Raw genomic sequence first — 72,089 nt, 5'->3', positions numbered from 1 at the left:
TTACAAAACTTGTAATGGTTTTGGACGAGTGTAATAAAGTTTAACAGTTTTAATTAAATTTCTTGATTTGTTTTAATTTGATATGCATTGCCTCGGGAAACTGAGATGGTAACAGCCTTGTTTAATCGAGAAAGTCTTGTTAAAGGCTCCTTCTTAAATGGGGTGTAACAAAGTGGTATCAAAGCGAACGATCCTAAGACCTGAACGAATGATTCCAATGAGCTTAGGATGAGTCTTAAATAAAATGAACACCGGGTAGAACTATTAAGAGTTAAGACCCCTTTATTAGCTAGGCTAGAGAGACGTCCTTAATTCAAGTTATGGACCTATTATTTCAAACTGGATATTGCGGTGAGAATTAAGAAGCGTGGGTAGATAGAGTGGATGGTTATGTGATGTTTTGTTATGAATAACGTATATTCATGAAGTATGGTATGCAATGTTAGAGTTTCGTATCTTGTATGAGACCAGTTATGTTGGAAATTAAGAAATGGAAAGAATATGAGGTGGAATTTCTGAAAAACAAGGGAGTTATGATGATGAAAGGCATGGGAAACGTGATCTCGTATGGATCACGGAAGTTTTATTATTAAGCTGTGCGATATAAATTACAGTTAAATGATTTTGTTAGTACAAATGTGAATTATGCTATATAATATGAAGTTATTTTATGAAACGATAGAATTGCATGAAAATAAAATACTATGTGACTTGTGACAAGTGAGGATATGGGGACTAGCCGATTGACTAAGTAGTGAGTCGATCGACCAGAAATATAATTGAGGCCGAGAGTATGTAGGTTAGGCACGGGGTACCTTGACCCTCTTAACCGTGCTCATTATTTGATAAACTGCGCGAGTATAATGCCTTATTTAAGAAAGTTTGCATGCGCGGTACTCATATTATCTTACCTTAATAGAAAGAAGATGGCCCCAAGGAAAGCATATGTTGCTGCAAACATGAGTGTTGAGGAGATTGAAAGGCTGATAGAAATGAAAGCAGCGCTGAAAATAGACCTGCAGAACTCTAAGAAAGAATCTGAGATAGGTGCCGGTAAGATGAGCTCGGCCATTACGCAGTATAACCTAGTTAAGTATGATGGACTGAGGGAGCCATCGACACTAGGAGAGTTGTTCCGAGAGTTCGAAAACTTATTTGAACAATTGAACTGCCCGGAGGAATTAAAGGTAGATCAAGCTGCGATTTACCAGAAAGAAAAGGCTGGTATATAGTGGAACCGGAACAAGGAGAAAGCTAGGGAATAGCGTTTAAGGAAAGTGGAGAAACTCATGTACATTGGACTAGCTTTAAGAATAAGCTCACGCAGCAGTTTGTGCCTGAGCATATCATGAGTAAAATGAGAGCTGAATTCGATTAATTCAAAATGATAGAAAAGATGACTGTGGAGGAATACCATAGTCGTTTTATGGATTTGTCTGAGTACGTGAGTGATCTGAGCATGGGGAATTAGATTCTGGCTGTGAGGTTTAAAAGAGGTCTGTCGATAGATATTAATAAGTGGCTCGTAGCTAGAGAGTCAATTAGTGTGGATGATATATATCAGAAAGCTGGTCATACTGAGCGAATATTAAACATTTTGAAGGAAGAAAAGAAGGAGAAAGGGGAGAAAAGAAAGGCTGAAATGGTGAGTGAAGAAGGCGTAGGGGGCAAGAAATAGAATTCTACCCCATTGCGTTCCTACTCGGCTGGAGGGTGTGGAATGCTTGACAGGGCAGCAGGTAGCAAAGGGGACAACAGACCCAGTGCTTTAGTTATGGTAACCATGCCCATAAAGTCTTCTAGTGCAGGTCCACGACAAAGAGTGGAAATGAAAATAGAAGAGGTGGCCAGAGTGCATACCGCACTCCAGCACCTACCTATGGGGGAAATCGATTTTCTGGCCATAGTGGATATCAAGGGAGTTATTATAATAACAACCAGAGCTTATTTATTAACGGTCAGAGTTATGGATGAGGATCATACCATAAAACGAACGGTGGCGGAAACTAGACTCAAAACGATGGCGGAAACCAGACTTAGGCCGTGAAGCCTACGGTCTCGGCAAGTACGGTCTAGGGTGGGGCCAAGTCAAGCGGGGAGTTGTTTATGATGGGAAAAGAGGCAGCAGCAGAGGATCCACACGTGGTATCAGGAACATTCCTATTTAACTTTAAACCTTCATACGTTTTGTTTGATTCTAGGAAAACCCATTCATTTATATCAAGTAATCATGCTAAGACCCTAGAATTATCTGACTATAAGGTGATTAAGGATGATGTGGAAATACCGTCAGGGAAGTCCCTAGAGTGTAATAAGTTATATAAGGGAATATCTATAGTGATCGGGAACGTTATGTTCTGAGTTGATTTGATAGACTTTTCTGTGGGTGATTTTGAGGTGATTTTGGGTATGAACTGGTTGGGAAAAATTGAATGCATATAAACTTGTACCAGAAAAAGATATTTGTAAAGGGACCTTATGGAATGAGAGTGACCTATAAAGGATTTATGGTGAAGCCTAAGGTGAAATTTATCGACTCGGTTACCTTAAAGGATGCATGAAGAAACAATGCCAACTAATTTTGTGTCATATGAGAGACATGCAAGTTGAAGAGCCTTGTGCGGATAAGATTAAAGTAGTTGAAACCGGAACAGGACAAATTTCTAAGGCCCCTTACAGGATGGGACCAAAGAAATTGGAGGAGTTGAAGAAGCAATTAAGAGAACTGTCGGAGAAGGGATATATTAGACCGAGTGTATCATCATGGGGAGCACCGGTGTTGTTTGTTAAAATGAAGGATGGGGGTATGAGACTTTGTATTGACTTAAGAGAATTGAACAATGTTATTGTCAAGAACATATATCCTTTCCCTCGTATTGATGATCTGTTTGACCAGTTAAGGGGAGCTGGTATCTTTTCAAAGATTGATATGAGATCGGGATACTATCAGTTAAGGGTGAAGAATGAAGATATTTCTAAGACTGCATTCAAGACCATATACGGACGCTACGAGTTCACTGTTATGCCATTTGGGTTGAGTAATGCACTGACAGTGTTTATGAACCATATGAACAGTATATTTAGTCCTTATTTGGGTAAGTTCGTTGTAGTCTTTATCGATGACATCCTGGTGTACTCTAGGAATAAGGAGGAGCATGCCGAACATCTAAGGGTAGTGTTGCAAACGTTAAGCGACAACTAGTTATATGCAAAACTGAGCAAGTGTGAATTCTGGTTAAAGAAGTTGGCATTTATGGGTCACGTGGTGTCTAAGGAAAGGGTATCCGTGGACCCTAGTAAGATAGAAGCAGTGCCCAAATGGAAATCCCCAAAGAATGTCGCAGAAATACGGAGTTTGCTAGGGTTGGAGAGATATTATAGGAGGTTTGTTAAGGATTTCTCCAGGGTAGTGTGGACATGGGGCCACGGGGGCGCTTGGGAAACAAGCGTTTGAATTTGTGGAGTCGCCACCAATTTATTGTGGAAAATTGGAAACCGTTCGAATACCTCGTGCCATGCCAAGACACAAAGTAGTGACACGAACACCGAGAACTTGTTACCCTTAGCATTCTATGTCTAGAATGACTCTCGTAGATGCCAATGAACACGTATTAGGAAGCTCTTTTGATCGAACACCTAATCCCGCCCGCCTCGATAGTGGCCTCTACTAATGATTAGGGAAAATCATCTATACTCGATATATCGTCGATTATATGCATGCAATGCAACATCCAAGTTTTAATCCTAACATGTGAGAGTTAACTAAGTCGGTGAACAATTAATTTAATATACAATTAGGTCGAAGTAGGAATTTAAGCTCAATTATTTGTGAAGGCATACAAATGATACAATAAAAGAAATACAATAAAATATAATAATGAAAATTACAATAATTACAATGGATTCAATTGATTTATGTCGAAAATACTTCCAAAACGGATAATTTGAGAAAGAACAAAATAAACAAATAAGCGAACAGGAATTAGGCGATAATACGATTAATAGTTAATTAATTACGTAAGCTAATTAAACTAGGTCAAGACAGAACGGAAGTTCAGAGACAGAAATCAACTGAAGCAGCAGCAGTAGAAGCCGCGCCATCATCTGGAAGAGGCGCAGCGATTCTGCGTCTGTTCAAGGGTGAGTTCGGCGTGAAGCGGAATCGCAAATCGTTAATGTTAATTGGTGAATTTAAGGATTAATTATGATATTTACTCGGATGAAAGTGATTTAATGTGTTAATTACATGCGAATGGGTCATAAAAGGAATAAAACATGGATGAAACGAATGCCAACGAATTAATTACATGAATGAAAGATTGATTAGTGACATAGGTGAACTAAATAGGTTAAATATGACAAATTAATGACGAATAGACAGATGGAAATATATCAAAGGTCGAATTCCAGAAACTCAATATGAAAGAATCGAATCTCTACAACCCGGATTAATTTTAATGACGAAAACCCACAAATATTGGATTACTTAGGATTTAAGTCGGGGTTAACGATGAATTAAACGCATTAATGATGATAGACAATATACATGTGAAATTATTGTGCTATTATGTCAAGGAATTGAATAACAAACGAAAACAAATGACAAACGACGAATTGACAGAGGACAAAGGAAGAAGAAAGGAAGCAGGAACTACGGCAGCCTCACGAAGAGGCGCAGCAGGTGTTGCGTCCCTTCGTAGAGGCGCAGCAGTTGCTGCGTCCTTTCTCGACGGTCATCTTCTGGTAATCCGTAAAAAGAGTTTTAAAGCATGGTTTTATAAATTGGTTTTAAGAAGTGTTTTAGACATAAACCTTACATTAATGATACAAAAAGTAAATAACAATAATAAAAGAGAGATTTACACCCTCAGACTTACATGTTTGACTAAACGAGATGAACTAAGTTTACGATAAGTGATGCTCGACTCGAATGTAACGAAAGTGCCCTCATAAGAGGAAAACGATCAAGATTAATTAAGTTGATTGATGTGGAGTTGGTCAAATTGGTCGGTCATGCAAACGAGGCTGGTACTCAGAAGGATCCGAGCTTATGTGGTCGAATGTTCAAGCACGTAGACGCCAAAAATTAAGAACGTGGTCTATAATGCAAAGGGAGAAGAGAAGGGCAGACACTCGCGTGAGAAATATGAGGAGCGAAGGCTCCTATTTATACAAATCACGTGAAGGAATAGGGTTTTCGGAGAAACTTTGGAAGTGAATCTCGAAAAGATATGAAAAGATACGAAAAATACTTAGAAAAGGACCTGGGAAGAGGTGCAGCAGTCACTGCATCTATTGGAAGAGGCGCAGCACCTGCTGCGTCTGTTCCCAAGTGGTTTCCTCCTGCGGAAGAAAGATTTCCGTGTTTGGTTTATGGAATGACGGGATAATCTTATTTTCCTTAATATTTTGTATGAATATTACGGGAAATACTTTACCAAAGAATAAAAGATTGTGAAAGATTTATAAAATATGGAATAGAAATATCCGGAACATTCCAGAACATTCTGACTCGGGATTTAGCGGTTATCAGAAAATGAAGACTGTTTTAGTCCTGGACTCCAAATGTACTCAAATTACTGTCAAAACGACCGTATCGGCGCGTAGATGACAATTAAGAGTTAGACATCAGTGTTTGAGCAATCACTTGACGATAAACTTTCGAACTGTCACAAATCGTTCCGCGTACAAACATGCGGCCCAATCATCACCGGGTGGTTCGCGGGAGGTGCAGAAATGAGGTATCTACAAAGCCTCCACTTTGACTGAGGCATGGACAAGGCGAAAGTCAATGTATAGCCATCAGGTCAATCGAAGATTACAACCTGACGACTATTGCGACGCGAGGCGGCTTAAGGGGTCTGAGCCAAGGACCTGTCGTCGGGAACAGTTTAGAGTCTGTCGACTATCGGGGAGGGTCGTTTAAATTCCATTAGACTATCTAAGGAGGATCGCCAGCCATAAGAAGAGACCATACCTGAAACTTCTTGAGAGACGTTCCCGGAGGTGCATAGGAGCTAAAGGTAAGCGTAGGAGCTGAAGGATAAGCGTAAGCGTAGGAGCTAAAGGATAAGGGCAAGCGTAGGAGCTAAAGGATAAGACCTAAAAGATAAGTAAGGATTGTGCTAGGGTGTGGGACCCTAAAGGAAAGCATCAACGGGAAGGAGGCCCAAAATGTAATTTTAAACTGAGGGGTAAATAAGGCTTGAGTGTAAGAACTCTGCTGGTCTGGGAACCTCTGGAGACGACACCTTTATCGCACTCTGTGGGGAAACGATAAATATTTTGAGTAGCAGAACACAGGCGGGAACTGCTGGGAGAAATCTGCTTGGGTTATCTTCAAACAAACTTCAGAGGAACTCGAGAAGGACGATTGTATGTCGCGAACTCTCGTTGGGGGAAACCTCATCAGGAATTTATCTCCATGTCTCGAGTGGGATTGTCTATCCGCTTACTCTCGCTGGGGGAATATAAAGAAGGCGTGTCGAAACACCTGCCAAAGAATACCTGCTCGTTGTGACAAGCAAGGTCTTGGAAGTAATAAATAATGCATAACAGTCTGCAGTTGGCTTAGAAATGCGGGTCTGAACGAAGAATCATCGTCGAGCGGGCCAAAAAGATAAAATGGCATCGGGGAAGAGGCGCACCAAAGATGGGCCCACAAATAACGAACTCATAACGAATTTTTGAAAATTCGTATGAAGGGAAGCTAAGGAAGAGGCGCAGCAAGAGCTGCGTATCTTGGAATAGGCGCAGCACCTGCTGCGTCTATTCCTGGAGGTGTCTTTTCTACGTAAAAACGCGATGAAACAGAGGGTTTAACTCATTTGTTTCGAAACACAAATTCATCCATTTCTCTCTCAAACTTCAACCATTTCCGCCAAAATTTGATCCAAAAGCTTGCATTCGCCATGACTAATCGAGGTATGTATATCATTATTGCATTAATCTTCTATAATGGACGAATTGGATTGACAAAATTTAGGGTTTTCAACCCTAAAATGTCGAAAATTTGGGGCTTTTTCCCTAAATGATCTTGCCTTGTAAAATTGACCATGTAAATGGCTAATTGTTACTATAAGGATCATACCCATGTATTTGTTTCGACTTTTCGTTGAGTTTTGAGCATTTGAGTGAAATTGAGACGGTTTCACAGCTAAACCGTAAATTGCTTCAAAAATGGCCTTAGGCTTGCCCATTTGCGATGAAACTTGACATTTGGAATCCTTGAATGATGGGTAAACTTCCTACCATCTCGGAATTTTGGTTTGTGACGGCTTTTTCAGGACACTTTTCTAGGGCATAATCGCCGTTATAACGAAATGCTGCCGAAATTTCGACTTAAACCCATGACTAGACTTCACCTTAGGCTTGACTTAACCCAAATTACCACATGAGTGATCAGATTTGTGGGAATACGGCCAAAGATGGCGAGAAAAGTGCGATTTCGGGCTTCTACAAACTCGGAAATCGCCTAATCAAGGCTCGTCGTCACTTGACGCGGCCTAAAATTACTTTAATTTTGCAGGTGACGAGGCTTCTACTTCTGGGAGAGCTCCCATGGACATAGACACTGCTGTTGATGCTTCTCGCGCTATCGAGGAGGCTTTTGCTGCGACTAGGGCAGCCGGAGAGGTTGCTGAGGAGAAGGAGGCCCCGAGACGGGCCAACGTGAGGCGAGGAGGTCGCCAGCTGAGGGGAGCACCTGCGTGGGCTGAGACCTGGGACAGAAGGCACTTGCTTTGGGCTGCGGAGGGTCACCTGTCCTATAGGACGGTGAAGAGCTTGGTAACCTTGAATTCATTACTCATCAGTCATATTCTTTCGTTTCATTTGCTCCAATTTCTTTCCCAATTTCATTCAAACTAAAGATAGCTTTTGTTTCAAATCACAATAGGAGGCCAGGAACATCAGATCGTTCTCGGGCTACACGACGGCTATGGAGTGCTACGAGAGGCTGTCGGCGGAGAAGCGGGCCAGGATCGACCGGGGAGCGTTCGGTGGCCTGGTGCAGGCTTGGAGGGATATCGCGAAGAGGAAGCTGCGGGCTAACCTTAGCCTGGTCCGCGCTTTCTTGGACCGATTCTGGGATATGACTTCCACTTTTCACATGCCTTTTGGTGAGGTGGGAGTCACGTTGGAGGACTACGGCATGATCTCTGGGGTGCTGTGTGGGACTGAGGTGGAGTGGCCGGAGACTGCCATGATGGTGGACGCGGCCGAGGCTAGGAGGTTGATCGACTGGAACTTGGCGCCGAAGGCTGTTACAGTGCCTGGTTTGGTGCCTAGTTCTTAAGTCCGAGACTACTTTGCGGGGAAGACCCCGGTGCTGGTGGTGATCGACGGGAGAGAGACGGCTCCTCCTCCCTGTACAGCTGAGCAGAGAGTCCGCTTGTGGCTCTGGTGGTTCTTGTCTTCGATCTATCTCGGAGACAAGGGAGAGAGGCTGTCGATGAAGCTTCTTCCCTTTCTTTCTGACCTGAGCTCCCTAAGGCGTTGGGACTGGGTGACTGCTGGTTTTGCGGTCCTCATCCGCTTCATGAGGGTCATGGTTCGTCTGGAGTTGATGGAGAAGGGGACTTCTCCTGGTGCTGTCGGCCCTGGACTACTGTTGGAGGTATGAACCTTCATTTGGACTAATAATCACTTCTTTTTCTTATCGAATTACGAAAGATCATTATTGACTATCTTGCTTCACAGGCGTGGGTGTACTCCTACTTTCCGAGCTTCTCGCCCAAGAGGACGGAGCCACTGGAGAAGGCCTATCCCGTTGTGAGGGATTGGGTGATGTGTCGCACGAGGAGCAAGCGCTCCTCTCACGGTGTCTACCGGCGGGACGTGAACGCTCTTCAGCTGGACAGCGTGAGCATCTTACTTATATTCGTTTTTCTTCTTTATTACTTTTTACCGATCATAAGAATGATTTCTTGCTTGTCTTTTCCCAGTGGGTGCCCTGGCCTTGGGCGGAGTACGCTGGCACTCCTCCTTTCGTGGCTGAGGTCCTTCGACCTAAGAGCTCGAGCTGGCTGCTGTTGAGGACGTCGATGGGTCCTGTGTGGTACTTGGGCGAGCACTTGGCTCGTCTGTGCTCTCGGGATGTCTTGACGGTTTCCATCGATCCTCCTAGGACGATGTTCAGGGAGCCTTCTGAGGCTGAGAGGGAGGCTGACTTGGCTGGCGTTGGTGGTGATGCCCTTCTTCTTCCTGGGGAGGACTACTCGGCGTTCCTCTACGGGAGGTTGGCGTACTGGCCGGTTGTGGTAAGTGCTTACTCTCCGTTTGACCATTTCGAAAGTATGATGAATGATCATCGATTTAATGGCAATCCGATGTCTTTGCAGGAGGTCGAGGCAACGGGCATCGAGCCCCCAGAGTACCCCGAGACCCTCGAGTACACTGACGCGACCGGGAGGACGACGATCTCCGAGCTGCGTGACTTTGACGTGGCTGTGACGGATGCTGGCTTGGACGATTGGCAGAATCTGATTCGGAGGGTGAGCCTCTAATTTGTATGATGTTCCTGTGTAAGAACACATTTGATTGTATTTATCCCATTATTAAGAACTTCTGATTTGAAAATGCAGGTTGCGCCGTCCCGGTTTGTGGCGTTATGGAGGGTGACCAACCGGTTGCGAGCTACTGCCGTCGAGGCACTTGTCGGCGGTCGAGGTCGTCAGGTATGAACCTTTCTTCATTTTTGAATTTTCTTATTTTCTTATGAATGTTTGAAATGATTAACATGAGCCAATTTTGTTGCTTGCAGAGGGAGCGTGAGCTGGAGCGAGAGCTTGCCCAGTCTCGGGAGGAGACAGCTCGTCTGCTGAGAGAGCTCGAGGTTCGCGACGTCGAGGTTGCTGCTCTCGAGGCGAGAGTTGCGGAGTTAGGTGGCGACCAGCAGTAGCTTTGTTGTTTATTGTTTTTGTTGGCTTTATTTTTGTACATTTGTACATTTTAGGACCTACATTTTGGACATTTGGATTTTATTTGGGGCTCGAGCCCCCAGTTTGGTGTACATATCCCCTTTTTTGGTTGTATATATGACGGCCTGAGTGCCTTTGCTGCTGGGTTGTGTTGCTTGTACCTGCAGGTTAGCTTTGAACCGGTTTGGTAGATGACGCTTTACGCCGTCATGCTGCCGAAATTTACATAGAAATCGCATAGAACATGTATGCATACATATGGCCTAAATTAGCGCAAAACAAATGACTCACAAGTGCAAGAAATGCGAAAAAATGAAAAAAAAATTTGCCGGAAATGACCGGACGGTAGGGAGGGTTACCCCCAAAAAATGAAAAAATAGAAACCTATAAGTTAGAAATGTAACGTGGGACGGGAGTGGAGTGATTCCCCAAAAAAGAAATAAATAAAAGAAATATATAAGTTTGAAATTACATTAAATTGGAGAAATGATTTCCTAAAAAGAAGAACATAGAAAGAACTATGTAAGTGTGTTAAAATGACGAAAATGCTGATATTGCCTCGAAAAGCGCATCCGCGAAATTAGGAAACACGAACTATGGTAATTTGGACGTATTTACCAAAATAATAACCCGTATGAATAAGAAATTATTCGTTAAGGAATTTAGGAAAGATCCAACGCGGAAATTCACATAAACAATGCTGAGGAAGAGGCGCAGCAGGAGCTGCGACCCTTTAAAGAGGCGCAGCAGGTGCTGCGCCTGTTCCCAGGTGTTTCCGTCCTGGCGGATTTTAGGAAACAGATTTTAGTATAAATAGAGACGTCGATAGAGGTTTTATTCACACAATTCTTTCGTCTCTTCCTCGTCTTATTACATAAAGTCCTCAAAATAAACATTCATCATGAATACTTTAGAGATTCGTCTAAAAGAGTGGACCAACGAGTTTTCTAACATGGAGAAACACGACATGGGTGCTTATAATCTTGGATCATTGTTGAGCTTGAATCTTATCAAGGTGGTCAAACCATTCCTAGATGCTTGTCTTGATTATTAGGACCCGAATTATCACGTCTTTGCTTTCCCTGGAGGTGACATTTGCCCATTTCCTGAAGAAATTGCGGCGATCGGTGGATGGGACCCAGAACACTTGCTTTCTATTCCTTCTACTTCACAAGGGTATAAGAACAAATTTAGAGACCTGCTTGGATTAACAAGAATTGAGGTGGACCGTCTAGTGACCTCGAAAGGAGTGCGAATGTTTGACTTTATTGACCGATTCATTAAAAAGGCCGACCCCACCGTCTCTTATGTTGCTAGGCGAAGGGCATTTGGGTTTTGCTTGTTACATGTATATATCCTTCAAGGGCGTGTTGATGAAGATTTGAGAGGTGAACCCCGTCTCTTGGGCCTAGTTGAGCAAATGGAACTGTGCAGGAGCCCAGCCTGTTTATGGTTAGGAGAGATCTTATTGGGTTTGGATAACAGAAAAGCCAATCGCGACCTACCTTATTTGGGGAGTCCCATTATTCTGCAGGTAAAAGATTACCTTTCTTTTTCTCTCTTTTTTCTTATTTTTTTTGTTTGTTTTTTTTTCGTTCGTTCGTTCGTTTTTTTTTTTTTTTTAATACCTGCTTTTGGTAGGTCTGGCTTATGGAGCGCCTTCGATTGATCGAGCCCCCAGTTCATGTTCCTTCTTATCATGCTCGCTCGATTGCCATGAGGACCGGGCTTTACATGGTGGACTTCACTCGGGTCTGCAATTACTGGGAAAACAAACTGAAGAGTGACGATGGCCCCTTGATTAGATGGGTTGTACCATGGTGGCATCTCAAATCTATCACTGGAGTATCTTCCTTGGATACTACCCGATCTGTGCGCATTCCTGGCTTGGAATTCATGGTATGCATCTTCCCGGAGAGGCTGATGAGGCAGGTTGGACTGAAGCAGATGATCCCGAAGCTTGACACTGTCCCGCAGACTGCCGTGGCGCTTACTACTGAGAGCCGAAGGGAGTGGGCCATTAAATGGGCTCAAAGGAACGTGTGGTTCTTGAACTCTTCTGTTAGTTTCTTATGGGTGTCGGACTCCTATCTGTGGTGAAGGAAGGCTACTACTCCAGAAGAGCGTGAGAAATTGAGGAAGCGCGAGCTCGTTGACTACAAGTTGCGCGAAGTGGAAAAGGAGAAAGAGAAGCATCTGACTGAGGGAGAGGAGGAAGCCGAGTTTCGAGTTGTTCATCCTTCGAAGAAACCGAAGACCTCTCCTATCGTGGACAATGTGATTGACAAGAATGGGAAGGCTAGGACTCGAGAAAGACCGTTGGTGATTAGGTCGGAAGTGGCGCAAGAGCGTCCGGCTCGAGGTCGTGACAGGAAGTATGACAAAAATGACAAGGGCAAAGGAAAGATGGAGGAGTAGCCCAAGTCTTTATTATTATTTTTTATTATTATTATTATTATTGTAATAAGAAGGTGGGGTTTTTAGAATCCTAACCTATTTTTATTTTTGTTTTAGCATTATTATTATTATGTAACGTATTATTATTATTATTATTATTATTATTATTATTATTATTATTATTATTATTATTATTATTATTATTATTAGAAATGAATGAAATAAAAGAGGTTAATCGGTTATGAAACCGTTTGTGATTTTCTATTCATTATTCTTGTCGAACTCCAAATGCAATTGCAGATGTCCTTCTATTTACATTTTGAAATTAATGGGTTCTATCCTGTGAAGGATTGCCTACATATTCATTTAAAAATGAAATCAAACCCTTGTGCGTAGTTCGAGTAATTGTAAAAGAATAATTGTTCTAAGCAAGAGCTTGTAATGAACTTAGAAGATAAGCATGAGCTTTTACTTACTCTTAAGGTGCAATTTAGTTTATTTGATGATATGAGGATGACAAATCGTCAAAATGCAAGGCAGAGTGACATTAGTTTATTTCAGCTTGGCCGGGGGCCGTTTATTTTAGTGCCACAAGAGCGACACGTGTGGTTGCGCGAGGCGCATTTTTGTTCCTATTCTAGGCATAATACCGTTTTAGTTGGTCAAGGTTTGTCGGGTTGGCGAATGCATTCCCATCTAGGTCTATAATCCTAACCGCACCCCCTGGAAGTATGGACTTGACTAGAAATGGCCCGGCCCAATTAGGTTTTAATTTTCCCCGTGGATCGACAGGTAAAAGAGCTCTAACTGACTTAAGTACTAAGTCTCCTTCCTTGATGTTCCTTGGCTTGACCCTTTTGTTGAAGGCTCGTTTGATACGTGCTTGATATGTTTGGACATTGTGTAATGCGCGTAGCCTACGTTCATCCAGGAGGATGAGTTCTTCGTATTTATCCCTCTTCCAATCGGCTTCCGGGATTTGACTTTCGAGTAAGATACGCAATGATGGTATTTCTAGCTCGACTAGCTGTACAGCTTCTATGCCATAGGTCAAATAGAAAGGGGTGGCCCCAGTGGGCATCCTAACTGATGTGCGATATCCCCACAAAGCAAAGGGTATTTTGCTTGGCCGATCTCGATAGTTGTCGATCATTTTCTTGAGAATTGTGACAACGTTCTTGTTTGCCACCTCTACCGCGCCATTAGTTTGTGGTCTATACGGCGAAGAGTGGTGATGCCTAATTTTGTACTTAGCTAGCAATTGCTCAGTCTCGGCTTGGAAATGTGATCCATTATCACTAATGATCTCATGTGGGCAACCGTATCGACAAATGATGTTGTTTTGTATGAACTTTGCCACGTTTTTAGCCGTGAGACTAGTGTAGGAAGCCGCTTCTACCCATTTGGTGAAATAGTCAATTGCCACCAATGTGAAACAGTGACCTCCTGTTCTGGCCGGAGTTATCTTCCCGATTATATCAATTCCCCAGGCAGAAAATGGCCAAGGAGATATCATTGTATAGAGCAATGAAGGAGGGACATGTTGTACATTCCCGAAGATTTGGCAGTTGTGGCAATGTCTTACGTATTTGATGCAATCGGATTCCATTGTGGTCCAATAATACCTCAAACGTGTGATTATATTTGCCATCATGGGCCCACTCATGTGAGGACCGCATTCTCCATCATGAACTTCTTCCATTACTTTCCGTGCCTGTGAATGATTAAGGCAACGTAGGATTACACCAAGAGGTGTTCTTTTGTATAACTCTCCTTGCATGAGAACGTATTGGAAATCTAGTAGGCGTATAGCGCGTTGTCCCTTTTTGTCCATATCCGGTGGATAGGTACCGTTGAGTTTAAAATTTAGGATTGCTTGGAACCAAGGCTCCTCTGTAACTTCCTCTTCGTCGGTGATTTGGTGGACATAAGCTGGCTCTGATCGTCGTTCGATGCACAAAGGCATTTCCACCATGTCATCTGGCATATTAATCAAAGATGCGAGTTTTGCAAGAGCATCCGCAAATTAATTTTCTTCCCGAGGTAGGTGTAGATAGGTCACATGATCAAAGAATTGGGCGACTTGGTCTATTCTGGCTTGATAAGGTGCTAAGCTTCCGCTTCGGATTTTCTAAGATCCCGTAACTTGATTGATGATCAGGGATGAATCCCCATGCACTCGGAGGTTTTTAATACCTAAGCTTACTGTCGCATGTAGTCCAATGAGACAAGCTTCGTATTCTGCAGCATTGTTTGTCACCTCGAAGTCGAGTTTGACAGAGATCGGTGTATGCTCGCCTTCAGGAGAAATGAGCAACACTCTTATTCCAAATCCTCTTAATTTTGATGCTCCATCAAAGTAGAGGTCCCAGGAGTCTACATCGGTTTGGAGTATATCCTCGTCTGGAAATGACCAAGTATCTATTGTTTGTGCATCATTGATGGGGTTTTCTCCGAAAAATTCGGCAATGGCGCGCCCTTTTATGACTTTCAGGGGCACGTATTTGAGATCAAACTCTGAGAGCATCAAAGTCCATCTTGCAAATCGTCCGTTGAGGACGGGTTTCTCGAAGAGGTATTTGACTGGATCCATTTTGGAGTATATTTTGACGGAGTAGCTAAGCATGTAATGGCGTAGCTTCTTCGTTGCCCACACAAGAGCGAGGCATGTCTTTTCGAGTTGTGAGTATTTGCACTCGTACTCCAAGAACTTCTTACTAAGGTACTAGATAGCCCTTTCCTCTTTTCCTACGGTTTGAGCTAGCATGGCGCCCATGGCTGTTTCAGTCACTGTGAGATATAAACCAAGAAGTTGATCTCGTTGAGGTGGCATGAGCACGGGTGGTTTAGCTAATATCTCCTTGATTCGGTCAAACGCCTTTTGACAGTCATCATCCCACATGGTGTGATCTGTTTTCTTGAGCTTTTTGAAGATAGGTTCACAGATCATGGTGAGTTTCGATATGAATCGACTTATATATTGTACTTTTCCCAGGAATCCTCTGACTTCTTTCTCCGTTTGAGGTTACGGCATTTCGATCAGAGATTTGATTTTGGTAGGGTCTATTTCTATACCTCGTTGGCTAACGACGTATCCCAGGAGCTTGCCAGATGTTACTCTGAATGTGCACTTCTGAGGATTGAGCCTCATGTTGTACTTTCGTAGCCTTAAGAAGAATTTGCGAAGGTTCGCAATAAGCCCTTCTCTATCCTTGGACTTGACAATCATGTCGTCTACGTACACCTCAACTTCTTTGTGCATCATGTCATATAGGAGTGTAGTTGCGGTACGTTGATATGTAGCTCCGGCGTTGATTAACCCAAACGGCATAACCGTATAGCAATAGGTTCCCCATTGATTGAGAAAGGCGGTCTTGTGCATGTCTTCTATGGCCATCTTGATTTGGTTGTAACCCGCGTACCCATCCATGAAGGATAGTAACGCGTGATCTGCGGTATTGTCCACCAATATGTCGATATGTGGTAGAGGAAAGTCATCTTTAGGACTTGCTTTGTTTAAGTCTCTAAAATCAACACAAACATGGATTCTCCCATCCTTTTTTGGTACGGGTACTATGTTGGCTACCCAGTCAGAGTACTCGGAAACTTTGATAAACCCGGCTCTGAATTGCTTATTGACTTCTTCCTTAATCTTGAGAGCCCACTCTGTTCTCATTCGACGAAGCTCCTGTTTCATGGGCTTGAAACCTGGCTTAATTGGGATTCTATGTTCGGTGATATCCCTGTCGATCCCTGGCATATCTTTGTAGGACCAAGCGAAAACGTCTTTGAACTCGTGTAGGAGGTCTATGAAACTGGCCCTTTCGGTGGGGTTCAGGGTTGTCCATATCCTAAGTTCTTGGGGTTCTAGTTCGGTTCCTACGTTGATAGGTTCAGTGTTCTCTATTACTGGTCCCCCTTCCCCCTCTTTTAGTATTTCCTTGGCTATGTAGGGAGGTATCTCAATTGAGTCTGGGTCTGGGTCATCCTCAGTATCATCATAAACAGAATTGCATTCAAGATAACACAAAGAGTAAGCAGAACTTGATTTATTCATATTAAAGTTTGAGAAAAGTTGAAAAAAGAAGCCATCTGATCTTTGGTCAGCGACGGTAAAGGGACAGTTGTTGGGGCATTTCCCGAACTACTGTTACTATTTGAGGCTAAGCTAGAAGAAACAAAGGGAATGGGGATGACGACAGGAGGAGATTCCTTAGTGACTTCTCTAGACTCCGACTCTGACTCGAATTCATCGTCTTCTGGTTCTCCTTTGAACATCTCTCCTTCTCCAGTGGTGAGCTTGAAGAGTCTTCCTTGATTGTTGGTCCACTTGATTGATTTTCTCCATCCTTTCTGCTGATTCGCGTTTGTTTCTGTGATTAACGCGGTGGGGTTGAAGTGGTTGTCTTGAAGTATCATAGTAATGATCTCATCCTGCGCGGCTCTATCAAATCGATCCTCTCCAAATAGTAGACTAACAGCTTGTTCGTCTAAGCAAGGTGCTTGACGAGCTTTGACGGTAGGAACCGTTTCTGGAGGAATGAAGTAGCAATCGTGAAAGATCTCGATTCCGTTTAGCTTCCTTTCGAGATAGTGCCAAGGTTCGGGAAATCCGTGAAAGAGTTCTTGACTTCCTTCCCTAACAAAGTATCCATTTAGGGTAGGGAGATAGGGTCGCATTTGGACTCCTACGTACTTACGGTTTTGAACTTGAGTGAGCATCTCGAGAACTTCCTCTTTAGTGGGTTTGTATCCTAGGCCAAGTGGTATCCTTTTTGAGTTGCCTTCCTTGTAGGGTGCGAAGGTGTTTCTTCGGACAGGGTTCAAAGGCATTCCAGGGAAGTATCCTTGGGATTTGAGTATGTGGTTGACCACCAAGTTGGAGTAGGGATCGTAGTATAGGGGTGCCAATTCGCTTTCTATGACACTTATGCTTTGAAAGACCCCAAGTTCATGTACTGGATCCGCAAGGACTTGATTATTTGACTTCTTTTCGATTATTGCCTTGATGGGCGACGAAGTGATCGTCACCATTTTGCCGTTTAGTGGAATTTTGATCTTTTGGTGAAGGGTGGATGTTACCGCTTTGGAGGCGTGAATCCAAGGTCTTCCCAGAAGTATGTTGAAGGAAGCTTCGATGTCCACTATTTGGAAGTTAACCTTTCGCTCAATTGGCCCTGTGGCTATGGTTAGGTTAACGAGTCCTACGACCTTTCGTCGTGTACCATCATATGCACGAACACCTTGATTAGTAGGGGTCCAATCCGACTCTTTCATGCCTAGTTTGTATGCCGTTTTCAGGGGTATGACGTTGACCGCGGAGCCATAATCTACCAAGGTCATTGGCACATTCTTCTTTAAGCAAATGACGGTGATGTAAAGAGCCAAGTTGTGACTAGCGCCAAAGGGTGGCAAATCTTCATCTAAGAAAGTAATAGGATTACTTAGCTTCGGTGATTCTTGGAAGACCAAGTTGACTACATCGTCGGGTGTGGAGTTATGTGCTACATTTAGCTTGGCCAAAGCTTGCAGTAAAGCTTGGCGATGTGGGAATGAGCTTGCTACTAATTGCCAGACTGAAAGATCAGCCTTTTACTTTTGTAATTGCTTGAGCAAATGATCAGTAGAGTCATCTTCATTATCATTTGGTGTGATAACGTTGGTTGCACCATTTTGAGTAGTGCTTTGATATGGACGCCTCGAACGAGTTAGGTGGTCCACATCTTGGTCTTCACCATTTTGGACTATTTCCTTGACTAGGGAGTGTTCAATGAGATACACCTCTTCATCGTCATCGATCCATACTCCATTGATTGTAGCTAGTTCCCTCATTCTCATGATCTCGTCCTCTAATTGTGTGACTTGGTCGACTAGTTTATCAACCACGGCGACTGATACATATCGAAGTGAGTACCAAAAATACATTTATAATTCCTAACTACAACTATATATAGCGGTAGCAGGGTCGAACCACAGAGAGGCAGATGTAATTATTAGTTGTCTAATTTCAGTCTTAAGGTAACAATTGTGTGGGGGGTTTGAGTTAAATTGGTCTATAACTAATGGCAAATAAACGAGCTAATAAAATAGATTAAATCAAATAATAGAAAGGGGTACTAAGATGGTCGGTTCACTATAGTTTCGGCGGCAGCGGTTAGGTAGGTCTAAAACAAATCACGTGAGTCGGGAAAAATAAGAGGTCCTCTCGGTCCACTCCTAACAAGTAGCATCTTTCGATCTCGCTACGGGTCCCAAATATCACTAGTACTGACTCTCGTCCTGAAAAGTGACTAAAAATCTAAACTTTACCTATCTTTAGATCTTAGCATAGTTTAGTCATTTTAATTGGTAGTCTAACAACTTTCCCTATCTTTCGATCTAATGGGTCGGTCATATACTAAGCATTCAACTAGTCGCATGCATTCAGTTCGTCAAATGTAACAATTAAAACAATTAAAACGAAACACATCTCACGTGGCCAGTCGATCGACTAGGGAACCCAGTCGATCGACCGGCGTGCGATTTAGGTCAAACTCATTTTAATGCCGCCTAACCTACAGATTCCCTACATCCTAGCACGATGAATTTAGCTACTCATGGTATTGATAAAAACAACAACAATATTAATGAATAAAACTACTGGATTCATGCTTGCAATAGTTAAATAACAAATAACAATAAACGATAGTCGACTTCAGGGAACTAACTAGCAATTCTATACTATTAACGAAATATAAGCAATGAAACTGAATAAGAGCAGGAGAATACCGAACGGAATTTGCAGAGAATAAAGATCCAAGAACCCCAATGCCGAAGTAACTTTTATTGAATGGAAAAGATTATAACTAAAGAACCCTAAAGAATTTCTGATAATAAAACTAGATTAAAAGCTTGATGAAAACTGAATGCCTGTTCTCAAAACCTAGCATACGTTATATAGAATACAACGTAGTTCTTATTTCCAAAACCTAACTACTATGGGCTTGCTTATTCTCGATCTTTTAATTCACGCAGATTAGCGGCTTGGTCGATCGACCACTGAGGCTGGTCGATTGACTGGTAAGCTCTGAACAGTGGCTCCTGGAAGTCGTGGTATGGTCTATCGACCAAAGGTAGCGGTCGATCGACTGCTTTAGCTGATACTTGACTTCTAAATTCTCGTGGATTTGTCCTTCAGGCCTCAAAATGTGCACCAAGCTCGTTCCTTGAGCAAATACTTCACGTCAAATGCAATGCAAGGTACTCGGGGACGGATTTAGCTCAATATCTACTCATTTCCGCATAAATCTGCAATATTACATAAAAATACGAAAGTAGACGAAATGGGGCAAATAGTAGCATAAACTACACAAATGAGCTCTGAAATGCGTGTAAAATGGGGTGTAAAACATCATATTTAGGACACGCATCAAACTTCCCCAAACCAAACCCTTGCTTGTCCCCAAGCAAGAACTAGACTCGATCCTAAAAACCTAATGGAATGAGTTCAATCTCAGAGCGAAATGCAAACTGTAAGGCCTAAACCAATTTAATGCAACAACCAACAATCAATTAGAAATGTGAATCATGCAAACGAGTTATGTAGTCGTCAAAAACTGCTGAACCGTCAACTATAGAGACTTATCAATATGGACTCTCACGGGTCGCTCAAATCACTCAATAAATACAGGTGAGTATATGTAAAGATAGAAAGAATTTACTTTGTAGTGACTCTCACCTAACTACGACCTATAAGAACATGCCTACAGTATAATATGAAAATGATCTCTACAACCGTACATACGCATTCAAACCAAACAAATGACCATGACACATGCCGAGGTAAATAAGGGATATGTGTGGTAATGGGCAGGAAGAGGCAAAATATTTATGGGAACGTGGAGGTACAGGTGATCAAGCTAGTACCCTAACAAAACCATATGACAATATCTAACTTCTTGCTCAAAATCTTCGATGAAACCGGTGCTATTAGCAAGCACAAAACTCACAATCTCCGTAGTAATCAATCAACTAACTCCCCATAAGATACAAATGCAACATGGGAGCAAAAATCGCCATATAATAAAGACTTTGAATTATGCGAATTGATTTTTCTTTTCCTTCTCGAGCGTCAGTCGATCGACCAGGATGGTCAGTCGATCGACTGCATTAAACAGTACAATACTCTCTCTTTTTTTCTTTTTCGAATCATTTCTCTTTTCTCTTCTTTTTTTCTTTCCAATTTTTTTTTCTTTCTTTCCTTTTTCCAACTTCCCAACTTCATCTCAAAATGAGCATATGCCACCAAAAACGAAGTAACAACCCCAAGAACGTAAACTACTAGCTTGACAAGGGCAGGCTAAATGTAGGATGTAGTAATGGGACAAAAAGGCTGTTTTTGGCAGTGTGGAGCTTATCGGCAAAATGAATAAAAGAAAACCTCTACCACATGTGTCAACTAACCACAAACCGAATGCATACAGGTATTAAGCAGATTAAGTTCATATTTATGCAAATTGATGCAACATGTCTCATAAGGAGTAACTACTCACAATCCTAGATAAACTGGTCCTGAATGTCACCAGTTATAAGCTCTAAACCTCAGAAAATGATGTAGTTTGCCAAAATTTTAAGTCAAGTCTAAAGCTCAGCAAGAAATTTAACGAAAACTCGTAGACTATGCAATTGATTCTACTAATAACATGAAAATTGGCAAGGCTTAGGCATAAACAGATGCAAATGCAATGTCATCATTGAAACATTACCGTTCCGACTCGACCTACATGCTAAAATAAACGTGCAATTTTTGAAATTTTTCAAATTTTTCAATTTTTTTGGAATTTTCTGTATATATATAGGAAAATAAATACAATGCAAGCAGAAATGCAATAAACGTGAAACAGAAATGCAATAAAACATGTGAATGCAACGCAAAACCCTTCTCCAAACCAAATCACACAATGTCCCCATTGTGCAAAATCATGTAATGAAATAAAAGGGAAATGGGAATTTGCGATAAATAAATTAAAAAGACATGAAGAGGAACTCGGAAACTCACAAGACTTTAAGCGCAGCAAAAGGAAACCTCCCCAAACCAGCGTGATCTAGGAGGTTTCAGTAGCCAACAGTGCTACCAATAAGTACCTGAAAAGACAAACAAAACAACGCATAATTCCGAGAAAGCTAAAATGAAGCGGTAATTATGTGCAAAATTAAGAAAATTGAAGAAATCAGAAATAAATCAGAGAATAAAGTGGAGAAAAGACTCCCTCAATTCCGCAAAATGACCCAACACAACAGGGGAAAGGTCGTGAACAGGTACAGCAGCGAAAGTGGTCGATCGACCACATCACCCAGTCGATCGACCAAGATGAACAGGAACAGTAGCTGCTGGAATCTGCAGCTCAGTCGATCGACCACTCGAGGCGGTCGATCGATCAAATACCCTTTGAAAGTTCTGATTTTCTTCGAATTAGCTCAATAGCTCGAGCTAATATGGTCTATAAACCTGTAAAAGCACATAATAACGCGCCCAAAATTGCGCAAAACCCAAATGTAAAGTCTAAAGTCTAGCTAATTATTAGAGCACGCAAAAACAAATAAAGCTAAATGTACCAAAACCAAATTAAACGAAATGTTTCAAACTCCGGGTTGCCTCCTGGTAGCGCTAGATTAGACGGTCCCAGCTCGACGCATTTTTCGATCATCAAAAAGCACAAATCACTGGCCCGCTACTAGGCTTCTGACTAAACGCAGTGGCTTCAGCAACTGTCAAATCTACTCCCGGCCTCCACAACAAGGCAACGGAAGAGCAACAACATCTCGCAGCATCCGGATCCCAATCTTTCGCCTCAGCGCACATCTTCTTCTTAGACGGCATATCCTCATCAAGACCTCCTTCTGGATCATATATCCGAGCAGTTCCAGACGTCGAGCTAGGAATACCCAACTCACCTCCGGGATCTTTGAACTTGTCAAGACCTGTAGAAAGAGAAACAAAGCGATGTTCCTCCAATTTATCCCCAAACTGGGGCGGAGGCGTCAATTCTACAGCAGCAAGTGGTTCAACAGAAGGAGTAAGAAGGTATACATAATCGACTAAAGGAGTGGAATTACCTCTAATCGGATAGGAATGGTCTTCACTCACCTTCTCATCGTCATCCGGAATAGGCGTTGGTGACGATTTGACAATTCCCAAGGCTGCAGGGGTCGATCGAGTAGTTTCCTTCTCCAGCATAACTGGTCGATCGACCAGTGGTTCCAGTTGATCGACCGCTCTCCCTTCTGCAATGTCAATCGTTCGACCACACAAATATGCTTGATCGAATTCTTCATGTGGCACGGCATTGAAGTCTTCAATTGACGCTTCATCTTCCTCCAAATCATCATCCTCCGAGTCATACATATCATCATTTTGCTCGGCAGCTACTTGAGCCAAGAGAAGCTCAAGTCTTTTGAAAGAAGCTTCTCTCTGTTCAGCCTCTTCTTGTATTTGGAGTTTAAGCATCTCCACCATAGACTTGGGCACTGGAATTGACCCATCAGCATTTGGGTCTTGCCTCAATATTTTCGGAGTTGTCGAACCCCGAATCAAAAGGTCTCTCAAGTCATCAGGCATTGGAGGACGTAATTGTGCACTTTCAGCAGCTTCCTCAGTTGATCGACTAGGTTGGTCAGTCGATCGACTGAGATCTTCAGGTATAGTAGCACTGGAATATCGGGGACTGGTCGATTGACCATGATGGTCAGTCGATCGACTGGTCCTGATACTGTTTACAGACGCCCTTTCTTTCTTCTTTTCAGACCCATCTTTTGAATTAAGGACCTTGTCCTTATCAACACCTGGAAATAACTTCATGGCTGTTGAAATAAATGATCCGTCAAGAATTCGGGTCGAATTATCAACAATATCAGCAGTAGACGAGGTCGATCGACCATGGGAGCTGGGTTTCAAAAGCTTCTGACTATCAGGAAGAGAAGCATTAATATTCTTCTGTTCTGACAGTTCAGCCTCTTCTCTTCCCGATTCATCTTTATTAATTTCCGGGCTTACTCTTTTCATAGCAGGCCCTTCAGGGGTTGACCCACTACGGACGTGCATATCCTGCACGGTCTCCATGTGTTGAAGAGAAGAAAGGTCGGCCATTCGGGACTGAGTTGATTTCAACAATGTTGCATATTCTTCACGATGTTTGGCAACGTTGGTCGTAAGCTTTTGTAGCATAGCTTTGAGATCCGCCATCTCGTTAGAGGGAAGAGAGAATTCCGGAGGTGGTGCAAAAGAATTTGAAGGCTCTTGAAAGCCTTGTTGATGGTACGGATGTGGCTGCGTATAATAACCTTGTATATATTGCCTGTAAGCATAGACTTGGTCCATATCTGCTCGGCACATAGCAGAGTCATGCCCCTCAGCACCACATCTCTCACAAAATTCCACCTGCTGCTCCCAAGAATGGAACATGGTGAATCCTCCTGAAGTACTGCTAATAGAACCTGTAGGACCTATCGAAACAACACTAAAGAAGAGGATAAGAACTGCCTCAAGGTACTCAGTCTTACCTTGAGGCTAAAGACAGACCAAAATAAAAACAACTAAAACTAGCGCTGCCTCCCCGGCAACGGCGCCAAAATTTGACACCTGTCGAAGTGAGTACCAAAAATAAATTTATAATTCCTAACTACAACTATAGATAGCGGTAGCAGGGTCGAACCACAGAGAGGCAGATGTAATTATTAGTTGTCTAATTTCAGTCTTAAGGTAACAATTGTGTGGGGGGTTTGAGTTGAATTGGTCTATAACTAATGGCAAATAAACGAGCTAATAAAATAGATTAAATCAAATAATAGAAAGGGGTACTAAGATGGTCGGTTCACTGTAGTTTCGGCGGTAGCGGTTAGGTAGGTCTAAAACAAATCACGTGAGTCGGGAAAAATAAGAGGTCCTCTCGGTCCACTCCTAACAAGTAGCATCTTTCAATCTCGCTACGGGTCCCTAATATCACTAGTACTGACTCTCGTCCTGAAAAGTGACTAAAAATCTAAACTTTACCTATCTTTCGATCTTAGCATAGTTTAGTCATTTTAATTGGTAGTCTAACAACTTTCCCTATCTTTCGATCTAATGGGTCGGTCATATACTAAGCATTCAACTAGTCGCATGCATTCAATTCGTCAAATGTAACAATTAAAACAATTAAAACGAAAACACGACTCACGTGGCGATCGATCGACTAGGGAACCCGATCGATCGACCGGCGTGCGATTTAGGTCAAACTAATTTTAATGCAGCCTAACCTACAGATTCCCTACATCCTAGCACGATAAATTTAGCTACTCATGGTATTGATAAAAACAACAACAATATTAATGAATAAAACTACTGGATTCATGCTTGCAATAGTTAAATCACAAATAACAATAAACGATAGTCGGCTTCGGGGAACTAACTAGCAATTCTATACTATTAACGAAATATAAGCAATGAAACTGAATAAGAGCAGGAGAATACCGAACGGAATTTGCAGAGAATAAAGATCCAAGAACCCTAATGCCGAAGTAACTTTTATTGAATGGAAAAGATTATAACTAAAGAACCCTAAACAATTTCTGATAATAAAACTAGATTAAAAGCTTGATAAAAACTGAATGCCTGTTCTCAAAACCTAGCATACGTTATATAGAATACAACGTAGTTCTTATTTCCAAAACCTAACTACTATGGGCTTGCTTATTCTCGATCTTTTAATTCACGCAGATTAGCGGCTTGGTCGATCGACCACTGAGGCCGGTCGATCGACTGGTAAGCTCTGAACAGTGGCTCCTGGAAGTCGTGGTATGGTCGATCGACCATAGGTAGCGGTCGATCGACTGCTTTAGCTGATACTTGACTTCTAAATTCTCGTAGATTTGTCTTTCGGGCCAGGAAATGCGCACCAAGCTCGTTCCTAGAGCAAATACTTCACGTCAAATACAATGCAAGGTACTCGGGGACGGATTTAGCTCAATATCTACTCATTTCCGCCTAAATCTGCAATATTACATAAAAAATACGAAAGTAAACGAAATGGGGAAAATAGTAGCATAAACTACACAAATGAGCTCTGAAATGCGTGTAAAATGGGGTGTAAAACATCATATTTAGGACACGCATCAGCGACTATTTCTTACATAGTGGTATTTTGAGAAAAGATTAATGGCGCATGTTCTTTGGGTGTCGCATTGGGGTCATGTAAAGTTGTCACCACATTTTCCAATTCCCAAGCTTGCCTATCCACACTTCTTGCCCATGCGATGAAGTCGGCAATGGTAGGGGAAATGGTAGAGTATAACCCTTCATTCTCGATCGCAAGGATCTTGTCTTCGACTGGAGAAATGAGGTGTGAACAATATAAGGTAGATTCTTCACTTGTGATCACTAGAATTCCAAGAGGATTCTGAGTGTTGTTGGGCTTACCTCCCGGCGGTATTGGTAGTCGACCATCCTCTATCATGTCTTGAAGCACATTTTTCAATTTGTAGCATTTTTCTGTGTTATGCCCCTTACCCCTATAATATTCGCAGTATGAGTTCTCGTCCCAGAACTTGGACTTCTTTTCAGGTTCGGGCGTAGGTCCTATGGGTTGGAGTTTGCCTTGTTTCATTAGCCTTTTTAGAGCATTGGAGTAAGTGTCCCCAAGATTTGTAAATTTCCTTGATGGGGCACTCTTCCTGGATGGCTCGAGGAGGTTAACTTTATCGGTCTTGCTAGTGGAGCCGTAAGAACGACTTGTTGAGCCTTGATATCCTTGACTTACCATTTTGGACAAGAGCCCTTTACGGATGTCATCTTCGATCCTTGTTTCTAGTACGGTTAAGTCCTTGAAAGTTTTAATGTTTTGGTACCTCAAATGATTGGCATAGATGGGCTTTAAGTTGTCCACAAATTTCTCCACAAGGGTAGCCTCATCCGGGCGTTCAACTAGTTGGGTACTAGTCTTCCTCCACCAACTTAGGAAGTCGGTGAAACCTTCTTTGTCATTTTGGGTAAGAACCTCTAAAGTGCGCATGTTTACTTGGATCTCAGCATTATCCGCATATTGCTTAGCAAACTTGACCGCGGCGTCTTCCCAAGTAGCGATCTTCTTGTGTTCTAGAGAGTAGAACCATTGCTTTGGGATGGTGTCAAGAGATGAAGGAAAGATCCTTAAGAACATCTCGGGTTTGATGCCTTTGATAGACATATAGTCCTTGAAAGCACGGATGTGGTTCAAAGGGTTTTCATGTCCCTTGAATTTAGGGATATCTGTCATGTTAAAGTTGGTTGGCAACTTGGAACTCACGGCCTCATACTTGCGATTATTCTCCCAGTAAATGTCATCCCCTTTAAGATACATCAATTGCTCCTCTAAGTATTGGAGTCGTTTCTCAGCTGCAATCATACCCATGGGAGGGTTGTCGTCCCTGAAATCATTCACGAAGTCATCCACGATTTCACTTTCTCGAGGAGGCAACCTTGCATCTACAGCATAGATCCGACCCTCGATGGTGTCAAGGCGATCATACACTTGCTCTTGGGTAACTTGGAGTTGAGCTAGCGTGGTTAGGATTCGATCATTGCCATCTTGGAGTTGATTGAAGTCGCTTGTTTCAGGCATCTTGGAAACTGGATAAGAGATCGACGACGAATCAAAACACGATCGACCATTCTAGCACACTTACTAAGAAAGAAATGTTTTGACTCGTGAAGTGGGTGTGTGCCACTTGTGTCAGTGAGCTTTTGAAGAAATGACAAAGTTTGAAAAATGTTGGTCCTAGTCAACTTTAGTGTAGTTGTAGGAGTAGACTCGAAGTGAGGTTTTGAAATGGGCTTGGGCCCGAAGTTTGACTCGAGAAATGGACAGAGTTTTGACTCGGTTTTGCGCTAATCATTGGCCTTTTTCGAAATTTACATTTTAAAAGGGATTTGATTTTACAAAAATTATCATGGTTTCGTTTAGAAATGGTGATCACGTAAGGTACAAACATTTATACAAGCATTATAACGGGATGCTGAGTGCATTTAAAAGGGTTTTGGTTTAAAGGGTGGGTTGCCATACCGAACAATCAAACCCGAAGTCAGTGGAGAGGCTCGTACCAAACAAGAGTAAGGCCGATTCCTAGTCCATTTCCTCAAGTAGTGAAAGTCCTTGATACAAACAAGAGTAAGTACCATGGTATGGATGACGTCAATCGCTATCCATCCTTAGGCCCAAATAAGAATTAGGACCGTTTAGACGGGACGATTGGTCGAATGGGTTGGGTTGGGCCTAGGAAGGCCGAATAAAACGATCTAGGAAGACCGAGTTATGAAAACCGACAATTATCTTGTACAAACTATTCCCTAACCTTGTTCAAGTTTCACCCTTGGCTACACGTAAGTGTATTATCCTCAGCGGAATCGCCAAACTGTGGACATGGGGCCACGGGGGCGCTTGGGAAACAAGCGTTTGCATTTGTGGAGTCGCCACCAATTTATTGTGGAAAATTGGAAACCGTTCGAATACCTCGTGTCATGCCAAGACACAAAGTAGTGACATGAACACCAAGAACTTGTTACCCTTAGCATTCTATGTCTAGAATGACTCTCGTGGATGCCAATGAACACGGATGTTCACAAAGATCTGGAGTAAGGGGTGAGAGTACGTATTAGGAAGCTCTTTTGATCGAACACCTAATCCCGCCCGCCTCGATAGCGGCCTCTACTAATGATTAGGGAAAATCGTCTATACTCGATATATCGTCGATTATATGCATGCAATGCAACATCCTAGTTTTAATCCTAACATGTGAGAATTAACTAAGTCGGTGAACAATTAATTTAGCATACAATTAGGTCGAAGTAGGAATTTAAGCTCAATTATATATGAAGGAATACAAATGATACAATAAAAGAAATACAATAAAATATAATAATGAAAATTACAATAATTACAATGGATTCAATTGATTTATGTCGAAAATACTTCCAAAACGGATAATTTGAGAAAGAACAAAATAAACAAATAAGCGAACAGGAATTAGGCGATAATACGATTAATAGTTAATTAAATACGTAAGCTAATAAAACTAGGTCAAGACAGAACGGAAGTTCAGAGACAGAAATCAACCTGGAACAGGCGCAGTAGAGCTGCGCCCTCTGGAAGAGGCGCAGCAGTTGCTGCATCTGTTCCAAGGGTGAGTTCTGGCTGTGAAGCCGGAACTGCAAATCGTTAATGTTAATTGGTGAATTTAAGGATTAATTATGATATTTACTCGGATGAAATTGATTTAATGTGTTAATTACATGCTAATGGGTCATAAAAGCAATAAAACATGGATGAAACGAATGCCAACGAATTAATTACATGAATGAAAGATTGATTAGTGACATAGGTGAACTAAATAGGTTAAATATGATAAATTAATGACGAATAGACAGATGCAAATATATCAAAGGTCGAATTCCAGAAACTCAATATGAAAGAATCGAATCTCTACAACCCGGATTGATTTTAATGACGAAAACCCTCAAATATTGGATTACTTGGGATTTAAGTCGGGGTTAACGATGAATTAAACGCATTAATGATGATAAACAATATACATGTGAAATTATTGTGCTATTATGTCAAGGAATTGAAGAACAAACGAAAACAAATAACGAACGACGAATTGACAGAGGACGAAGGAAGAAGAAAGGAAGCAGGACCTGCGGCAGCCTTACGAAGAGGCGCAGCAGGTGCTACGTCCCTTCGAAGAGGTGCAGCAGTTGCTGCGTCCTTTCTCGACGGTCATCTTCTGGTAATCCGTAAAAAGGGTTTTAAAGCATGGTTTTATAAATCGGTTTTAAGAAGTGTTTTCGACATAAACCTTACATTAATGATACAAAAAGTAAATAACAATAATAAAAGAGAGATTTACACCCTCAGACTTACATGTTTGACTAAACGAGATGAACTAAGTTTACGATTAGTGATGCTCGACTTGAATGTAACGAAAGTGCCCTCGTAAGAGGAAAACGATTAAGATTAATTAAGTTGATTGATGTGGAGTTGGTCAAATTGGTCGGTCATGCAAACGAAGCTGGTACTCAGAGGGATCCGAGCTTACGTGGTCGAATGTTCAAGCACGTAGACGCCAAAAAGTAAGAACGTGGTCTAGAATGCAAAGGGAGAAGAGAAGGGCGGACACTCGCGTGAGAAATATGAGGAGCGAAGGCTCCTATTTATACTAATCACGTGAACGAATAGGGTTTTTGGAGAAACTTTGGAAGTGATTCTCGAAAAGATATGAAAAGATACGAAAAATACGCAGAAAAGGACCTGGGAAGAGGCGCAGCAGTCACTGCGTCTCTTGGAAGAGGCACAGCACCTGCTGCTTCTGTTCCCAAGTGGTTTCCTCCTGCGGAAGAAAGATTTCCGTGTTTGGTTTATGGAATGACGGGATAATCTTATTTTCCTTAATATTTTGTATGAATATTACGGGAAATACTTTACCAAAGAATAAAAGATTGTGACAGATTTATAAAATATGGAATAGAAATATCCGGAACATTCCAGAACATTCTGACTCGGGATTTAGCGGTTATCAGAAAATGAAGACGGTTTTAGGCCCGGACTCCAAATGTACTCTAATTACTGTCAAAACGACCGTATCGGCGTGTAGATGACAATTAAGAGGTAGACATCAGTGTTTGAGCAATCACTTGACGATAAACTTACGAACTGTCACAAATCGTTCCGCGTACCAACATGCGGCCCAATCATCACCGGGTGGTTCGCGGGAGGTGCAGAAATGAGGTATCTACAGGTAGCTAAGCCAATGACTGCAATAATGAGGAAGGAGAACCGGTTTAAATAGGATGAGAACCGTGAGAAGACATTCCAAACATTAAAGGAGTGTTTGACTACAGCCCTTATCCTAGCTTTGCCGGAAGGGAGTGAGAATTTTGATGTGTACACTGACGCATCCAAGAATGGTTTAAGATGTGTATTGATGTAGAATAGAAAGGTTATCGCGTATGCCTCGCGACAAATAAAACCATACGAGGAGAATTACCCAACACATGATTTGGAGCTTGGAGCCATTGTTTTCGTGCTGAAGCTGTGATGACATTATCTGTATGGAGCTACTTTCAAGGTATATTCGGACCACAAAAGCCTTTAGTATATTTATACCCAGAAGGAGCTGAATATGAGGCAGAGAAGATGGATAGAACTGATCGGTGATTACGATATTGAGGTTGTCTACCATGAAGGAAAAGCTAATGTGGTGGCGGGTGCACTGAGTATAAAGTCGATCCATATCATGCTTTGTGTGTCGCCATGTCACAAGTTATGTTAAGGGATGAGATAGAAAACATGGGTATACATATGATTTGGAAGGGAGATGTTGTGAGTAACTTGATGATTAAACCAGCGTTGTATGCCGATATTCACGAGAAGCAGGCACGAGATTCCCGAATAGCCGCGTGATGTGCATAGGTTGAGGTAGGTGAACCTACACGGTTCATGGTAGATGGTGATGGTAGTTTAAGATTCGATGGGAGGTGGTGTGTGCCGGACGATGAGGAATTAAAGAGGAACATCTTAACCAACGCATACAATACACCTTACTCTGTCCACCCAAGAGGGGAAGAGTTATATAATAAAGATTTAAAGAAGACATTTTGGTGGCCTGGAATGACGAATAAAATTGCTGATTCATGGCCCAGTCTTTGACCTGTCAAAGGGTAAAAGGTGAACAAAAGAGACCTCAAGGAAAGGTACAACATGTACACATTCCTGAGTGGAAGTGGGAAGGCATTTCCATGAATTTTATTCTCGGTTTAACTAGGACCAAGAAGGGAAATAACATGAAATGGGTGATAGTGGATCGTCTTACTAAGACCGCTCATTTCATACCTATGAAGGATACGTGGAGTAAGGCGAAATTGGCAAAAACCTATTGCAAGAATATAGTGAATTTTCACGGAGTACCTAAGGATATAGTATCTGATCGAGACTCGAGGCTCATCTCGAAATTTTGGAGAGAGTTACAGGATTTGATGGGTACTACGCTAAAAATGAGCATTGTTTCATCCAGCTACCGATGGGCAGACTGGGAGAACTTAAGACACTGGAAGACATGTTAAGAGCTTGTGTACTAGAATTCAAGGGTTCATGGGAGGATAGATTGGATTTAATCGAGTTCTCATATAATAATAGTTATCGTGCCAGCATTGGGATGGCTCCATTTGAGGCATTATAGGGGAGAAAGTGCAGGAGTCTCGTGTGCTGGGATGATGTGACTGATTTGGTAACTTTGGGACCTCAGATGATTCAAAAGATGGTCAAGATTACCAAAAGAGATATGGTGATTTGAAACGTAGTGATATCGAATTTGTTGTCGGGGATAAAGTTTTATTGAAAGTCTCCCCAATGAGAGGTGTCATGAGATTTTGTAAGAGGGGCAAGCTCAATCAGAAATATATTGGACCATACAAGATTCTTCATCGGGTTGGAGAAGTAGCTTATAGTTTAGACTTACCTTCATCTCTAGACAGAGTGCACAATGTGTTCCACATGTCATAGTTGAGGAAGTGTGTGAGCGATCCTACTCACATATTTGAGCCAGAAGCAGTTGAGGTGGATGAATCTTTTACATATGAGGAGACTGCTAATTAAATACTTGACATAAAGGTGTGTAAGACACGGAATGGTGAATCCGCGATAGTATTAGTCTTGTGGTCCAAGCACAATGTAGAAGAGGCAACTTGGGAAGTTGAAGATGCGATGCGAGAGAAGTATCTACACTTGTTTGATCATGTATGAGTTAGGTTCCGTGACGTAACCTTCTTTTTAGGAGGGTAGATTGTCACAACACCATTTATTTTAGACCTATTTACAGTTTAGTGATGAGTTGCATTGTGTTGGGACACGAGCTATATGAACCTAGGAACGTGAACTTCGGGACGAATTTCTTTTAAGGGGGAAAGACTGTAATACCCATTAAAAATAATATATTTTATTTATAATTAATTCGTAATTTCATATCGTATATGAGTTATTAAGTATGCTAATGAGTCGGGAATATTTATTAGTTGGGTCGTGTAAACCGAGTAAGAGAAGAGAATCGGGTTCAGTTAAGTGAGTTAATTATACTCGGAGTTTATAAGGCACCTAATTCACACACTACAACCCTATTATCATTTTCTAAAAACAAAATAAGTGAGAAAACGCTAGAGAAAGAGAAGAGAAGAGCCCAGAGAGAGAGAGAGAGAGAGAGAGCAGTAGCGTGCGGTTTTGCGCATTTTCTTCAAGACAGTTTGGCTAAATTCTATCCTATTCGTTGTAAGTACGATCCTATAATTTATTTAGATTGAATTGATAATTGTTTATAGCAATTTTACTATTTTGTCTCAAACCCTAATTTGACAATTAGTATGTTTATGGGGAGAATTATAATTGTTAGTTTGATATGGTTTCATACTGACGATTTAGCAATGAATTATGGGTATGAGAAGGACCAAGGGGTTTTGGGTGCGTCGGTTTAACCGTGGGTGTCGCGGGTAGTCACGGGTGGTGGTGGTCTCGTGGTGGTCACTGCTTAGGGCTGACTGTGGGGGCCTCGGTCTAGGGTTAGCCGTGGTATCTCGGCCATGGTGTCACGGTCTAGGGCCATGTATTATAGTCGTATTGCGAAATTATTTTGCGACATTATTTCCGGAATTATTGATGCAATTTTAATATCTAATAATTTGTGAGGGTGCTCCATCTTTGGGGATCATTGTTTGACAATATTATTGTTTTGTGTAGCAATTAAACTGTTGTACAAAAGATTAATTTACTTTTTATATGCAACCTTTAAATGTTTTACCCTAAAACATGAAAACCGTAAGTTGAGTTGATCGTAGTATATTATGATATTGAATCATTAAAAACATTACAGTAGTAACAAAATATCCCGTGAATTTCACGGGTCAAAAAACTAGTTAAGGTCTATGTAATACCCGTAAATTTATAAAATTTAATTCGTATCTTATATCGTATATGACTTATTATGCATACTTTGGAGTCGGGAATGAATGGTGTAGTTGGGTCGTGTGCCGAGCCAAGAAGGGCCGAGACTCGGGTGTCGTGTTTACTTAAGTTTTTTAATTATGACTCGGACTATATAAGGCATCTAATTTACTCACTCTAGTCTTTTTATCATTCTTAAAACAAAATAAGACAAAACCCTAGAAAGAAAAAGAGAGAGAGATAGCAGCGGCAGCGTGCGCTTTTGGTGCGTTTTTTGTGGAGGTTTCGTTAAAATTCATCTTGTTAATTTTAAGTACGATCCTATGATTTCTCTAGTGTAATTTACCGGTTAATTGTGGTGAAATTAGCATTGTTGACTCAAACCCTAGGATGGGATTTAGGGGTTTTCAATTTTTAATTATAAGACGGTTTTATACTAACATGTTATTAACGAATTAAGGGTGTTGGGTTATTAGGGATCGAGGTGTCGCCTGGCCGTGAGACCTATGTCGTGTCAGGACTGGCCACAGCTGCCGCGGGTGGTGGCCGTGTGTTGTGGGTGTGATGAGGCACGGCCTAGTGTCGTGTGTAGTGTGATAATTTGTTATATGATGATATATACGGTATATTATTATAATTGATTAGGAACGGAGTTCGTAGAAGAGCCCTTCTAATCAGCTGGTGACATTTGTTGCGACGGTATTTTGCAGAGTTAGGATTTTCTTACTCAACTTGTGATAAATATTTATTTACCGTGTATTGACATGCGTACTATGCTGAGACGGTGGTTATACTGAGCCTTTGATGAGTAAATATGTGACAGCGATGTTTATACTGAGCTATTGAGTAATATACCATGTTGCGATGGTCTTATACAGAGCTTATCTTGTGAATTGAAGTTACTGGAGTTATTTCTGTTTGATATTATTATGAGTTATGCGTAAATTATTTGTTAAATTTTGTTGGTTGCCTACAGAGCAACCTTGTTATGATGCATTGATAGGCCAGACACAGTTGTGGTTGTGGAACTGATGTGATATTAGTAGGCCAGGCACAGCTACGGTTGTTAACCTGAAGAATTGGTAGGTTAGGCACGGGGATGTGAAAGCGTCGTGGTCCTAGTGACGTGTGCGTGATACATTAATAAATACTACATAGTAACGTCGTGTGTGTAGGGGTCGTGTGTGTGTGTATGGCCGAGGACGTGGATGGGGCTGAGCGCCCAGCCGTCGAATAACGTTGTGAAATTTTTGTATTATGATCATTGATGAAGTATCTATTATATTTTGAATTTTTCACCCTTGGAAATTTATATTTAGAATGTAGTTGACTGTGTTGTGTCCTGTGTAAATCTTCTATATATATATATATATATATATATATATTTAGGATCGGGTGAGAACGAACACTCAGTGAGAACGGTGAGAACGACCCTATTTCCTCACACCTAACTAAATCTCCTAATAACATACAGAATACCAAATCTAATACGAAGTACTACCTATCTCAATCCACCACCACCAACAAACAGCGACCACCACGAGCAGCCACCAGCCACCAACAGACGACGCCAACGATACAACCACCACCAACATACGTCGGCGAGTCTGTTGCGCGTTAAGGAACTCCATGATGTCGGCGACGTAATCAGAAGTCGCGCACCTGCAGAACCACTAACAGCAACAACTCAAACGACAACAACCAGGCCACCACCCCTACCCGTCGTCGACAACAAACCACAACATCAGATCGACATCAACCACCATTTTCCGAATCCCTGATTTGCGACCAAATTTGCGGCGCCGTTTACAATGACCACCGTTGTCACCCTTATTCCCATCCCACATCGCTCCTATTATGCATCCCAAATTGCCGGTGTAACTGATTGGAAACGAGAGAATCGTGCTTATCGTAGATTTGAGATGGGGTCTGAGAGATCGTGGATTGGAATGTGTAATTAAAAAATGGGTAATTAATAGATTGGAATCGTGTTTATCGTGGATTGGAATGTGTAATTAAAAGATTGGGGATGAGTTGGTTTTTGAGGTCTGAGAGATCTGGAATATGTAATTAAAAAATGGGGTGTGCGTGCTTATCGTGGATTTGAGAAGTTGGAGATGCCGGCAATGTCTCGCTCCAGACTGTCCGATAACATCGTCGGCGAGTTGTTTCCCAACTATTTCAATGTATCTACTATAATATTTTATGTATCCAGCCACTATTTTAATGTATCCAATATAGATACACAAAATTAGTTATTAGGTACATTAAAATTAGCTTGAGATACATCAATATAGAAACCAGATACACTAATTTCGTGTAGCTTAAATTGATTTTGCAGCGAATTTTGTAGCTCAAAGTGACGATGGTTGAGAGGATAAAACAAAGTTGATGTTGAAGAGGAGATTGTCGTCCAGTGGTGTGACATGGTTTGACGCCGCTGAGGGTCGGATGACGATGGTGATGATGTCGGTGTAAGATTAATGCGTCCGACGACGATCTTGCCGGAGCTCCGGCGACCGGAACGTTGGGTTAGGGAGTGCGTGAAATTAATGAGGATGGAGTGTGATATTTTGGGAGTTACTCGTGTTTTTGCGAGGTAGTGGCGCTTAATGAGTTTAATTTATAGTCAAATCTCAGCCTTTTATATACTCATATCTAATGGTGGAAGGTCGTTCTCACCGAGTGTTCGTTCTCACCGGATCCCACCTCTATATATATATATATATATATATATATATATATATATATATATATATATATATATATATATATATATATATATATATATATAGAGAGAGAGAGAGAGAGAGAAGGGTTCTAGTAAGGCCCTCATATCATATGAGTCCCTAAGTCCTTATAAGGGCCTTTGGATGGAAGGGATGAGATTACATCTCATTGAAGGGTCACAATTCTCCCTCCTTAATCTCCCTCCCTAATCCTTGTATAACTCCTTCTAATCTTGTATAACTCCTTCATCATTCTAATTTCCCTACTCACTTCCTCATTATTCATTCTCTCACACTTCTCTCATCCCCTCATTCTCTCCCATTCTCTCAAAAAAAAAACCAAACCAAAATAAACTAGAACAAAAAAAAAAACACAACAACTTCAACGACAACACCACCCTTCCACCACCACGACCCACCCCACAACCCACGAACCACCCCACAACCGGCCTTCCCCTCGCCACCACCAAACCCGCCTGCCACCACAAACCTCCTCACTCACCGCCTGCCACCACCAAACCCGCCTGCCACAACAACAACAACAACAACAACAACAACACAGCCACCACTCACCTCCTCACTCGCCCCCGGCAACCGCCATCGACAACACCAAAATCAGCAGCAACACCAGCCCCACCGGCAACTTGCCTCAGCTCGCCACCCTCCTCCCTCCCGCCGTCCTTCCTTCCTCCTCCCGCCGTCACCCCCGCACCTCATGCCGCCAATCCTCCCTCCACCGACCTTCCTCCTCCTCCCGTCGTCCTTCCTTCCTTCCTCCTCCTTCCTTTTTTTTGGTTTTCAGATCTCCCCCTTTCCTCTTTCTTTCTCTTTTTTTCGATTTTGTTTTTATTTTTTTGGGTTTTTTTTTCCGTTTTTCAGATCTCGTTCCATTTTGTTTTTTTTTTTGGTTTTTATTGTCACTGATCTCGTTTTTGTATGGGTTTTGTTTTATTTTCATTGTCCATTTTTTAAATTTTTCATATTTACTTTATTTTGTTCTTTGTTCTTTGTTCTTTGTTTTTTGGTTTGTTATTTTGTTATTTTGTTTTTTTTGTGTGTTTTTGTCAGATTTACTTTATTTTGTTATTGTTATTTGGTTTTTTAATTTTTGTTGGTTATTGATGGTGAAGTCGTGGTTGTTATTTAATATTTGTTGATTAATTACGATTTTTCATATTTATTTGGTTTTATAAAAGTTATACTATTTACGACTAAAGTTATACACTTAAAACATTAAAGTTATACTATTTACGACTAAAGTTATACATTTAAAACATTAAAGTTATACTATTTACGACTAAAGTTATACCCTTTAAACATTAAAGTTATACTATTTACGACAAAAGTTATATTCTTCAAAAATTAAAGTTATACAATTTATATTATTTTGTTGTGTGTTGTCATTTACTTATTTTTTATTTTTTTATTTCAAATACGTCTTATATTACATCTTGATATTTAGTTATACAAATATGGACTAAAGTTATACATATGAAGGACTAAAGTTATATAAAAATGGACTAAAGTTATACAAATATGGACCAAAGTTATACAAATAAGGACTAGAGTTATACAAAAATTGACTAAAGTTATTCAAAAATGGACTAAAGTTGTACAAAAATGGACTAAAGTTATACAAAAATGGACTAAAGTTATATAAATATGGACTAAAGTTATACAAAAATGGACTAAAGTTATACAAATATGGACTGAATTCATACAAAAAGTACTTATATAAATTCCAATTAATTTATTGAAAATGGATTAAAGTTATACAAAAATGGATTAATGTTATACAAAAATGTGCTAAAGTTATATAAATAAGGCGAAAAGTTATACAAAAAATGGGCTAAGGCTATACAAAAATTGACTAAAGTCATTGAAATTATACACATTTCTACTGGAGTTATACATTCGTTGAGTAGAAGTTATTCATATCATTACTAGAGTTATACATTCATTGAGTAGAAGTTCAACACATTCCTAATGTAGATATTTGTATAACTTTAGTCCATTTTTGTATAACGTTAGTCCATTTTTGTATAACTTTAGTCCTTATTTGTATAACTTTAGTCCATATTTGTATAACTTTAGTCAGTTTTTGTATAATTTTAGTCTTTATTTGTATAACTTCAGTCCATATTTGTATAAGTTTAGGCATTTTTTGTATAACTTTAGTCTATTTTTGTATAACTTTAGTCCATAACAGTATAACTTTAGACATTTTTTGTATAACTTTAGTCCATTTTTGTATAACTTTAGTCCATAACAGTATAACTTTTGCCCATAACTGAAAAATTTATAATAACTTTAAAGAAAAGACATTTGTAAAAATAAAAAACAAGACGAATTTTAAAGAAACGACATTTGTAAAAATAAAAAACAAGACGATATTTGAAATGTCAAAATATGCATTATAATAACTTTAATATGTCTAAGATTAATACTAACAAATAGAAAAAAAACAACTCCAAACAAAAGTTATACAAAAGTTGTACCGTTAAAACATTAAAGTTATACAATTTACGACTAAAGTTATACTCGTAAAACATTAAAGTTATACAATTTACAATTAAGGTTACACTTTTTATATTTTTTTTTTGGGAGTGTTATTGTTTGTGTTATTTCAAATCTGAGTTTTTTTATAAAAAAGCGAGAATTGAGAAAATAAGTAAAAAGACGAGAATTAAGAAAATAAAAGACAACTAAGGAAAATAAATAAATAAAATAAAAGATAACAAAAATAACGAACGGAAAAAAACAACTCAAAACATAAAAACTAACACGAAACGGAAAAAAAAAAAAAAAAAAAAAAAAAAAAAAAAAAAGGATGTAAGGGACTTTAGTCCATTTTTGTATAACTTTAGTCCATTTTTGTATAACTTTAGTCTTTTTGTATAACTTTTTTGTATAACTTTAGTCGAAAATTGTGTAACTTTAGTCCATAATAGTATAACTTTAGTCCAAAATTGTGTAACTTTAGTCCATAATATTATAATTTTAGTCCTTTTTTGTATAACTTTAGTCCAAAAATCGTGTAACTTTAATCCATAATAGTATAACTTTTGTCTAAATGTAATTAAGATTTGAAACTAACACAAAGTCATTGTTGTACATAATGTAAGTTAAAGTTATACATAATGTCAGTGAAGTTATACATAATGTCAGTGAAGTTATACATAATGTTCATTGAAGTTATACATAATATCGGTGAAGTTGCACACAATATCATTGAAGTTGTACATAATGTAAATTAAAGTTATACATAATGTCAGTGAAGTTATACATAATGTTGATTGAAGTTATACATAATTTTAAATAATTTTATAAAACATGAGGTTGGAGTTATAAACATTGAAATTTGAGAAAAAAATAAATAAATATACATTTAAATTTAAATACTAAAACTGAAAAATTTATATAACAAGACGAATTTTAAAGAAACGACATTTGTAAAAATAAAAAAGTATATCACAAAAAAAACGATATTTAAAACCCGAAATTTTTTAAAAAAAAAAACCGTATAACAAGAATATATTTGAAAAGAATAAGTAACAACATAAACCAACAAAAATTAACAAATAAAATAAACTGACCCCAAACAACAAATTTAACACAAAATCTGAAAAAAAAAAAAAAAAAAAAAAAAAAAAAAAAAAAAAAAAAACGAGTTTATAGAATTTACCGACGGCGGTGGAGGTGGGTGGCGGTGGGGGTGGGCGGTGGGTGGTGTCGGGTGGGATAGTGGTGGGTGGTGGTGAATGAGGAAGAGATAAATGAATGATTTCTTTGGGTTTTTTGATTTATTTGGATTTTTTGGGTTTTTTGATTTATTTGGATTTTTTGGGTTTTATTTATTTATTTGGGTTTTTGGGGTTTTTTATTTATTTGGATTTTTTTGGTTTTTTATTTTTTGGGGTTTGAGAGAGGAGATGAGTTGTGTGATATGTGAGAGAAGTGGATGAGAGGAAAGGAAGTTATAGTGAATTAGTGATTAATTAGAATGATTAGTGAGGGAGGAGAGAATGAGTGATATTAGTCCATAAACACACTTTTTGGAGGTTGATCTTGGTCATCCATTTTCACCATCCAAGGGCCCTTAATAGAACTTATGGACTCAAATACATATGGTGGCCTTACATGATCCCTTCTCTCTCTCTCATATATATATATATATATATGTATGAGAGAGAGAGAGAGAAGAGATCATGTAAGGTCATTACATCTTATGAGTCCATAAGTCTTTCTAAAGGCCCTTGGATGAAGAGAATGGAAGGTTGGGATTAGATCTCAATGGATGGCTACAAATTAATCTCTTAACCCTTTCTCTAATTAGCTCATCAATTCTATTAACATACCTCACTAATCATTCATCATCTCATTATCACAACTTCTTCCCATCTCTCTACATCTCAATTCTCTTTCCTCTCTAAAAAACCCAAAAAAATCAAAAACCCATAAAAATCATTCATTCATCTCTTCCTCATTCACCACCACCCACCACCACCATACCCGACACCACCCCACCACCCGCCGCCAACCCCACCGCCGCCGACGTTTTTTTTTTTTTTTTTTCGTGTTAGTTTTTATGTTTTGAGTTGTTTTTTTCCATTCGTTATTTTTGTTATCTTGTATTTTATTTATTTATTTTTCATTCGTTATTTTTTACTTATTTTCTCAATTCTCGCTTTTTTATAAATAAAAAACTCAGATTTGAAATAACACAAACAATAACACTCCCAAAAAAAAATATAAAAAGTGTAACCTTAATTGTAAATTGTATAACTTTAATGTTTTACGAGTATAACTTTAGTCGTAAAATGTATAACTTTAATGTTTTAGCGGTACAACTTTTGAATAACTTTTGGTTGGAGTTGTTTTTTTTCTATTTGTTAGTATTAATCTTAGACATATTAAAGTTATTATAATGCATATTTTGACATTTCAAATATCGTCTTGTTTTTTATTTTTACAAATGTCGTTTCTTTAAAATTCGTCTTGTTTTTTTTTATTTTTACAAATGTCGTTTTTGTAAAGTTATTATAAATTTTTCAGTTATGGGCAAAAGTTATACTTTTATGGACTAAAGTTATACAAAAATGGACTAAAGTTATACAAAAATTGCCTAAAGTTATACTGTTGTGGACTAAAGTTATACAAAAATAGACTAAAGTTATACAAAAATTGCCTAAAGTTATACAAATATGGACTGAAGTTATACAAATAAGGACTAAAGTTATAAAAAAACTGACTAAAGTTATACGAATATGGACTAAAGTTATACAAATAAGGACTAAAGTTACACAAAAATGGACTAAAGTTATACAAAAATGGACCAAAGATATACAAATACATTAAGAATGTGTTGAACTTCTACTCAATGAATGTATAACTCTAGTAACTATATGAATAACTTCTACTCAACGAATGTAAAACTCCAGTAGAAGTGTGTATAATTTCAATGACTTTCATCAATTTTTGTATATCTTTAGTCAATTTTTGTATAACCTTAGCCCATTTTTGTATAACTTTACTCCTTATTTAAATAACTTTAGCCCATTTTTGTATAACTTTAGTCCATTTTTGTATAACTTTAGTCCATTTTCGATGAATTAATTGGAATTTGTATAAGTTCTTTTTGTATGACTTTAGTCCATATTTGTATAACTTTAGTCCATTTTTGTATAACTTTAGTCCTTATTTGTATAACTTTAGTCCATTTTTGTATAACTTTTGTCCATATTTGTATAACTTTAGTCAATTTTTGTATAACTCTAGTCCTTATTTGTATAACTTTAGTCCTTCATATGTATAACTTTAGTCCAAAAGCGCGTAACTTTAGTCCAAAATCCTATAACTTTAATCCAACAAACTTATAACTTTTGTCCAAACGTATAACTTTAGTTCAAAATTGTATAACTTTAGTCCAAAATTGTATAACTTTAGTCCAAAATTGTATAACTTTAGTCCAAAAATAAAAAAACCAACAAAACTGAAAAAATAAAAACCAAATAGATATAAAAAATAAAAACCATCTAGATCTAAAAAAAATCAACAAATCTGAAAAAATAAACAAGATGTATATCGTGTGTATAACTTTAAAAAAAAAAGTATAACTTTAATGCACGCAGTGTATAACTTTAATAGACAAGATGTATAACTTTAATGCACGCAGTGTATAACTTTAATAGACAAGATGTAGAACTTTAGTCCAAAATTTGTGTAACTTCAATTTATACAATGTATAACTTTAGTAGTTAATAGTATAACTTTATTTTGATTATTGTATAACTTCAGCCCAAAGTATGAAACTTGAAAAATAATAAATTACAAATTTAAAACAACAAAGATCAAAAATTAGAAAAAACAATACAATAATAAATAATCTAACAAAAAAATATAGTGGACTGAAAAAAGTAGATCTAAAAAAAAAATAACAATAACCAAATACCAAATTCCAAATACCAATAATAAAAACCAAATAACAATAATAACAATAACAAAACAAAAAACCAAATAACAATAAAAAAAACAACACCCACAAAAAAAAACAACAATCACAGAAAAACAACATAAAACCAAACGAAAATTTTAAAAAAAAAATGGACGAAAAAAAAGAACGAAAAAAAGGAGAAAGGAAGAGCAGGGAGGGAGAAAGGAAAAAGGAGAAAGACAAAAAAAACAACAATCACAGAAAAACAAATTAAAACCAAACGAAAATTTAAAAAAAAAAATGGACGAAAAAAAAAGAACGAAAAAAAGGAGAAAGGAAGAGCAGGGAGGGAGAAAGGAAAAAGGAGAAAGGGAGATCGGTGTCGGTGAGGCGGCAGCAGAGAGGGAGAAAGGCGGCGGCAAGGAGGGAATAGATCCGGTGTCGGGTGGTGGTGGGCGAGTTGTGGCTGCCGGCAGAGGGTGGTTGTTGGGTGGTCGTGAAGGCGTGTGGTGTAAATGGTTGTGTCGGGATGTGGTGGTGGCAGGCGACGGGAAGAAGGGAGTGATGGGGTGGTGGTTGCCGGTGGGGTTGTCGGTGTTGTTGTTGGTTGTTGCTGGTTGTTGTTGCTGGTTGTTGTCGTTGTTGTTGTTGGTTGATGGAGGCCGGGTTGTGTTGGGTTGCGGGTGGAGGAAGGTGGTGGGGGTAGAAGGAGGAGAGGTGTGGCGGTGGTTGTTGGGTGGTCGCGGGGTGTGGCTGTCGGGTTTGGGAAATGGTGGGCTGGTTTGGTTTTTTTTTCTTTTTTTTTAGTTTGTTTTGAATTGGTTTTTTTTTTAGAGAGGATGGGAGGAAAATTAGAGAGAATGAGTGAATGAGAGAGAAGTGAGAGGGTGAATTATGAGGAAGTGAGAAGAGAGATTAGAATGGTGAAGGAGTTATACAGGATTAGAAGGAGTTGTACAAGATTAGGAAGGGAGATTAGGGAGGGAGATTTATGGCCATCCATTGAGATGCAATCTCATCCATCCATTCCCTTCATCCAAAGGCCCTTATAAGGACTTAGGGACTCATATGATATGAGGGCCTTACTAGAATCCTTCTCTCTCTCTCTCTCTCTCTCTCTCTCTCTCTCTCTCTCTCTCTCTCTCTCTCTCTCTCTCTCTCTCTCTCTCTCTCTCTCTCTCTCTCTCTCTCTCTATATATATATATATATATATATATATATATATATATATATATATATAGAAGAGATCAACTAAGGCCCTTAGATATATTAAGTCCATAAGTTCTAATGTGGGCGGTTGGATCAATCAAACCAATGGCCAAGATTTGTGAGTCAAACCCCACTAAACCCCACTAAACTAATATTTTTGATTTACCTCTCTCCTCTTACCCACTAACCCATGCATGCTACATTGTTTGTCCATCAGTCCATGATCATTTCCCTCCTCATTTTCTAGACAATTCAAAACAACTTGCGGGTATTTTTCCCTCTATTTCCTGTCATTTCGTCTTCCCTTTCTTTCTTCACATTCTTTGATAACTCCATTTTCATCACTACCAATTAACTCCATCCTAAGAAACGCCATTCTCATCACTACAAATTAATTCCAACTCGCCCGCAAACTACTTTGTCTCCATTTTTTTATAAGGTATTTTTTCCATTCCTTATTTAGTGATTTGTAGTTTGTTTTTTGTTAATTATTGCCTTTGTTAAACTATCATAAAAAGAGTTCATTTGATTTTTCAATCTTCAATTATGGGTTTGCTGATGTTGAGTTGTTCAATTGTTAATTATGGTTGTGCAGATCAAATTCGAGGTCATTTGATAATTAACAATGGTTTTTGCCAAGAAAAATGCCAAGAAATCTTCCAAGAAATCTGAATCGAAGGTCAAAAATCTCGTGTTGTTGGTATAACTCTTATAGAATGATGTGTAACTTCAATTAAATATCTGTATAACTCTAATCCCAATTGTTTGTCATCTACAGATGGATGTTGTAGAAAGTATTGACACGGGAGTTGATGTCCAGGTTAAAAGTTTTGATTTTGATTTATACGTTACTAGATACCTAACTCTGCTTACTAGATGTATAACTTTAGTGCTCAATATGTATAACTCTGGTTACTTAATGTAAAACTCTGGTTACTAGATGTATAACTGTAGTACGCAATATGTATAACTCTGGTTTCTAGATGTATAACTCGGGTTCTAGATGTATAGCTCTTCGATTCTCGTGACCAACTCCTTTCTCATAATGTCAAACTCTAATTGTTATATGTATAACTATACTTCTAATTAGTTTCCATGCATAGAGTTATACAATATATGCCTACAAATATACAATTTATACCTGGATTTATACAATATATAGCTAGAGTTATACAATTTATACGTTGGAGTTATACATTAGATGCCTGGAGTTATACCTAGAGTTATTCCTGGAGTTATACATTATATCGTATATGCTTACGAGTTATACATTGTATGGCCGAGTTATACATTATATGGCTAGAGTTATACGAGAACATGGCCAGAGTTATACTTTCTATTGCTAGAGTTATACATTCTATTGCAGTCATGTGTTGTGTAACTCTGATTACATGTTGAATAACTTCTTTGTCATAATGTATAATCGAGTTATACAATATATGGCCAGAGTTATACATTCAATGTCTAGAGTTATACATTACATGGCCAGAGTTATACTTTCTATTGCTAGAGTTATACATTCTATTGCAGTCATTTGTTGTATAACTCTGATTACATGTTGAATAACTTCTGATGTCATAATGTATAACTGGAGTTATACAATATTTGCCTAGAGTTGTACATTTTATTCCTGGAGTTATACAATATATGCCTAGAGTTATACAGTATATGCCTAGAGTTATATAGTATATACTTGAAGTTATACATTTTAATAGTAGAGTTATACATTCATGGCTCGAGTTACACATTAGATAATTTTAGTTTCAGATTGTCCACTTTTGTTATTATATGAAAATCGATTCCCAGGTTCAAATTTTGACCTTTTTATAATGTTGTCATTTGTTGTATAACTCGATTACATTTTGAATAACTTTTCTTTGTCAGAATGTACAACTCTTGATATTTTCTCGATTAACTCGATTATCGAATGCATAACTTTACTTATATTTTGTATAACTCGACTATCTATTGTATAACTTTATTTCACAAGATGTCTATTTCTTTGTTGCAAATATCTCTAATTGCAACTACAATATGTCTAATTTTGTGTGTTGTCCTTGTTTTCCCAGGATGGTCGAGGCCAAGCCAATGGTGAAGAGGGTGCATGAAATCACGGTTTCGTGTCGACCTCAAAGGCTTGTCTCTGTCATTGAAAAGCTTAATGAGGATCGGTCTCCATTTGTTAAGAAAATTGGGTTTGGTGGCGTTTTGGAGCTTAAGATTAGCAGCTTCCCACTTGCACACGTTCGCCTATTCTTGGAGTCCTTCTCGGATGGGTCATATGTGTTCAGGGCTTCTCGGAAGAATGAGTTTATGATCAGTAAGCATGATGTGCATGACTGTTTCTTGTTACCTTTTGGACCCAACCCTCTCCCTTTGGTGCATGTGAGCTCGCAGAAGGGGTCCAACGATCCCGAAAATAAGGAGCTGAAGGACAAATGGCGGCAAGCGTACGGGGTGGGCAAAGGGAATAGTGCAATAAGTTTAGGGAAAGTTTACAAGCAACTTATGGAGTACGAGGAGGCGGACGATCATTTTTGCCGGCTTTTTGTTTTGTTCTGTATGTCTTTATTCCTCGCACCCACCCCAAACAACGGGATAGATTGGAAGCTGTTAAGGGCTGTAGAAGATCCTAAAGCCATCCCGCATTTTGACTGGTTCTCTTATATTTTGGAAATGATGGTGAAAGCGGGGACAGACTGTAAAAAGCGGGTAACGATGTTGGGTGGTTGTATCCCCTTCCTCATGATAAGCTACTTTCAGCGATATGATTACAAGGGTAAGCCGTGCCTCCACGATCTACCTTTGATTAAGCATTGGGATGAAACTTCGTTTGTAGAGAGGGTAAAATTTGAGGTGGGTCAAGGGGGATTGGGTACTTTAACCTTGTCTAAGACCAGGTATCCGAGGTGCCTTCAAGACCCCTCTTATAGAAGGAGTTTGGACAGTAGCAGCCTCAGCGACCCGCGTGAACCCAAACTACTGTTGCTATCAGGCCCCCCACCCCCTCTCTCTCCCGCTCAACTTTCGAGAAGAAGTTCATTCAGATAGAACTACCAAAGCAGTGTCGAGGATGACCAGGAATTGAAAGCTAGGGTTGTCGATGTAAGTTCAAACTATTATATATTTCAGCTTGGTTGGATTCATTTGTTGAACGTACCCATCTATTATAATATAACTAACTAACTTATGTACTTCTTGAATGCAAAGTGTACTCATGAGCTTTATCTACAAATGCAAAGGAACGCTATTGTGTTCTATTCATGGTACGCAGATGCAACCGCAAGGATCAAAGCTGTAACTAGTGATTCGACGGGCCTAAATCCTAGTCAGCCCTCTCAAGAATTCTTTGAGGGTGAAAAGATTTAAAAGTACGTCGCTGAAGCAGAACAGATTGCAGAAAGGCTGAAGGTTTCTGTTGGTAACGCTCCTGCATTTGGAGAGGTAGTTAGTGAGTCGAACAAAAAATGTGACGGAATTGATGCATCTACGCGTCAAATAAGTGAAGTTCTTTCTAGTCTCGCCAATGATGGGGGTGGGAGGGGTGGTAACCCTCATGCTGAGCCGCGTGGAGAGTCGGACAAGGCCGACGCGCCAACGAAATCAGTGGCAGTTTCATGGTCAAAGATTATGGAGGAAGTGGGAGGTGATACAGTAGTTTCTAATCCGTTGTCAGACGCTAGCCCAGGGTTAGAGGATCAAGTCGTGTGCACCCCCGTCCAAACTGTCAGAGAACTGTTGTTGGAGGCGAGTTACACCGAGGAGGAAATTGACCAAACTTACGGACGGTCAAAGGACGATGAGGTTTGCCCCTGGGCAGGTGACGAGGTGCATGAGCACGTTCATGGGGAGGGATTGAAACAAAATGTTGAAAATGTTGGAAGATTGTCAGACATTGACCATGAAACTGCAGCAGACATTGTAGGCCAAGCTGACGGACGGTCAGAGGATGCTGAATCTCGGCCCGTGGTAGGTGATGAGGTGCATGAGCAAGTTCATGGGGAGGGATTGAAAGAAAATGTTGAAAGATTTTCAGACAATCAATCGTCAGATAAGGAGACGGAAAAAGATAAGGTCCCAGAATTGCCAATGGAGACACAAGAATTGATGGAGTGTATGTTTTCCACTGCTGAATTCAAGGAAGCTTTATGTGGACTTCCAGCGTACGGGAGTGGTCCTGGTGGCGAGGTAAGTTTGTTAATTTGCGCTAAATACTTTTTATACAATCTTTTTTTTTTTTATTGGTCGTGTATAACTAAGTTGATAAAGTATAACTTTGTTGAAAGTTATTTTGTGGCCTTTGTAACTGTAGTGCGACTGCAACGGCCGGTTGGTACAACTCTTAACCAGTATATGACTACAGTTATATAATATATGCTTTGGAGTTATACATTAGATAGCTGAAGGGATATCTAGAGTTATATCTGGAGTTATATTCCTGGAGTTATACATTATAGTGTATATGCTTACAGTTATACATTTTATGGTCAGAGTTATACATTCTATGCTTACAGTTATACATTTTATGGCCATAGTTATACGTTTGGTACAATTCCTAACCATATGTGTATAACTCTTACTCTGGGCGAATAATTCTGATAGCATATTTTTAACACTTTACACATGTATAGCTCTTGCCCTTCTATGTATAATTGTATTTCATTGGGTCTGTAACTCTGTGACCCAATTGTCTCACTTTTAGAGTTTTACCTGTAATTTTTTTGATACAAAAGCATGGTGTTTAATTTTATTATTTTTCATTCAGGCCACTGTTAAAAAGGATGTAATTGAGAATGTTGAACAACATTCTGGCAATGGGGGTGTAAACGTAGATGTTGTCGACGGTGCGGAGACCACCCCGGGGAATCCTTCAACGGAATGGAGTGGAAATCAAATCCCTCTGACTTTCATGAGCACGGCAGATGTGAATGAGGCATTTGCCGGGGTTGAGGAGCGAACGATTGGTGCTGCCAAAGAAGGTTTGGTAGTTGAAATCGTTGGTGGTAGGGTTGAGCCGGTTGCACCACTCCCACCCTCTATTTATGTGTCGCGATGTGACATGATCCACCATCCTTTCTTACTGCATTCAACTGCCCCCCTTCCGTGTATGGACATTGTACCTGAGAACCTAGGTTGTTCTCGGGATTGCGGGGCACCCGAACCTGACCAACACGTATGCTCACAGTGGTTGCGATTTAACAAGGAACGTTTCAGGACGGTGTTCAGGGTGAGGAAGGATGTAATGGATTATGTCTTTGATCAATTCCACGACTATAAGAAAGTATAAGTAGAAGATAAGTTTTACCTATATTTCAATACGACAGTCAAACAGGCCATGAATCTTTTCCCTTGCTGCGTGTCTCAATTTTGCTAATCCTTTGTAGGGAACAATTGGTCACATATCCTCGTCCAAACCGCATAACGCGTATTGATCTCCGGTCGTTGATGCCCGGGTTGATTATGGCCAATGTCATCGATCTCTTGGTCTGTTCTACTCAATCGGCTTACGCACGCGAACACCGCATTGTTTCAAGTTCGCTATTTGTTTCTTTGGCCTAGGTCACGCTGTAAGTGTGCTCGAACTCCGCAAGTTATTTTGTGACAAACTGTACGTAATTTGTGATACAAGCTGCCAACCCCCGTCTATTATTTTTATAGGACCTAGCAATTGCAATTTGGCAAGGCAGGAAGAAAAACTTGGTTGTTGATAATTCTGAAGGCTTTTGTGCCTCGTGGGACATGTGGCAAGAGTCGTGTTTTAGCCCATTCCAACTGGACTCCGATATGGTGAGCTCAGATATCAATATAGAGACATTTACATACTGGAATTATACATTATTTTCCTAGAGTTTAACAGTATATGCTTAGAGTTGTACAATATATGCTTTGGAGTTAGGCCTGGAGTTATACCTAGAGTAATACCTGGAGTTATACACTACACTGTATATGCTTACAGTTATAGATTTTATGGCTAGAGTTATACATCCTATGGCAAGAGTTAACATTATATAACTCTAGCTTTCAGAATGACTAGAGTTATACGTTCTAGGACTGAAGTTATACATTATTTGTCTAGAGTTATACAGTATATGCTTAGAGTTTTGATGAGTGGCTAACTTCACTCCATAACTCTAGACATATAATGTATAACTTTTACCATAGAATGTATAACTCTATGCACATAAAGTACAACTGTAAGAATATACAGTATAATGTATAACTCCAGGCAAATGCTTACTGCACATAATGTACAACTGCAAGAATATACTGTATAACTCTAGAAATTGAATGTACAACTCTATACATATAATGTATAACTCTAACCATAGAATGTATAATTCCAACTACGCACAATTTGTATGCCTCTAATCTGCTAATTATGTTTTTTAACTCTTAGATTTTTGGTGCATGTTTGTAGATTTTCGTCCCGGTAAGCACTGGCGATGAAGATCATTACTCTTGCATTTGCATAAATTTCCTCTCTGAGCAGATCGAGTATCTTGATAATCGTTCTTACGAGGACGATCTTCTGAAATTACCATACGGAGGGATTGCGCGTATTACTGTAAGTCTTATAAAACTGGTGACTAGATTAATTATCAGCTCCATTTGTTTTGTTAATTGGTCTTCCCCTTTTAAACGCCTTGCCTAACTTCCGCCAGGCTGATGCAATGGGAAAGTATATGGCCTACAAAGGGCTCGACAAAGGCAAGAAAGTTGAAGGGTTTCCTTTTGTCAACATTAAATTCAACTGGCAGGGATCAGGACATACTGCCAATGACTGTGGTCTTTACGTCATGGTTCATATGTTGCTGTACCGTGGAGAGCCATTCGAATGTACCCTAGGGACTAAGGAAAGCAATGACCTCATGCGAGAGAAAATTGCTGCAACCCTTGTCCTCAGTGACATTAACTTGGACAGGAAAGATGTGCTATCCAGGGTAACAGCTTTTAAGGAGCTTAAAGAGCGTGAAATGGAGGAGGTGTGTGATAAACAGAGGATAGCCGGCAACACAAGTGGAAGGAAGAGAGGTGTTGTAATCGCCGGAGAGAACAGTTCTGCTAAACGACCTTGCTCCAAAGTCAGTCCAACCTATCAGACTCCACCTTCCAAAGTAGCCCTGGGCCGGACGCCGTCTAGTCGGGCCCTCTCAGCTGTTAATAGCCGCTCTCGGGGTAAGGGCGATGGCCTTGGTTGCACCAAATATGTCGGGGAACCAGACGCCGACCTTACCGTGGTCGCCAAGATGCTGAAGATGAACAAGGCATTAACTAGGGATATCCCGGTGTATCGCAAACAAGTGGCTGACTACGTTTTCCTTGATGACTACAAATTTCCAAATGAGTAAGCTGTCTAAAATCCTAATTTTTTATCATATTAAGTTTTATCAATATAGACACATTTCCATACTGGAATTCTACCGTATTTTGCGTAGAGTTTTACAGTATATGCTCAGATTTGTACAATATATACTTTGGAGTTATACATTAGAGGCCTGGAGTTATACCTAGAGTAATACATGGAGTTATATGTTTCATCACTGAAGTTATATATATCGTTAATGGAGTTACACATTCCTAAAGCAGATTATACGTTTCACATGTGAAGTTATGCGATCATTTTAATAGCGATTACCTTCTCATTTAGTATACGTTATAGCCCGATTAACACTGTTGTCCGAACTACGGTGAACCACTTGTGAGTTATGGCGGCACGGAACAATTAATAGGTTGCAAATGTTGTCTATGCTCCCTGAGACGCCAATGGATGAAAAAGTGATTGAGTGTTGGTCCTTGTTGCTTAATCGATTGGAGGCAGGGGATTGCGGGATTTTTCGTTCGTCTTTCTTCGGTATCCGTCATATGGTATGGTCCTAATCAATCCTTTAATATGTTATAAGAGTTGCACATACCCTCTTTAAAACTTTCACAGTGGAAATTAAGTATAAAGTTATACATTCCTGCCCTGGAGTTAAACATTTTGTTTTGAGAAGTTATTAACAACCAGTATGAACTTAGGCATTCTTCATTATGCTATAAGAGTTACTGTGCAACTCCAATGCACAACCCCTATAACTCCTCTGGTATCCTCACACATATCTTTGCTACTTGAACAGAAATAATCTTGAACCTTGTACGAAACCCCGTCCAACAAACACCGGACACCGACAGGGTTGTACAATACGTGGGACGTCTTCCGAACCGATCGTGGGGATGATTTCAGCTTGAAGGCTGATTTAATCTTCGTACCCATTAAGATTGAAGCCCATTATGCATGTGTGTGTATCAACTTTAATTCTAGGACGATTGATCTTCTGGACAATAAGTACTATTCAAGTCCGCGGCAATCGGAGATATGCAAAGCTGGTCACGTTATTGTAAGTGGAATTAAATTGTAATTATGTTCAACTAAAAAGTGTTGTCACCGCTTTTACAATCTCACTTTTTGACGTTCTTGTCTCTGCCAGGCGAGCCTCATGAGCGACTACGTGGAGTCGAGGGACAACGAGAAGAACAGAGGGAAAGACATACCGGCGTTCCAGTTCCGTCAGATCCGATTTGCCTGGCATCGCAAACGATAAACGACACCGAGTCTGGCTTGTTCGCCATGATGCACATGTTAATGTACGAGGGTGATAGTTTTGGTCACGTTGATCTCAAGAGGAAGGTGAACCGTCGATATTTGGTGATCCAGTTGGCAGCGACGCTTCTCCTAGCAGACATGAACATCATCATGGAAGGAGTTCTGTCCAAGGTCAATGGTTTCATTGGCGAGAAATTACAGATCCTCAAGCAAGTAGAAGCCAGACGGAAAGCAGCGCGGAGAGGAGATAAAAAACCTGCGAAAAAATAGAATGTATTTCCTTTTGATTCTGTATCCTCTTTTTTTGCAACTCTAGTATGTTGTCAAGAAACTCCTTAACAACTTAGACAACTTTTTGGAATAGATTGTTACTATATCATCTTGGTCAGTCATAATTAAAATCCAAGTTTTCTAGATAAGTATTAGAGTTATACACTCTGTGAAGTAAAGTTATATAAATTATGTACAGGAGTTATACAACACATGACTGCAGTTATGAAAAAAAGGCAAAATTTATTAGACAGCTAAGAGTTATAGAAAAAACATCAAGAGTTATACAAACTGTGTACAAGAGTTATACAACATATGACTGCAGTTATGTAAAAGGCAAATGTTATTAGACAGTTATGAGTTTTACAAAAAATAACAAGAGTTATACAAATTGTGAACAAGAGTTATACACTTTGGAAGTACATTTATCCATATATGGGTAAGAGTTTTACTTAAAGCCACTGAAATTATAATTCATTCTTAAAGCCACTTTTAAATATTGGATATGTTGCCATGAACAGAAGTCATCAAAATAATGTAAAAGAGTTATACAACATTAGCTTGAAATTTCACACACCATATTACTGAAGTTATACAATCTGGAAGGTGCAATCCCCCTTCAAAATAGACAAAAGCTAGCTATTAAATACCCCTTCCGTCTCACCAGATTTTTTACCTTTTAAAGAAAAAAAGATTGTAAATAATTTGTTGAGACGGGGGTATTTTTCTACTGCCTACTACTACAGCATGTTAAGTTTCTCTATTCTTCTTCTTCGTCGTCTTCGTCTTCTTCTTCTTCTTCTTCCTCTTCTTCTTCTTCTACTCCTTCAGATGCTGGTGAAGACGGTGGATGCTCAGAGAATGGGTTAGGGTAGTTCCGTTTATCGTGGTGTGCCATTTGTTTACAGTTATTACACATGCGCTTTGGCTTAGAAGCCAAGGCAATGGCTTTAGCCTTAGCTGACACCATTCTTTTACTGCTGCCTTTGTTTTTCGATTGTTTTGGTGGAAGTATTGTTACCTCGTCACTGGCGGGGCAACCAAGGATTCGCTCAAATTCTCTTTGCTTTGTTAAATCCTTCTTGTACGGTAAAAGTTTCTCCTTGAACTCTCTAATTAACGAGCTTAAGTTCACAACTTGGTCTCACTCGTGCCACGAAGTAAACCAATGGTTGCATGAACTTCTGACCACAACTTCACCATCGCAACTTCTTTTGCATCAGCGCTACTATTTGTTTCCATTTGTTCACCGTCACATTCTGATAATCTGAATTGCAATGCATCCTTTCTCCATCTTGTAGAAACGTAATCAACCGGAATTGTCTTCATGCCGTTAGCCGACAAAATCCGTACTATATGTCGGCACAGAAATCCCATCCTTTCAAACATCATACAGTTTGCACTTGTGTGTAGTCTCGTGTCCCCGTAATCCAATTAAATTATGCCGTTAGTAGTCTTATACATATAATAATAATGATTAAACATTATCACGTAGAGTTATACATATGGCAACAAGAGTTATACATTAAAGCTACGATTATTCAAACTCTAATCGAGTTATACTACAAATAGTCTTGAGTTCGGTGAAAAATTGAATTTCTAATGTTATTCGAAAGTAGAGTTATACATATGGCAACAAGAGTTATACATTCTGAAAGCTAAAGTTATTCAAAATGTAATCAGAGTTATACTACAAATGACAACAGTTCAGTGAAAAATTGAATAACTCCTAATGTTATTCTGAAAGTAGAGTTATACATATGGCAACAAGAGTTATACATTCTGCAAGTAGAGTTATGCATATAATAAGAAAAGTTATACATTCAGAAAACTTTAGTTATTCAAAATGTTGTCAGATTTATACAAAGCAGATAATGCAGATTCATCGAACAATTGTATAACTTCTATGTTCAGACAATGTAACTTTGGCACTATATCTACCAACTTCAGTCAACTGTCACATAAAGTTGATGCCAAAATGTTGTTACCTGGGTTGTACTCTACGTTGAAACTTTTCTGTCTGATTGAATCCTTTACGGCAGTCACTTCAACCCCATCTACTTCACCATAGCCCCCGGTCTTACATGTATCGATTGAGCAAATGACCTCTAGTTGGAATTCCTTGAAAACCTCACGGGTATAAACATTCGACGCATATTCCTCTATGGGTAAATACGTCCCCGTTGCCGGTGTTGAGTGTCGGTTTTCATGGTCGAGTCTCTTCTGCGTATGCCGCTGATGGTCCATAGCGCTTTCAAAACGCATCCAAAACTCCACTAACGTACCTGACTTCTGCTCGAACTTCTTAAAAAAACTATTACTGCTCTTTGATCTCTGGGTTGTCCTCATTACACCACCCATGTTCAAGTCCCTGCAATGTGCCATCACCCATTGGCTCCTTTTATCGTACGCCTCTGTAAACCACTCTTCGTTCACAAGACCATGCGCGTCCATTATTTCTGCCCACCTAGCGTCAAAGTCGTCTGCTTCTATGTTGTCGTCCCATATAATGTTGTTCAATTTCTAAACGAACTCCTTATAATCCTCCCTTGTCACCCCGACCTTTGATGGCACCTTGTTCATTCTATGCCACATGCAAAATCGGTGGCGTGCAGTCTTGAAGGCAAGGGGTACGGCCTTAATAATGCCCGGATCCTGATTTGTGATAATGTACTTGGGTTCCTTTCCTCCCATAGCATTCAAAAACCTGTTGAAAACCCACTGGAAGGATTCATGGTCTTCATGGGCAATCAACGCCCCACAGAATGTCACTGATCGCTTATGGTGATCTATGCCAGTGAATGGCGTGAAAATTATATCGTACTTGTTTGTTGAGTATGTTGGGTCGTACGACACTGCATCTCCAAATACGGAGTAGTTCCTTCTAGCGATTTGTCAGCCCATATTGCGCTTCAAGGTGTTATCCTTGTCAACTTCATAATCAAAATAAAACCCCTGCCTATTTTGTGCCATATTCTTGAACCGGTCAATGAACAATTGACCGTCCCGTTTATGGATGAAGCACTTCACATCTCGGTGGAAGTTCTTAAAATCAGTTAAGGATGCACCAATGTTCTCGAACCCGTTTACGAACTCCTTACACATGTTGTACGTCCTAGTTGCTCCTATCCTCAACTGCAGTGGACAACAAAGTCTTATCGATCTTCGATTAATAACCAAGAATTCCTCAACTATAACTCTTTCAGCTATTCTTATAACTTCTTGAAACATATGCATAACTCCATTGATTGATTGTGCAACTTCTTATTATTTTTAACTCTTAGGTTTACATAACTCTATAATCTCGGTGAATAACTTTAGAAGTTTGTCATTCAATTAGTGGATGTTTGTTTAATAGTAAACTAACCCTTGAGTTGTACATTATCAAGTACTTGTGAAAATCTTCTATGTTCCGCGACATCTTTTGAAACTGACGATCCTCACTCGATACAAGCTCGTGATTATGCCCCATGTGGAATCGGTCAATTACTAGTACTCCATTCTTCATAAATAGCCTGACATGTGCTTTACACCCTACCCTCTTGACTGTATATTTCCTCTGGTTCGCAGTTCTTTTTCCCCATTGCATTTCTTCTTCCCTAACCCCGGTCTCATTTTTTTTAATTACTGCCTCTCCTTTTGGGACATATGTGAATCCCTCTCTGTTGCAAACCAGCAACTTTGACTTGATTTCACCGTCGCGCCATTTTTTCGTCGAGTACTTCCGAACATCAAACCCGGACGCCAATGCATAAACTTTATAGAATGTCACTGCCTCGTCGATTTCAAAAAATTGTTGCCCTACACAAGGTATAAACTCCGCTGCCAAATGCTTACAATACTCAGTTTCCGCTGCCTTACGACCATCTGAGCAGAATCAAACATCCATGAAATGATTAAGAAATACATAACTCTACGCATATACTGTATAACTCTATGCACAGACTGTATAACTTTGGGTATATAATGTATAACTCTAACCATATCATGTATAACTATAGTCACACTCTATATAACTCTAGGTAGACACTGTATAACTATATTCACACTCTGTATAACTCTAGTCACAGTTGCTATAACTCTAGTAATACAATGTATAACTCTAGTCACAGTCTGTATAACTCTAGTCATACAATGTATAACTCTAGTTAAACTCTGTATAACTCTAGTCATTCAATGTATAACTCTAGTCATTTAATGTATAACTCTAGTCACAGTCTGTATAACTCTAGTCATACAATGTATAACTCTAGTCATTCAATGTATAACTCTAGTCATTTAATGTATAACTCTAGTCACAGTCTGTATAACTCTAGTCATTCAATGTATAACTCTAGTCATTTAATGTATAACTCTAGTCACAGTCTGTATAACTCTAGTCATATAATGTATAACTCTAGTCAAACTCTGTATAACTCTAGTCATTCAATGTATAACTCTAGTCATTTAATGTATAACTCTAGTCACACTGTATAACTCTGGGCAAAGAATGTTTAACTGTAGGCAGATAATGTATAACTCTAGTCACAATATTTATAATCCTAGTCATACAATGTATAACTCTAGTCACAATCTGTATAACTCTAGGCATAAAATGTATAACTCTAAGCATTTGATGTCTAACTCTAGTCACACTTTATAACTCTAGGCACAGCCTGTATAACTCTAGTCATACGATGTATAACTCTAGCTACACAATGTATAACTCTAGGCAGAGACTGTAAGATGTATAACTCATTCTACACAATGTATAACTCTTAGCATATAATGTATAACTCTAGTCATACTTTATATTCTAAGAGTTACACATTTAATGAAACGACACAATATATGGAATGCAAAGGGTTATAAGATTTGAAGCAGGGATATGGCACAACTTCCTAAACAAAATTCTTATTAATTTAAGCATCAAACCTCAAGCATATTAATTAAAAAAACAACTCAAAGGACACATTACTAATTATAAATTCATTCCATTATCTCAATAACCAGTCCATTATATCCCTATCTCCACCCTAAACTCCAAACCCTAAATCTTTAAAACCTAATAAACTCCAAACTTCCTTCAATAATGAATGATACCATTCGTTTAACATGCATTATGACCGAGTACAACAAAAGTTTCATACGCCGCTTGCAGGAAATCGAGAGGAAGTACAGGCTCTTCCTTGACGATGCTCGGATCGCACTCAAGGACGCCAAAAAAAATGGCTTATTAGAGTCGCAGATAATGCAGCTATTAGAAGATATTGCATCTGCGGAACGAAACCTCCAAATAGCAAAGGAGGAGAGGATGAATATCATAGAAGAGAATGCATCCCTATATGAACATCTAAGAATTGTATTTTTAGCAATACATTAAGTTTATGTATCTATATCTATTAATTAAGTTCATATATGTTAAATGTGGATTTGTTTTACTATCTTCTCCATCATCTTCTTTGTTTTATTTTATTTAATTTGTTTTACTAACAAACGCAGAAAATCTAAGCGAATAATAATTACAGAAAAAACAATGACGGAGAAAAACACATGCAAATACCATGTATAACTCTTGGCACAGAATGTATAACTGTAGACATTTAATGTATAAGCCTAGACACAGTCTGTATAACTTTTAGCATATAATGTATAACTCTAGGCATATAATGTATAATTGCAGTGATATGTTGTATAGCTCCTCTACAAAATGTGTATAACTGTAATCATACAATGTATAACTCTATACACAGTCCGTATAACTCTAATCATACAATGTATAACTCTAGACACAGCATGTATAACTCTATGCATTTAATGTATAACTCTAGGCACAGTCTGTATAACTCTAGTCATGTGATGTATAACTCTAGACACAGTCAGTATAACTCTAGTCATACGATGTATAACTCTAGCTACACAATGTATAACTCTAGTCATACAATGTATAACTCTTACCTATACATGGATAACTGTACTTCACAGAATGTTTCATAACTGCAGTGATATGTTGTATAACTCCTCTACAAAATGTGTATAACTGTAATCATACAATGTATAACTCTAGACACAGCATGTATAACTCTATGCATTTAATGTATAACTCTAGGCACAGCATGTATAACTCTAGTCATACGATGTATAACTCTAGACACAGTCTGTATAACTCTAGTCATACTATATATAACTCTAACTATACAATGTATAACTCTAGTCGTACAATGTATAACTCTAACTACACAATGTATAACTCTTAGCATATAATGTATAACTCTATACACAGTCTGAATAACTCTAATCATACAATGTATAACTCTAGACACAGCATGTATAACTCTAGGCATATAATGTACAACCCTCCACATCCTATAACTTCACTTAATGAATGTATAACTTCACCTATAACATGAATAACTATATCAAAATTGGTTCTTTAGTAAGATTTTTACGCACAATTTAGGGTTTGAATTACCCTGTTACCTGTAGTTGCAGGAAATTGTCAATGAGTTTTACAAAAAACCTCTGGAGTTATAACACGATGAATATAAGAACTACATGTGTACACTGTATTATTGAAGTTACACATATTTGGGTCAGAGTCTTACAAAAACCCACTGAAGTTATAATTCCTACTTGATCAAGCTTTTAAATTTTCATCATTTTTTGCCATCAACAACAAGCTACCAAAATGAAAGAACAAATCTGATGAACATCATGAAAGTACAACAGTATTAAGAATAACGAACACAAATTAAATAACTACAACCTACAATAATGAACATTAATCCAAAATTACATATAGCACTTTATATTTGAACATCAAGCTACAATAATAACCTAGACACAAATAAGAAAGTAAACAACTCACCTTCGAGGGCAACTTCAATCTGCATATGATCCACTTCACAAACACCGATTTGTCATTTTCGCTTGTTTTTTCGATGAAGAATGACAGTTTATTTTGTCTTCAACAAAGCTAATGATTTTTAACGGATGAACAATAACGTACTTTATCTCATAACAATTTTTTTATCTGATGATCACTGAGTAGTTTTCCATTTGCGCTGAAATTTTTCTTATTTTTTTGATGATTTATATTGTATTTGACAGGATTTAGGATCGTTTTTGTGGGGATTTTTATGGGTTTTTGCTTGTTGAGAGGTTTTGAATGGTGAAAAGAGGAGGGAAGCATGCAAAATGATATAGGAGGCTTTGTTTATTACTATTGTCCGCGGGATTTGATATGGAGGCAGTACATTAACAGTGAAAGTGGTCCCTCTCTCACACAATCAGCATTTTCTTTTTTTTTTTTTACTCTGAAAAACACGCCATCTCTCCTTATCTCATCCCTTCAATCCCTTCATCCAATGGCTCTTATAAAGACTTAGGGCCTTATAAGGTATGAAGGCCTTATAAGAACCCTTCTCTCTCTCTCTCTCTCTCTCTCTCTCTCTCTCTCTCTCTCTCTCTCTCTCTCTCTCTCTCTCTCTCTCTCTCTCTCTCTCTATATATATATATATATATATATATATATATATATATATATATATATATATATATATACATATATATATAGATCAAAGTTCTTCTAAGTCCCTTTTTTTTTTTGAGTCCATAAGTCCATCCCACAACCCTTAGATCATGCATGGTGGAAGGTTGAGATTGAAAGCAAAAAACACACTTAACACTAATGAATTCACTTCTCTCTCTAGTTTTAATAATACATTCACTAATTCATTATCATACACAATTAACACCATATTTTGTCTTATACTTCAAAGTTTATGAAAATTTTGTTAACATTTTTCTGTTTCGGTTTCGGTTTTTTTTTTTTTTTTTTCGAGACAAGTTTTCGACTGTTTCGTTTTTTTCTTTTTTTTTTTCGAGACAAGTTTTCGACATTTTAGGATTTTACGAGTGTAATTCTAACGGCAAAAAGTGTAATTTTAAGAAATATTTTCGAGAATTTAGCGTTTTACAAGTTTAACTTCAATCTTTTCCGAGTGATTTTAACGAATAATATTTTGAATTTTTGTCATTTTATCATAAGTTATTGTAATTTAGCATTTTACGAGTGTTATTTTAGTGACAAAAAGTGTTATTTTAGTCCAGGTAAGTGTAATTTCAGTCCAATGAGACTGTTATTTTTAGTCAAGGAGAATGTAATTTTAGTCCAGAAAAGTGTAATTTTAGTCCATAAAAGTATAATTTCAGTCCTTGAGAATGTAATTTTAGTCCATTGAGAGTGTAACATTAGTCCAATGAGAATATGAGAATATGACCAAGTCCATAGTCAATTGAGAGTGTAACATTAGTCCAATGAGAATATGAGAATATGACCAAGTCCATTGAGAGTGTAACATTAGTCCAATAGAGGTAAGTGTAATTCTAACAGAAAAAAGTGTAATTCTAACAACAAAAAGTGTAATTCTAACAACAAAAAGTGTAATTTTAGCCGAAAAAAGTGTAATTCTAACAAAAAAAAGTGTAATTTTAACAGAAAAAAGTGTAATTCTAACAACTAAAAGTGTAATTTTAGCCGAGGAAAGTGTTATTCTAGCAAAAAAAAGTAGCAACAAAAAGTATAATTTTAACAGAAAAAGTGTAATTCTAACAACAAAAAGTGTAATTTTAGCCGAAAAAAGTGTAATTCTAGCAAAAAAAAAAGTGTAATTTTAACAGAAAAAAGTGTAATTTTAACAACAAAAAGTGTAATTTTAGCCGAAAAAAGTGTAATTTTAGCCGAAAAAAGTGTAATTGTAGTAAAAAAAAGTGTAATTTTAACAGAAAAAAGTGTAATTCTAACAACTAAAAGTGTAATTTTAGCCGAAAAAAGTGTTATTCTAGCAAAAAAAAGTATAATTTTCACAGAAAAAAGTGTAATTTTAATGGAGGAAAGTGTGATTTTAACAGAAAAAGGTGTAATTTTAACCAAAAAAAGTGTAATTTTAGCGTTTAAAAAGTATAATTTTAACCAAAAAAAGTGTAATTTTAGCGTTAAAAAAGTGTAATTTTAACAACCATCACAACAACACCAACACAACTTTTACTCGAAAAAAAATAAAAAAAAAGTTACAAGACTATAAAAAATTAAGTGAAAAAAGTTAAAAAATGAGATCTCACAACATATAAATAAGATCTAAGAAAAAAATATAAAGGAACTTTGAAAAAATATGTATAACAAGACTAATTTACAAGACATTTGAAGGGTATAAAAACCCAAAATACAAACAGCCAAATAAATAAAAACAAAAAGAATGTAGTTCTGAGAAGACGTGAAGGAAAAAGAAAAAAAAAAGAAAAAATAAGGACAATAGCAACAACCACACTCAACAACAAAACAAAATCTACAATTAAAAAACAACAAAAAAACAAAACAAAGAAAAACACAAACTCACTGCAAAACAAAAAAAGCCTTCTTCACCATGAGATTGAAGAAAGAAAAAAACCGGTGGCCAAAACTTGAGAAAAAAAAAAAAAAAAAAAAAAGGTAGTGAAACGAGATCTGAACAAAACGAGTTCCCACAATATACCCACATAAACACCAACATCCAACACAGCGCCATCATCACGACAAAAAAAAAAAGGAAAGGAAGGAGGCGGGTTGTGGAGGACGACGGAGAGGAAGCAGCGGTGTCTGTGGGCTGGTGTCGGGTGGGTGGTGAAGGAGGGAGGAGGGAGTCGAGGTCGGAGGTTGAGGTGGTTGTCGGGCTATTGTGGTAGCGGAGGTGGCGGTGGGGGCTGCGGCAGTCGTAGGTGGTGGCAGAAAGTGACGGTGATGGTGGAGGGTTGGTTGAGGGAGGTGGGCAGAAGGTGGCACCAGATCCGGGTGGGGGAAGGGTTTTTACGTGGTAGGGTTGGCTGTGGGAGGAGGGAGTCGAGGTACGTGGTGGTTGTTTGTGTGATGGTGAGTGGGAGGGTTGGCTGTGGGGGTGGCGGTGGGGGTGGGTGGTGCCCGGTGGGAGGTTTGGTGAGGAAGAGGGCGGGATTTTTTTTATTTTTTAGGATTTGAAATTGTTTGGTTTTTTTAAGAAAGGAGAGGTTTCTGAGAGTGAGAGGTTTTGAGAGAGAGTGTGAAAGGATATTGTGTGGATGAGAGATAAGTAGGTGGGAGGAAAAAGGTATATATATTAAATTAGTGAATAATTAGGATTAATTAGTGTGGTAGTGAGAGAGTGGGTTTTGTTAGCTTTAATCCTCCTTTTTTTGCTTCCAATCTCAACCCTCCATCTTCCTCATCCAATGGCTATAAGGAGGACTTATGGACTCAAGTGTAAGACATGGACTCAAATGATCTTATCACTATATATATATATGTATATATATATTGTAACGACAAATTTTGTATTGCGATAACTGAAATACAAAACAAGCAAACAAAATAAGTTTTTATTAATATCAGAAAAGTTCGTGTACAATCTCTAATAATCCTCTGATTCTAACTAAACAAATAGGGTACGCGTGCACGATCCACGTAAGGGGTGCGCGTGCATTTTGCAGGGGGTGCACGTGTAGAGGGTGTATGCACTCTACGCGCGACGTTGACTTGTATTCTTGAGAGGGTCGTACGACTTGAGTCTCTCTTGAATGTTTGAATGTTTGAATATTCGAGTTTGAATGTTTGAATATTCGAGTTTGAATGTTTGAGTTTTCTTGCGCAGGCGGCACGAATTTGTTGTGCTTGTTGACTGCTTACGTTGAATTTCACGAGATTTTCAGAGAGAATTCCAGAGCTTTTCTTTTCTTCGAGTTTTTCTGTCTTCGAGTTGAATGAAATTCTCTATATTTATAGAGAAATCGTTGGGCTTTCTCCAGCTTAGGGTTGCGGGCCCACTTCTCGGCCCGTTTGCAATTTTAGCCCAATTTGACTTCTGTTTGGACCCGAATAACTCAGAATGACCCAAATTTGATTTAAAAGGGACAAAAATAATTAAATTGAGTAATTTATTTATTATTAACTCAAATTAATTAATTTCTGTATTTTCGACATTTAAATAAAATTTTAATGCCTACAAATTGCCCCCTCGAGACTTTGTCATGCCCACTTTCGAAGTGTTTCAGCGTGGCAGGGTCTCGAACCCTTTTTTTTTTGTTTGACTTGGAAGTCAACTGGCATCCATCTTGTTGTATCGATAGCATCATTTTTTTTTTTTTTTTTTTTTTTTTTTTTTTTTTTGCCATCTTGTCATTATCTGACTTGGCGGATGACATTTGAATTTTTCGTCACCTTGGTCATTTTGTAACCTTGACGAATTGAACTTAAATTTATGTCAACCTGGTCATTTTGTAACATTGGCAAATGACATTTGAATTTATGTCATCCTGGTCATTTTGTAACCTTGACAGATGACATTTGAATTTTTGTCACCCTGATAATTTTATAACCCTGACAGATGACATTTGAATTTTTATCACCCTGATAATTTTATAACCTTGACGGGTAACATCTAGATTCATATGTAATTTATCTCACAACGTGTTGCTTATTTCTCGAGTATAAGTGCAAGTGGCCAATTTCGCACTTCTTTACGTAACAAAAGCAGCTTACATCACCCGTTATGTTAGCCATGACCTCATGAGTAAGAATTGTGCAAAATACATTTGGTTTAACAGCCTTCCCATTGGATTTTGTTGGAGGTGGTTTATCCTTCATCCAATAAGAAAAATGGTGGCTGTTGATTTCTTTAGCCAATTGAAGACTTGCTCTCATGCTAAGTAAGCTGTATTAAGCGGCAAACGAATAAGAAAAATGGTGGCTGTTGATTTCTTTAGCCAATTGAAGACTTGCTCTCATGCTAAGTAAGCTGTATTAAGCGGCAAACGAATCCTATATAAACTTGGCAAAGGCCTTAACCTCATCGTATCATTTGCCATTTCATTTGCCATTTAGCAGTGAACATACAATCCCCATTCCACTTCGATAATTCATATTACTTGAGTATCTGACATCATTATTTTTTTTTGTTTGCAGCTTGTGTATGTTCATAGCCATCAACTATGTATAGACTTTGCTTCTTCCAGCTTTTATCAACTCTTCAAATGCTTAGAATATCATTATTGCATTTAGTCAAAGAAAGAGTATTTCCTTTTGTTTTGTTTGATTTCATCTTTTGCTGGAGCCTTTGGTTTCTTTTATTTGCTCTGTTCCCACAACTTTTTTATATGCTCCACCTACTGTTGAACTCCAATATTGTGTATGCTTCACACAAAGTAGTGGCGTCACGTCTTCACTTACGGAGTTACGGAATTAATGCATTCGATGCGCTGAACTAACAGTGGGTGTATGTTGGTCTTTTCTTACTGAAATTAATTTGTATTCACTCAAGTTTTCTTATTGCAAATGACAGCATGAATTGCTCTACAGTAAGGTTTACGGTGGTTGATGGTTGATGGTTGCTGACTTGTGTTGGGAGCGAAAGGCGTAAGTGCCGTCATCGACTTCTTCAGCAACCGAAGTTCCAAACCAAACGAATGGAGTGTGTCTTAACCGCTGCCGTTCATCACAGGACCTGTTTACGTACTGGTTTGAAATTGACGTAAACCTGTTCTCATTTTCATACCCCTGCTCGTAGGAATCGGCTTCGAATTGTTAGGACCTGCCGCCCTCTCAAAGAGAAGAACAAGGGTATAGAGCCTTCTTCACTTCCTTTCTTTTCGCATTTTTGATAAATTTATGGTCTTCCTGCACTTTAGCTTGGTTATTTATGTTATTGTGTGCTACTGGTCTTGCTTGTAACACATTCCATATCCTTGAACCAATAGAACAAAAATCCTGACAATTTGAAGTTTGCTAATTTCTTTTTTTTTTTTATAACCAACATATACACATGCCTACAAACTTTGTGGTTAACTAGTCGGTCGTCCTTGCACTTTTAAGGATGACAAAAGTTTTATATTGAAATCCCAACTCAGTTTTTTTTTTTTATTACTCGATGTTCAACCAAGAAATATTTTCCGTTTTTGATCTTGAGTACTCGATTCATTCCAAACACTTCGACTTTGACAATATACATGCAGTCTTGCAGTGGTCGATTTTTTTTGTCTATAAATTTTTTATATTATAATTCAAACACCTCTCTTTGAGATGTTGACCTGATGGGTTTGTGCCCACACTTGATTTTATGGTCACTTGGTTTGCTAGTTGAGTTTATTTGGCTACTGCTTTTCGTTCTACAATTGTAGCAGTGTACATTTTTTTTGTTTAATGCACATCCCTTTTTTTTTTTTTTTTTTTTTCACTTAGTTTATGAAGAATAACAGGTAGCATTGTTTGTAACCTCTTTTTTTTTTTATGTCCATCTATTTTGTTCTCTTCGTCAGTTTTCTTATACTTGCTGAACCCTTTTTTTTTTGGTGAAACAGGTATATATCTCAACATGGCGCACTTTGTCGAACGTCTCAAAGGTGATCGAAAATATTTGTGTATTAACAATGGTGACCATGGTGAAGAGTCTGAGACCAACCTTCCCGTTTACAAATCATTATTGCGTGCTCAGCGTGAACTGGTTAATACCATTACTCCGGCGGATTTTCAAGAAAACATGTCAATTCCTGCTAGGCCGAGCGCTTATGGGACTCGTGGTCATACGCTTATCAGTACTTTACCTACACAACCTATGCAAGATGAAATATTTCCACTTTTGGGGCGTAGAATCATCTCCGGAGATACCAGATGGGGTTGTCGCGTTATTCAAATTCCCGGAGAATCAACTTACGTCGCAGGGTACTGGGAGTGGACCGAAGATGTTCTTGCTAGATATGGAGCCGTCCTGAAAAATTGTTCAATTTATGATGCGGTGTATGCTTCATTATATTCTTATGTCCGAGAACCTTGTATTTTGCGTGCATTCCTAGAAGCTTGGTGTTCCACTACCAACACACTTCATACTATGTTCGGAGAATTTTCTATTTCATTATGGGATCTCCATCGTCTCAGCGGTTTGCCTATCCTTGGATCAATTTATGATGAAGCAGTTCCTAGTTATGACAACTTACATGCTCTTGATGCTCAAGGTGTTCGGGTAATCCCCCGAGCATGTCATTTCCTACTGGTTGTTTATCATCGTCTTAAAATGCAGTCAGGTGGAAAAGGTGTCACTTCACAGCAATGGATTGAGTTTTGGTGCAAGAGGTCTCATGTATATAAAATGCCCCTGAAGCGACGACGAGAGAGCAAGAATCCTCCTAAATTCACGGGAAACCCTTCTGGAAAAATTGACCCAAAACCGCTTGTCTGGACAGCTGAAGAGGCAAAAATATTTGAGTCATTGGGAATAGTTCATGAAAGTCGGAAGCAAACAACATATCGGCGACCTTCTTATCATCTTTGGTTATGTAACTTTGTACTCCCGGAATCTGAAGATCGACTTATTAGACCCGAAACTTTTGAGGTTGCAAGCTTGGTGGCTCGTGGAGAAGTATTTAGTCTTGCACCACCGGTGTTAGCTAGTATTTATCGAGGGCTCAACATGATTTCTACATCTCCCAAGCCTGGTTATTCGGGTTCCGTCTTCCCTGCCCATTATTTGTATAGCTGGCTTGCTCACTATTTCAGGACGCATCACGAAGTTGAACCATTTTTCTTCCTGACTGGAACAATGTTGGCTATCCAGGTAGGATATCTGACTTCACGGATAAATCCAGCCTCAATGAGTTTGTTAACCTCTTTTTCGATTTCAGGTATAAGCTCCGTCCTAAAGCGACGTTTGAACCGAGCGGTCGAAGTTGGAGGCTTTATTATTCTAGCTAGGCCAGAGCATTCCAAGTATACGTGTCCGCGTGTTGAACCTGCCATTTCAATAGATGAAGATTTTTTCGGACGGGTCATTTCAATTCTTACATGAGCTACCATGCAATGAACCCACTAGGTCATTTCGGTTATCATGTGAGCTATATTTCTGAAGACTTTCATCATATTCCATGTCGAGCCTGAGGTGGAGCTTTGAAGATTTTTCCTGGGAGGTCATTCAAATTTTCATATGAGTTACCATGCAATGAACCCTCTGGGTCATTTCGGTTAACATGTGAGCCCACATGTGAGCCCATGATGCTGAGCACCGAGCTGTCAAGCATTGAAGATTCTTGTGGAGAGCCGATTTCGATTCTCACATGAGCTACCATGCAATGAACCCGCTGGGTCATTTCGGTTAGCATGTGAGCCCATGATGTTGAGCTGTCAAAGCATTGAAGCATTGAAGATTTTTGTGGAGAGCCGATTTCGATTCTCACATGAGCTACCATGCAATGAACCCGCTGGGTCATTTCGGTTAGCATGTGAGCCCATGATGTTGAGCTGTCAAAGCATTGATTCAAGCCTCTCAAAGAGAAATGCTTCACGAAGTGTATTGGAGTCTTTCAAAGATGATTCACGAAGGCCTACATAGTAGTGTAAAGGGAAATGGTGTTTGTTTGGAGGGGTGGCTGCACTCGAGCTACATGTTCACTCAAGCTGCCTACGTACTTGCAAGGTGACAAGTATGACAACTCGCAAGATCAAGCCGACGTAGTTCAATTTTTTTTTTTTTTTTTTTTTTTTTTTTTTTTTTTTTTTTTTTTGTTTTGAGGTATGACACATTTTTTTTTCATGGCTGCACTCAGGCTACATGTTCACCCAAGTTGCCTACGTACTTGCAAAGTAGAAACAGTACTTCACAAGATCAAGCCGACGTAGTTCATAGAGGCTTGCAGTTTAGACTCTTGCTTAGGAGCATGACTTGCAGTTTACGCTCTTGCTTAGGAGCATGGTGTTGTTTCAAGAGTAGTAACGTTTGAGAAATTTCCCATTTATTGGGCCTACGAGCACACCGTCTTCATCCGCAATCTTGTATGCGCCATTTGTGTAGACTTCTTGTACCACATACGGGCCATCCCACTTTGAGGTGAATTTACCAACTGGCTTGTGAGAGGTGATAATTGGTCTTCGTATTGCAAGGACTAGGTCTCCTACTTGAAAAGAACGAGGACGTATTTTTTTGTTGAATGCTCGCGACATCCTTGCTTGATAACATTGGAGCTTCTGTTGGGCATCTAGTCTTTTTTCATCGAGTGCCTCTAACTCTGCTAAACGTAACTTGTCATTTTCATCCTCTGTAAGTTCCTCTTGAATAGCAATGCGTAAGGATGGGATCTGCATTTCTAATGGCAACACGGCTTCTACTCCATACACTAATGCATACGGGGTTGCTTGAGTAGGAGTTTTGTATGTGGTGCGATAGGCCCACAATGCCTCGCCAATTCTTTCATGCCAATCTCGTTTTGATTTTGCTACTACTTTTCTCAATAAGTTGCAAAGTGTCTTGTTAAAGCCTTGACCAAGCCATTTGCGGGAGCGTTGTACATCGATGACTTGATCTGTCTCGAATTTGAACTTCTCTCCTAAATTTGTCATCGATGGTTATCGAACTGTTTCCCATTATCGTTATGATACGTTGTGGTACACCATATCTATATATTATTTGAGTTCGGATGAAATTCACAACATTTTCCTTCTTGACTTCCCGTAATGTGATGGCTTACGCCCATTTTGAGAAATAGTCGCACCAGCGAGAATATACTCGTGTCCATTCGAGGCTTTCGGAGTGAGAGGTCCCACAATGTCAAGTCCCCAAGCTTCGAAGGGCCATGAAGATACAGTCGGGTGTAATGGCTCCGGTGGCTGATGTATGAAGTTTGCATAGAAGCGACGGGGTTGACACTTTTTGCGAAGTCCATGCGGTCTTGAACCATGGTTGGCCGATAATACCCCATTCTCTTTACACGATCATAAAGTTTAGGTCCAGATTGGTGAGCGCCACAAATGCCAGAGTGAGCTTCGTGCATTGCTTGGTGGCTTCATCTTTATTTAGACACCTCAACAGTGTCCCAAGAAAGAACGTCGTAGAGCGTCCCTTTGTAATGAATAAATTTTGGAGCACGTCGGCGTACCTCTACCTTGTGCTGGGATCATCGGGTAATTTTTGGTGGTCCAAGAAATCGATGATAGGTGGCGCCGATCATCTTCATCGGCCGTGTAGACGCAAATCATGTTTGTTGTATCTATATCTTCTACTCTTTCAAGCAAAGATATTGCCCACCGATTGCAGACTGGCACTTGCATAGATTCTTCTCCCCGGTGCCAAAGTGGCGCAAGGTTTAAGCGCGTCGACCCAACTTGTTGGCACTCCTTGGTACATGACCAATATTGATAGAGTCAAGTTGATTAAGCGGCAACGCTTTGTCGATGGTAGGGAATCAAGTCTTCCTTTCTTACCTCGTACTCATCGAGGACTTGGTTGATCACCAATTGTGAGTCTCCGTAAATATCCATGTCCCTTACGCCTATTTCAATTGCCATTTGAAGACCTAATATCAAAGCTTGGTATTCTGCCACGTTATTTGAGCAAAATTGTGTGAGTGTAAATGAGTATGGCATTACATGGTTTTGAGGAGATATGAAAACAACTCCTGCTCCAGCTCCGTCTTGCCTTGCAGCACCGTCAAAGTACATTTGCCATGGAGGTAAAATATCCACGTAAAATATTTCTTCTCCTGGTAGTTCGTCTGAAAGTTCCCACTCTGTCGGGACTGGATGATCAGCGAAGAAATCTGCAATAACCTGACCTTTTATCGCTTTTTGAGACACAAACACTAAATCATCTTTGTTTAAGTAACACCGCCCATTTTGCAAGTCTTCCAGCTAAGACTGGTCTTGAGAGTATGTACTTGATTGGATCCGCTTTTGAGACCACGTGTATGGTATGCGCCTGCATGTAGTGCCTCAACTTCTGGATGGCGAACACCAGAGCAAGACATATCTTCTCTATGGGCGAGTAATTTAATTCAGCTCCAACTAAGGTACGACTCAAGTAGTAGAGTGCTCTCTCCTTGCGGTCTTCAATTTCTTGCGCACACATTGCCCCCAGCGATCGTTCTTGTGCGGCGATGTATAGAATGAGCGGTCTTCCTGGAATCGGTGCCCCAACACCGGTGCACTAGCAGGTACTTTTTTATGCTATCAAATGCATGTTTGCATTTTTCATCCCACTGAAATGGAGCATCCTTTTTCATGAGATGACTGAACGGCTGACAACGTCCTGCTAGGTTAGAGATGAACCTCCGAATGTATGCCAAACGTCCCTGCAACCCGCGCAGCTCTTTCAACGTCTTTGGTTCTGGCATTTCGTTGATAGCTTTGATTTTTGTCTGGTCGATTTCAATGCCTCTATGCCTTACCACGAACCCTAAGAACTTCCCGGATGTGACGCCGAATGCACACTTGAGTGGGTTCATCTTGAGTTGACATTTTCTAAGTCTCTCAAAGACGGTCTGAAGGTCTTTAACATGGTCTTTTCTTTTCTTTGATTTGACAACCACGTCGTCAACATAACACTCTATCGTTTTATGCAACATGTCATCAAAGATCTTTTGCATTGCTCGCTGATATGTGGCCCCAGCATTTTTTAGTCCAAACGGCATGACCGTGTAGCAGAAGATTCCTTTTGGGGTTCGAAAACCTGTTGCTTCTTGATCTTCAGGTGCCATATGTATTTGATTGTAACCAGCAGTACAATCCATGAATGAGAGTGCTTCGTGACCAGTGGTTGCGTCAATCATCAACTCTGTAGGTGGCAAAGGGAAGTCGTCCTTTGGACATGCATCATTAAGATCTCTGAAGTCGACGCATACACGTAGTTGCCCATGCTAAGGTTTACACGAATCATGCCAATAGCCCGCTCTCCATTTAAGTTGAAACCGTGAATAACTGTTCGGCTGCTGGAAAGTTCATTAACCGTGATGCCTAGCTCTTTCATGGTTGCTTTAGGCATGAGATTTACTCCTGAGCCTCCATCTATTAAGATTCTGTTGACTTTTTGTCCTCGAATGTAGCCTGACACATAAAGCGGCCTATTGTGAGGCTTGGAACCAAGAAGCAGATCTTCATCTGAAAAGGTCAAGGCTGCATTGCATGAGACACATTGTGTTGACTGCTCTGCAAGCTCTCCTACATCTTTCATCTTGCCAGCATATAGTTCTGGTTTATCAAGTCCTTGGAGTATTATCTGACGCTTCTCTTTCGGCAGGTGAAAGATTTGTCTCCACCCCATATTTGCGGGAAGGGCGTTGAGAGCCTTTACAACTTCATTTTCCTTTTGAGGGTAAGATTGCAATTGTTGTGATGGTACCGCATCATCTGCTTCGTTTTCCTTTACTTTTTCTTTATCATCATGACCTACTGCAGAAATGGTATATACGGTAACATTGTTCAAGAAATCTCTTGAAAGGAATTCTTCTAAAGCAACATGACTCAACGATTTTTGCTTAGGCATATTGATAGGCAAGACACGTGGTTTGACCACTGTTTCAGACTTCCTCTCCCTATCAGACATGCAGGACCTCATCTTCTTTGATTGCTTTCGTTGATGATGGACATGTTCGACTGCTTGCCATACTTGTTTTTTCGTCTTCTTGCGTGTGACTAAGGTCCACCCTTCGTCATCATCATCTACATTCTTCTCATCTTGAGGACCTAATCCTGCTTTTGGGGATATCGATGATAATGGCTTTTGAAACCATATAGCAACAGGTTCAAGGCTCCCGAATTGCAACATGCAAAC

The 72,089-nt window shown here is 39.2% G+C and overlaps 2 protein-coding genes across 2 annotated transcripts; one reads left to right on the top strand and one right to left on the bottom strand.

Moving 5' to 3' along the window:
- Nucleotides 1-64,531: 64,531 nt before the first annotated feature.
- Nucleotides 64,532-67,340, top strand: LOC141613382 (uncharacterized). Its single transcript, XM_074432114.1, has 2 exons — nt 64,532-65,122; nt 65,860-67,340. The coding sequence occupies exon 2, from the start codon at nt 65,874-65,876 to the stop codon at nt 67,338-67,340; it is 1,467 nt and encodes a 488-aa protein (XP_074288215.1). The 5' UTR covers nt 64,532-65,122; nt 65,860-65,873.
- A 908-nt stretch (nt 67,341-68,248) lies between these two features.
- On the bottom strand, nt 68,249-68,884 carry LOC141613381 (uncharacterized). The gene has a single exon (XM_074432113.1). It carries the CDS (start codon nt 68,882-68,884, stop codon nt 68,249-68,251), a length of 636 nt encoding a protein of 211 aa, XP_074288214.1.
- Between the last annotated feature and the right edge of the window lie 3,205 nt (nt 68,885-72,089).

Source organism: Silene latifolia, chromosome 11 (genome assembly GCF_048544455.1).
Source record: "Silene latifolia isolate original U9 population chromosome 11, ASM4854445v1, whole genome shotgun sequence".
Taxonomy (NCBI): Eukaryota; Viridiplantae; Streptophyta; class Magnoliopsida; order Caryophyllales; family Caryophyllaceae; genus Silene; species Silene latifolia.
Note: the sequence above shows the minus strand (reverse complement) of the source record. Positions and strands in the feature narration are given on the sequence as shown.

Bases quoted from the DNA above. Each gene is read 5' to 3' on its own strand.
- LOC141613382 (XM_074432114.1), top strand. From the start codon at position 65,874: ATGGCGCACTTTGTCGAACGTCTCAAAGGTGATCGAAAATATTTGTGT.
- LOC141613381 (XM_074432113.1), bottom strand. From the start codon at position 68,884: ATGACAAATTTAGGAGAGAAGTTCAAATTCGAGACAGATCAAGTCATC.